The following is a 72,089-nucleotide window of genomic DNA, read 5'->3' on the forward strand; positions in this document are numbered from 1 at the left end:
ATTATTATTTATTTTTATTTTTTGATTTTTTGTGGTCTAAAATGGTTCTTATAGTTCTTAATTTCAAAAAAAAAACTCTCATAATCCTGATCTTTTATATATATATATATATATATATATATATATATATGCTAAAAGTACTTCGTCCTTTAAAACACAAGCAGCCAAGGAAAACAATGATTTGTTTTTCACATTCAATTAATCAAACTTTAATAAATCCAAATAATCCATAAATCACTAATTTAAATATTATATAATTTATATAATCAAATTTATACAAATAATCAATCAACCGTTTGTTAAACAAATAAATGTATATTCTAAATAACGTTTCTTTGTTGTTGAATTTATCATTAATAATAATTTTTGAATCAATAATAATCAATTGTTATTCTAGGAGAACTCGCTTGGACGTTTTAACTCTTTTAAACTATTTGTAAATGATGAAAAATCTAAGGGATCAAAGTTGAAAGTGAGAAAAATGTTTTGCTGGTTCCGAACGTGAGAAAGACTCCACCTGTTAAATTTGTTAAAGATAAAAAGTGTTGGGGTTAAAAGTTAAAAATAACAATAGTAACAATGATGATACATATTAGGTTAATGTATAAACAATAATGCATTCAAACTTCATAAAATGTATATATGGATTAATACATGAACCGTGTTTTGAATAATTCAGGCCGATAATCTGAAAGCTGGCAAACCCAATCCCATGGGCGTTAAAGGGTAAAAAATATTGAAAAAGACTTACCAGATATGAAATATAGTAAAAAAAAAAAGAAGGTAAAAAAGAAAAACAAAAAAAAGTATATTTTGTTATAATATTAGCCTTAATTACAACAATATTATTGAAGTAATATTTGAACAAAGAAACAAGAGGATAAAAGGAAAAGATGAGAATGTGTACTGGGGATGATATTTCATTTACATTGTAGTATTATTTATACTACATAAATGTGAAATTGCCGACAAACTCAAATTATTATATCTTTACTTGGAGTGTTCATGTGACCATAATTTAGACAATTGTGAAAAAGGTGTCATATAACTTGCACAATTCGTCGATGGATTCATAACACTCCCCCTTGGATGACACATTTTCAAAATTCGGGGTCTTGAAATACTGCCTCATTAAAAACCTTGCTAAAGGAAAACCCAATGGGAAAAAACTTTAGCTAAGGGAAAAAGAGTGCAGTATATAGCTCCCCCTCAAATTGCAGGTCGTTACATTGTTCGTACATGGCGCATGCCAATATCATGAACATGTTTCCTGAATGTTGCTGTGGGAAGTGCTTTTGTGAAAAGATCAGCTGAGTTGTTGCTGGACTGGACATATCTCATTTCAACCTGATTGTCTTTAATAAGGTCTCGAGTATACTTAAAGTATCTTGGTGGTATATGCTTTGTTCTGTCACTTTTGATATATCCTTCCTTCATTTGCGAGACACAAGCTACATTATCTTCCTTGATAGGAGTTGGAATTCGATCATTCTCTAGTCCACAAGAAATCAATATGTGTCGTGACATAGATCTTAACCATACACATTCTCTTGAAGTTTCATGCAATGCAATGACTTCAGCATGATTTGAAGATGTTGCAATGAGTGTTTGTTTCTGAGAACGCCATGAAATCGCAGTTCCTCTATTCTTAAATACGTATCCAGTTTGAGATTTTGCTTTATGGGGATCAGATAAATAACCTGCATCTGCATAACCAACTAACCATTCTTTTGAATCGTTAGGATAAAATAAACCTAAATCAACAGTTCCTTTTAAATACCGAAAAATATGTTTAATGCCATTCCAATGTCTTTTAGTAGGGGATGAACTGAATCTTGCCAATAAATTAACTGCAAAAGAAATGCCAGGTCTTGTAAAGTTAGTAAGATACATAAGTGCTCCAATTGCACTGAGGTATGGTACTTCGGAACCAAGAATCTCTTCATTATCTTCGCAAGGACGAAATGGATCATTGTCAACATTGAGTGATCTAACAACCATCGGTGTGCTTAAAGGATTTGCTTTGTCCATATTGAAACGTTTTAAGAGTTTCTCAGTATAAGTTGACTGATGCACAAATATCCCATTATGCATATGCTCAATCTGTAAACCAAGACAATATTTGGTTTTTCCAAGATCTTTCATTTCGAATTCTTTCTTTAAAAAAACAATTGCGTCATTAATTTCTTTTTGTGTCCCAATTAAATTTAGATCGTCGACATACACAGCTATGATCACATATCCTGATGTTGTCTTCTTGATGAAGACACATGGACAAATAAGATTATTTGTGTATCCTTTGCTTATCAAATAATCACTCAAACGATTGTACCACCTCCTTCCAGATTGTTTCAGTCCATAAAAGGATCTTTGTAATTTGATGGAATACATTTCCTTAGGCTTTGAGCTTATTGCCTCGGGGAGTTTAAATCCTTCGGGAATTTTCATATAGATGTCACTATCTAGTGATCCATACAAGTAAGCTGTGACAACATCCATAAGGCGCATCTCTAAATTTTTAGAGACTGCTAAGCTGATTAAATATCTAAACGTAATAGCATCCATGACAGGAGAATACGTTTCTTCATAGTCAATTCCTGGCCTCTGAGAAAAACCTTGAGCTACAAGTCTTGCTTTATATCTTGTAACTTCATTTTTCTCATTTCGTTTTCTCACAAAAACCCATTTATATCCTACAGGTTTCATTGACTTTGGTGTAATGACAATAGGTCCAAAAACCTTTCGATTGTTTAGTGAGTTTAATTCAGCTTGCATAGCATCTTTCCATTTGTTCCAATCTTGTCGATTTTTACAATCATCTACAGATTTTGGTTCAGGGTCATCATTTTCTTCCATGATATCACTTGCCACATAATAAGAAAATATATCATCAATATTTTCCATTTCATCTCGATCCCACATTATATATGATTTACCATAGTTTATTGACAATTATTTATTGGAATCATTTATTTCTTCCTGAGGAAATGCTATATCATTTATTCTTTCCTGAGGGAAGGTTTTGTCAATCATTCCTTCCTTAGGGCCAGTATCCTTCTCAGAACCCTTTCTTTTTCGAGGATTTTTATCCTTTGAACCGATTGGCCTTCCACGTTTTAAACGTTTTTGAGATTCATGAGGTGCATTATTATGGTTTTGCTTGCTTGGAATCTCAACTCGAGCTGGAGCATTAGCAGCGGGTATATGAGATTTAGTGACCCTGTTTATATCAGTAAATGCATCAGGTAACTGATTTGCAATTTCTTGTAGATGTATTATTTTTTGAACCTCTGTCTCACTTTGTTTTGATCTTGGGTCTAGGTGTAACAATGATGGCACACACCATGATATATCTCTTTCTTGCTTTTTCATTTCTCCCCCCTAATGTCGGGAACATTGTCTCGTTAAAATGACAATCAGCAAAACGTGCTGTAAATACATCACCTGTTAAAGGTTCAAGGTATCTTATGATGGAAGATGTTTCATATCCAACATATATTCCTATCCTTCTTTGGGGACCCATTTTTGTGCGTTGTGGTGGTGCAATAGGAACATACACAGCACAACCAAAAATTCTAAGATGAGAGATATTTGGCTCATTTCCAGAAACAAGTTGTGTGGGAGAGTATTTATGATTTGCACTTGATCTCACGCGGATTAATGATCCAGCATGCATAATTGCATGACCCCAAATAGAAACAGGGAGTTTTGTCCTCATTATTAATGGTCTAGCTATTAGCTGTAGGCGTTTGATCAACGACTCGGCTAAGCCATTTTGTGTGTGTACATGAGCAACAGGGTGTTCTACAACAATCCCCACAGACATGCAATAATCATCAAAAGCATGTGATGTAAATTCTCCCGCATTATCAAGCCTTACTCTTTTAATGGTATAATCCGGAAAATGTGCACGTAATTTGATAATTTGAGCAAGAAATTTTGCAAAAGCAACATTACGAGTCGATAATAAAGAGATATTAGACCATCTGCTGGATGCGTCTATTAAGACCATGAAGTATCTAAATGGTCCACATGGTGGATGAATTGGTCCACATATGTCACCTTGAATTCTTTCAAGAAACATTGGTGTTTCTTTATCGTCTTTTAATGGCGAAGGCCTTGTAATTAATTTTCCAAGAGAACAAGATGTACATTGAGGCATTTTATCTATTTTGTGGATCTTTTGACCTTTCAGTGGATGCCCATGTGTATTTTCAATGATCCTTTTCATCATTGTGGATCCTGGATGGCCTAATCTGTCATGCCATAAGTTTATGATACCAGAATCGCAACAATTTTCTTTGATTGCCATATGTGCTTGAGGCACATTTATATATGTATAATGCAAACCAGAATGGAGCATTGGCAATTTTTCCAATATTTGATCTTTGCTTATGATATGCAAATATTTTTCATTACTAACAGTCCTTGACTGAGTATCATATCCATTATAATATATGTTTCTGAAACTCAACAAATTTCTTGTTGATTTTGGGGAAAATAAAGCATTTTCTATTTTGAGTTTTGTACCATTTGGTAATGCTAAATTAGCTTTTCCCACTCCTTCTATCAAGTTTGTAGGACCTGATATTGTATTGATGATCCCTTTTGTTGGTTTCAGTTTATAAAAATATTTTTTAGATCTAAGTATAGTATGCGTGGCTCCACTATCCGCTATACATATATCTTCTTCATTTGTTTGATCTTGTGCTCCGGTGATTTTCATTTTAAATCTTGAAAAATATTAAGAAAAAAAAATAAGTGTATAACGAAGACATATGATATTTTAATAAGAACTTTATTTAATTGAAACACAAGTAGTGCATGAAAGAGAAACTACATAATTAAAGATAATGAGAACACACTTAATAATTGCATCTAATTATAGTAGTCAAGCAACTTTGTTTCAAAGTTCCACCCCAAAGTCTTCAACGCTCAGCTCAGCATTGATATTATTAAAGTTATCAACATGGTTCACTTCTTTCTCTTTTCCTTTTAGAGAGGCTTGGTACAGTTCACACAGATGTGGAGCTGTGCGACAAGCCTTTGCCCAGTGGTTTGTACTTCCACATCTATGAAGTGCCATTGTTTTCGGACCTATCAGCTTCATTCCATTTATTTTGGTGGTTGGAATTGGTATTGTGTGGGACATGATAATTATTGGCTCTCTGGTTACGACCACGACCACGGCCACGACCACGACCGTAGGAGTTATTGTTCCATTTGAATGGATGCTTACGATCATTAAAATGCCTTTTGTCAAAATGACCACGTCCACGTCCACGGCCTCGTCCTCGACTTTGTTCCCATTTATGATCAGAATTTTTATGAGAACTTTTGTGAGCAACATGTGCTTCTGGTATTGCTAATGAACCCGTGGGACGAGATTGATGATTTTTCATCAATAATTCATTATTTTTCTCTGCTACAAGGAGTAATGCATTTAGATCAGAGTATCTCCTAAAATTCTGCAAACGATAATGTGTTTGCAAGTTTATATTTGATGCATGAAACGTGGAGAAAGTTTTCTCTAACTTTTCTTCCTCTGTTACGGGATACCCACAAAATTCTAGCTTTGAACAAATTCGGTATAAAGCAGAGGTGTAATCATTTACCCTCTTAAAATCTTGGAACCTAAGACTGTTCCATTCATCTCTAGAAGTAGGAAGTAAAACTTCCTTTAGATGACCGAATCTGCTTTTCAAATCTTCCCATATCATATATGTGTTATCATAATTAAAATACTCATGCTGTAGTAATTCATCAATATGTTTATGGATGAAAACATCAGCTCTTGCTTTATCCTGGTCAGAGCAATCATTGTGTTCTTGGATTGTGTCTAACACATCCATAGATTTTAAATGTCTTTTGACATTTGTTGTCCAAGACATATAATTTTCTCCAGAAATGTTGAGTGCAGGGAATTCGAGTTTTGCTATATTTGACATTTTGTTGCTAAACATAATAGAGCAAATAATAAGATAAATATTAGAATCCATATATATCAATCAACAATGAGATACAATACATTGGTAGAGCTATAAACATATAAAAGAAAAAGAAAATGCCGAAATCTTCAGATGGGAGATTAAAAATTAGAATGAGAAGTAGTATAAGCATTATAGTGACCAACATTAAAACCGGGTGAATCATTTTGAGAATTTTATCTTGGATAAATTTAATAAGAAGAATGTTTGTTGTAAATGAAATGGGGTTAATGATTGGTTATTTATAGTGAAAATTTATAACCTTTTACAACGGTTATATTACCGCTTATAACGGTAACATTACCGTTTGTGTGTGTGTGTATATAATATATAATATTAATTATTTTAAAGTAAGATAATAAATAAGATATTAAATACAGTTTATTTTATAAAATATATATAATTAGTATGCACAATAATAAGAATAGAATTGTTAGTGTAAATAAATATAACTTCTAAAATAGTTATCAAATTTTAATAACAATGTTTATACACATTATTGCTATTACTCAGTATATTAGTTAGTATATGTATATGCATAGATATATATCTAATGTACATAATTAAAGAAGTGTTTATGATGCTTATGTAGATACCTTTGTGTCTATTACCTTTCTTGGTTAGGATATAAGCGGTTCGTGCTGATAACGTGTTATAATATTAGCCTTAACTACAACAATATTATTGAAGTAATATTTGAACAAAGAAACAAGAGGATAAAAGGAAAAGATGAGAATGTGTACTGGGGATGATATTTCATTTACATTGTAGTATTATTTATACTACGTAAATGTGAAATTGCCGACAAACTCAAATTATTATATCTTTACTTGGAGTGTTCATGTGACCATAATTTAGACAATTGTGAAAAAGGTGTCATACAACTTGCACAATTCGTCGGTGGATTCATAACATATTTTACTTTGTTGTATTTTTGGCATTAGACTATAGACAAGAGTCAAAATATTATTTAAATTGCCATGTTGGAGAGTGGGGGGACACATGTGTTGACTTGCTTCAACTTTATAAACAGTGACGAAGTTTGTACTGAGGGGGGCTCAAAATGTATACAAAATTTCACAAACGAGGGGGAACGGGCTCAAATTTTGGGTCGGAAAAAGCTAAAATTACAATACGTATAAAAATTTTCGGCCGAAAACGGGTAAATTTACACTACAACGCACAAAAACAGGGGGCGGGGCCACCCCGGGCCTCAATGAAGCTTCGTCAATGTTTATAAAAGGAATGAGAGAGAGAAAGTGTACTATATAAAAGGAATGAAAGAGAAAATGTAAATTGAGTACAAGCAAGTTGCAAAAGTCGCTAGGCGGATCCTAGGAGGCTGACTGGGGAGTTGGGTGTACTCGTAGAGTATCGGACATGATAAAATTAATTTTTGGATATTATATATATGTCAAACATAATAAGTTTGCTAGTATTTATAACAAAATATGTGAATATCAATATAAATAAAAGAAATACATTTTTGAATAATAAAAAATTCTAAAAATTACTAATCATTAATTAAAAAAAATGATATTTGTTCGTTAATATTATTGAAATGCGAATTTTGTTTTATTTTTTTGAGTCAAAATCGGTCCAAGTTCACCGCTAAGATGTGGTTCTAACTGAGATTGACCACATTTGACCGATTCTTAATAACTAGGCGGGTTTACAGAAACTCACATCGACGACATACCTTGTAGCTTATAATCCTACTTTTACAACATTGAGTACAAATCATATTTCTGCACAAACTCAAGAGCACTGAAAGTCATAGATACAACATCACAAATCCAAGGCATCTTATAATTTGATGAAACTAAAAATTACTCAAATTACACATTTATCTCCTTGTTTACTACCACATATAACACACTATGGTATGCAAAAAAATAAACATATATACCATCAACTCATAAAATAAAAAAGAAACCAATAGCCCTTCATCTTCACCTAAAACATAACAGACCCCTCATTCATCTAACCACCAACTTTCCATTTTCATATAAATCAATTATTATGTGTAACAAAAAAATGCTATAGACTCTCTGCTTTGATCAACACCGTTGATTAGTAAGACACAGTCCAAAGAGCATCTTCACCTTCTCCACATCGCCTATGCACCTCCTTGATCCGCTCAACTGACCGACAAATACCACTACAACTCCAGTCGAATGAAGCCACACATATGTTCCCTGCTTGAGCCTTCCACTCAGTCTATAATAACACATTAATAATATTAGCTTTTTACAAAAATAAAATGGATGAAAAAATGTTTGGTAAATACCTGGTGGGGTCCCACAACATAGACGTCTATCGTCTATATGCTCTACATCAAGTCCAATGAACCATGATCCCAATGACACATCTCCGTTTACGTACTTGTGTAACACGTTTCTAAAAGAGATTCATAGTTTTGAGGCTTTGAGACGATTAAAAATTTAAAACAATAACGAGTTGTGGTTAAAATAATACTTACTGGTTAATTGATATATAAGTGGCTAAATCTTTTGAGATGGCGTAGAGCTGACCAGTAGCGTGTCGGAAATACTTGTTTCCTTCCTCGCCAAATTTCCAGTGCGCGGGCTCCACTCCTCTGTTAGCAAAAAGGTCAATGGTCAAAGTCAACCCATGATAGATAAAAAAAGAAAGTCAATGGTCAAAGTCAACCAATGGCTTACTTGTGGGCAAGTACGGGTCCAGATTTCATGCATCCGATGTATACACGAGGGTTTGACCGATGCTTGGCTAAGGTTGCTCCGAGTGTACCTGAAAAAATGTTATTACATGTCAAAACAGGTCGGGTCAGGGTTATTCAACCCAAAGCCACTTTCGCAAGGTTTTCAAATTTTATTAAGATTAAACATAAAACGGAAATGGGTTTGTATAATAATTATACCTGTATTTACACGCACATCATCATCAACCTTGACATAGAAATCGGCATCCCATAAAGCAACCGCAGTGGTAAAATATGTTTTCGTTTTAGCTGATAATTCAAGGTACCCTTCAACATGCTCCTGTTAAGCATACAACCATTTATGTCAACAAGAAATTTTAGATCAAGATTCATAACCGATAACATAAAGATTGTATTTTATTTACCAATCTCAAGAAATCTCCATGCTTTCTGTCTTCTGCTTCAATAGCTCGATCAAGTATACCACCAGATGTAGCACTGCAATAATAAAGTCAAAGGTCAACATGATCAGCATGTTTAAGTTAATGCATAACAAGAAAATGGTGAAATAGGCAATGCTTACCCGTGACCTATGACAAATCGCATAATGATACCCTTCTCTTCCTCCAACTTCCTTAGTTTCTCACCTGGAAGTTGTAAAACATAAAGAAATTCAAGATTTGAACGGGATAAAGATTATTTCACTTTTAGTCTATAAAGAATTTCAACTCACGTACTTATAAGTTTTAACGGGTCAATTAGACTATATTTTTTTCTCTAACAAGTCAAAAGAAAAAAAAAAGTTACAAGGAGAGTGATGAAATGGGATAAACAAGTCAAACGGGTCGAAGCTGACCATGGTGCATTTTCAATGCATAAAACTTTATAGATTACCAAATTAAAAAAAAAAATAAATCAAGCTAAAATAACATACATCTTACATCATAACTGACATTAACTATTTATAATTTTATTCTTTCAATTTTGGACAAAACGTGTTTTGGTTCAACCCTCCTTGCCCCCGTGCAGTTTTGACTAGAACCAAAATGACATGTTATCGCCCGAACATGTTTTATCTCTGAAGGGTCAAACAGGTCAAGCTAGAAAGATTATCTTAAAGGGACACAAGTCAGATGGGCCGAAGTTTGCCAAAAGTTTATTGACACTTAACTATTTATAAAAAATTAACAAATTTTGGAAAAAAGTGTTTTCGGCCAGCCCACATTGCCCAGTTGCCCAATGCGATTTCAACTCAAACCAAATTGACATGTTTTGACCCAAACATGTTTTATCTCTAACTGGTCAAACACATCAAGCTAAAAGAATAACCTTGAGGCATCCAAGTAGCCCGTACAGAGTCTCTTCTCTTGCGGCTGCTAAAAGCCGTATTAATCCCGACAACCATTAAATATTTTCTTTTCTTAACGGGCTCTGGTAGCACCAAATCGTCAGATATAGGAGAGCCTGTTAATATAGAATCTTGCAATGCTCTTGCTGCAGCTAACTCCATCTCCAAGTTTGAAATTGTTTTATCCAATGTCCTACATCCATGAAATCATCAAGAAAAAAGTCAACTTTCCAAAGTCAAACATATTAATCATGGATTCAATATGGAAAACGAAACTTACTGTACGGCATTATGTGTTTTAGAAACTTCACGGATAATATCTTTTGGATCCCTCGTCACATCCTTCTAAAGAGAACATAAAATCCCAAAAAGTGATTTAATATCATTATTAAAAATATAAAAAATTAATGTGTTTACGAGCTTTGTTACTCACAATTTTTGGGTCACAATTATCTGCAACTAATTGAATTTGTTCATCTTTAATTTCGGTTTGTAATGGTAGGCCTTTATCTTCAACATCTGTCCACACTCTATCAACATAAAGAAAACCAAACAAACATTTAGTCATTTAAGGTATTTGTTAAGACTAATTCATAAGTAACTAAATATTATACAATTATATTCAACTTTCTTCCACGTATGTTATGCAACCTATAATCATCCTTCATAGAGAAAATGAAGGGTATTTTCGGAAACTTTAAAAGCGGTCCAAACCCATATCAAGATCAGTAAAATTCTCAAGATTCAAAAATTTCAAGAAAACATATCAGCTCTTAAGAGCACTAAATCCTCCAAACACATATCAAGATCACTAAAAGTTACAAACTTTAATAACCAACTCTTCAAGAAACCCCAAGTTCATCCAAACCCTTATCAAGATTCATAATGTTATAAAAAAAATATCAACTTTAACATCACTAAACCCTCCAAAGCAACATCAAGATCACTAAAAGTCACAAACTTTAATACTCAACTCTTCAAGAAACTTAAAATCCATCCAAACCCACATCAGGATCAGCAAGATTCACAAGATTCATAATGTTCTAAACTTCTAATAATCATATAAACTCCAAGAAAACCAAACCCATGTCACAGATCAACAAAACACATAAAAAAAGATAGTCAAAAAGCAACAAATCACTACCTAATTATTCCACTAAAACCCCCCAATTTCTTTATAAATTAGTGTGTGGGGTCAATTAAAAAAAACTAAAAAAAATAAATGAATAATAATAATAATAATAAAACCAGTCGGTGAAGAGCATTCCGTCAAAGAAACAACCAGCACACAAGAACAAAGTCAGTTGCTTTGACACCAATCTTCTTGAATTGAATTCAGACCCAGCTCTGTTATTCCAAGACATTATTAAAGAAAGCTTCTTGATTGTGAGAATAGTGAAGAAATTAGCTAATTTGAAGACAAACCCATGTCAGAAATGGAGTGAATTGAATACCCAATTGAGGAATTAGATCGAACAAGTGTGTAGCTTGAGATTTGATGAAGTGTAGATGGGATTTGGGAATATGGGTTTGGTTTGGTTTGGTTGATTGCAAGCAGGTGATGGATGGATGGCGGGTGGAATATCGTCAGAAGAAAGTGAAAAATCCGCGCCAACAAACTCTAACAAACCGGCAGAATCACAGCCACATCAGTTTTCAAAACTTTTTTTAAAAAACCTCACTTTTTTCCGCAACAACAAACCACTACAAACCGACACATCATAACATACAAATTTATATTTAATCAAGTAAAAGTACTTTTATTATATATTTAATTATTATATTAACCACTTAATTTTAATCACCTACTAAATTATTATGTTAACCAACTAATGAATTTTGTTTATAAATAAAAAAAAATCCCGTAATTAATAGTAACCCCACAACACCCACCGCCCCATTACCTCTTTTTATCTTCTTCTCTTTTCCTTTCTTTCATTCTAGATATGAGATGCCATCAAAAATGAAACCGTCCGTCGTCATCTAATGAAACCACACAGCACCCAGTCCTTTTTTTCTTCCTATTGATTCAAACTGCAACCAACAAAACACGGTTAATAGATCTTGATGGGTTCCATAGATCTGGAAGTTGAAATAGATCTTGATGGGTTTCAAACTGCAACCAACAAAAACCTGGAAGTTGAAATAGATTTTGATGGGTTCCATAGATCTCGATTGTTAATTAATATATAAATGGGCCCACATCTATCCGTTCTTCTCACGTTTGCAGAGCCGGACGTATTAAACGAACTTTGGCGCTACAATGGTGAAGTCCGGTTTATCTCAGTCCGTCGCGTGCCAACTGGATTCGGACCTCAGGCAGCCCACCCCGTTGTGGATGCTCTTTGTGCTACTTACTTGTAACTTGTAATAAAAAAATAATAATTATTAAATATATTGTTATTTTGTAGTAATATAATAATTGTAATGTTCAGAATAGTTAAGCTTTGATTATAATAATGAATAATAATTTTATACATTCGGGTGAGTGTTTATGGACATTGCCTTTAAGTGAGAGTTTTTTTCGGTTTGAAGGCGAGTGAGTGTATTCTGATGTGATGAATTTTATCGGTAGCTGATTTGAAGAATTCGTTGGCTATACAAAAAAGAATTAGAAAAACGTTAACCGAAGGACATTTAGCCTTATGGGGTTTAGGGAGGTGATTGGTGTCACTCCTCTAAAGATCGAAGGTTTGAGTTGCAACGTGCAATGTGAAATAGAATTAAAAGTATGTTAGATAGGTGTGTAAGTTTTTTGTTTTAAGATAGAGAAAAACGTTAAAAGGTATATGGTGTTATGAACACCGACACTTTTGTGTGTATGACACATTTTCATTATTGTCACCAATTATTAACTCTTGTCCCCTCCTCCCAATAGTATATGGAACAGTTCTTTTGATATTATAAATACCATGTATCTTGATAGATTTAAGGCATCAGTAAAAATTCATATTCTTATATTTTCCTTATTCCATTGTTTCTTGTTAACTCCAAGTCTCATATTAAGCTTGTTATAGTTAGGGCTAATATTATAACACGTTATCAGCACGAGCCGCTTATATCCTAACCAAGAAAGGTAATAGACACAAAGCAACAAAATGTCAAATATAGCAAAACTCGAATTCCTTGCACTCAACATTTCTGGAGAAAATTATATGTCTTGGACAGCAAATGTCAAAAGACATTTAAAATCTATGGATGTGTTAGACGCAATCCAAGAATACAATGATTGCTCTGACCAGGATAAAGCAAGAGCTGATGTTTTCATCCATAAACATATTGATGAATTACTACAGCATGAGTATTTTAATTATGATAACCCATATATGATATGGGAAGATTTGAAAAGCAGATTCGGTCATCTAAAGGAAGTTTTACTTCCTACTTCTAGAGATGAATGGAACAGTCTTAGGTTCCAAGATTTTAAGAGGGTAAATGATTACACCTCTGCTTTATACCGAATTTGTTCAAAGCTAGAATTTTGTGGGTATCCCGTAACAGAGGAAGAAAAGTTAGAGAAAACTTTCTCCACGTTTCATGCATCAAATATAAACTTGCAAACACATTATCGTTTGCAGAATTTTAAGAGATACTCTGATCTAAATGCATTACTCCTTGTAGCAGAAAAAAATAATGAATTATTGATGAAAAATCATCAATCTCGTCCCACGGGTTCATTAGCCATACCAGAAGCACATGTTGCTCACAAAAGTTCTCATAAAAATTCTGATCATAAATGGGAACAAAGTCGAGGACGAGGCCGAGGACGTGGACGTGGTCATTTTGACAAAAGGCATTTTAATGATCGTAAGCATCCATTCAAATGGAACAATAACTCTTACGGTCGTGGTCGTGGCCGTGGTCGTGGTCGTAACCAGAGAGCCAATAATTATCATGTCCCACACAATACCAATTCCAACCACCAAAATAAATGGAATGAAGCTGGTAGGTCCGAAAACAATGGCACTTCATGTTTTAGATGTGGAAGTACAAACCACTGGGCAAAGGCTTGTCGCACAGCTCCACATCTGTGTGAACTGTACCAAGCCTCTCTAAAAGGAAAAGAGAAAGAAGTGAACCATGTTGATAACTTTAATAATATCAATGCTGAGCTGAGCGTTGTAGACTTTGGGGTAGAACTTTGAAACAAAGTTGCTTGACTACTATAATTAGATGCAGTTATTAAGTGTGTTCTCATTATCTTTAATTATGTAGTTCCTCTTTCATGTACTACTTGTGTTTCAATTAAATAAAGTTCTTATTAAAATATCATATGTCTTCGTTATACACTTATTTTTTCTTTCTTAATATTTTTCAAGATTTAAAATGAAAATCACCGGAGCACAAGATCAAACAAATGAAGAAGATATATGTATAGCGGATAGTGGAGCCACGCATACTATACTTAGATCTAAAAAATATTTTTATAAACTGAAACCAACAAAAGGGATCATCAATACAATATCAGGTCCTACAAACTTGATAGAAGGAGTGGGAAAAGCTAATTTAGCATTACCAAATGGTACAAAGCTCAAAATAGAAAATGCTTTATTTTCCCCAAAATCAACAAGAAATTTGTTGAGTTTCAGAAACATATATCATAATGGATATGATACTCAGTCAAGGACTGTTAGTAATGAAAAATATTTGCATATCATAAGCAAAGATCAAATATTGGAAAAATTGCCAATGCTCCATTCTAGTTTGCATTATACATATATAAATGTGCCTCAAGCACATATGGCAGTCAAAGAAAATTGTTGCGATTCTGGTATCATAAACTTATGGCATAACAGATTAGGCCATCCAGGATCCACAATGATGAAAAGGATCATTGAAAATACACATGGGCATCCACTGAAAGGTCAAAAGATCCATAAAATAGAGAAAATGCCTCAATGTACATCTTGTTCTATTGGAAAATTAATTACAAGGCCTTCGCCATTAAAAGTCGATAAAGAAACACCAATGTTTCTTGAAAGAATTCAAGGTGACATATGTGGACCAATTCATCCACCATGTGGACCATTTAGATACTTCATGGTCTTAATAGACGCATCTAGCAGATGGTCTAATATCTCTTTATTATCGACTCGTAATGTTGCTTTTGCAAAATTTCTTGCTCAAATTATCAAATTACGTGCACATTTTCCGGATTATACCATTAAAAGAGTAAGGCTTGATAATGCGGGAGAATTTACATCACATGCTTTTGATGATTATTGCATGTCTGTGGGGATTGTTGTAGAACACCCTGTTGCTCATGTACACACACAAAATGGCTTAGCCGAGTCGTTGATCAAACGCCTACAGCTAATAGCTAGACCATTAATAATGAGAACAAAACTCCCTGTTTCTATTTGGGGTCATGCAATTATGCATGCTGGATCATTAATCCGCGTGAGACCAAGTGCAAATCATAAATACTCTCCCACACAACTTGTTTCTGGAAATGAGCCAAATATCTCTCATCTTAGAATTTTTGGTTGTGCTGTGTATGTTCCTATTGCACCACCACAACGCACAAAAATGGGTCCCCAAAGAAGGTTGGGAATATATGTTGGATATGAAACATCTTCCATCATAAGATACCTTGAACCTTTAACAGGTGATGTATTTACAGCACGTTTTGCTGATTGTCATTTTAACGAGACAATGTTCCCGAAATTAGGGAGAGAAATGAAAAAGCAAGAAAGAGATATATCATGGTGTGTGCCATAATTGTTACACCTAGACCCAAGATCAAAACAAAGTGAGACAGAGGTTCAAAAAATAATACATCTACAAGAAATTGCAAATCAGTTACCTGATGCATTTACTGATATAAACAGAGTCACTAAATCTCATATACCAGCTGCTAATGCTCCAGCTCGAGTTGAGATTCCAAACAAGCAAAACCATAATAATGCACCTCATGAATCTCAAAAACGTTTAAAACGTGGAAGGCCAATCGGTTCAAAGGATAAAAATCCTCGAAAAAGAAAGGGTTCTGAGAAGGATACTGACCCTAAGGAAGGAATGATTGACAAAACCTTCCCTCAGGAAATAATAAATGATATAACATTTCCTCATGAAGAAATAAATGATTCCAATAAAGAATTGTCAATAAACTATGGTAAATCACATATAATGTGGGATCGAGATGAAATGGAAAATATTGATGATATATTTTCTTATTCTGTGGCAAGCGATATCATGGAAGAAAATGATGACCCTGAACAAAAATCTGTAGATGATTGTAAAAATCGACAAGATTGGAACAAATGGAAAGATGCTATGCAAGCTGAATTAAACTCACTAAACAATCGAAAGGTTTTTGGACCTATTGTCATTACACCAAAGTCAATGAAACCTGTAGGATATAAATGGGTTTTTGTGAGAAAACGAAATGAGAAAAATGAAGTTACAAGATATAAAGCAAGACTTGTAGCTTAAGGTTTTTCTCAGAGGCCAGGAATTGACTATGAAGAAACGTATTCTCCTGTCATGGATGCTATTACGTTTAGATATTTAATCAGCTTAGCAGTCTCTAAAAATTTAGAGATGCGCCTTATGGATGTTGTCACAGCTTACTTGTATGAATCACTAGATAGTGACATCTATATGAAAATTCCCGAAGGATTTAAACTCCCCGATGCAATAAGCTCAAAGCCTAAGGAAATGTATTCTATCAAATTACAAAGATCCTTGTATGGACTGAAACAATCTGGAAGGATGTGGTACAATCGTTTGAGTGATTATTTGATAAGCAAAGGATACACAAATAATCTTATTTGTCCATGTGTCTTCATCAAGAAGACAACATCAGGATAAGTGATCATAGCTGTGTATGTTGACGATCTAAATTTAATTGGGACACAAAAAGAAATTAATGAAGCAATTGCTCTTTTAAAGAAAGAATTCGAAATGAAAGATCTTGGAAAAACCAAATATTGTCTTGGTTTATAAATTGAGCATATGCATAATGGGATACTTGTGCATCAGTCAACTTATACTGAGAAACTCTTAAAACGTTTCAATATGGACAAAGCAAATCCTTTAAGCACACCGATGGTTGTTAGATCACTCAATGTTGACAATGATCCATTTCGTCCTTGCGAAGATAATGAAGAGATTCTTGGTCCCGAAGTACCATACCTCAGTGCAATTGGAGCACTTATGTATCTTACTAACTGTACAAGACCTGACATTTCTTTTGCAGTTAATTTATTGGCAAGATTCAGTTCATCCCCTACTAAAAGACATTGGAATGGCATTAAACATATTTTTCGGTATTTAAAAGGAACTGTTGATTTAGGTTTATTTTATCCTAACGATTCAAAAGAAGGGTTAGTTGGTTATGCAGATGCAGGTTATTTATCTGATCCCCATAAAGCAAAATCTCAAACTGGATACGTATTTAAGAATAGAGGAACTGCGATTTCATGGCGTTCTCAGAAACAAACACTCATTGCAACATCTTCAAATCATGCTGAAGTCATTGCATTGCATGAAGCTTCAAGAGAATGTGTATGGTTAAGATCTATGTCACGACACATATTGATTTCTTGTGGACTAGAGAAAGATCGAATTCCAACTCCTATCTATGAAGATAATGCAGCTTGTGTCTCGCAAATGAAGGAAGGATATATCAAAAGTGACAGAACAAAGCATATACCACCAAGATACTTTGAGTATACTCGAGACCTTATTAAAGACAATCAGGTTGAAATGAGATATGTCCAGTCCAGCAACAACTCAGCTGATCTTTTCACAAAGCACTTCCCACAGCAACATTCAGGAAACATGTTCATGATATTGGCATGCGCCATGTACGAACAATGTAACGACCTGCAATTTGATGGGGAGCTATATACTGCACTCTTTTTCCCTTAGCTAAAGTTTTTTCCCATTGGGTTTTCCTTTAGCAAGGTTTTTAATGAGGCAGCGAAGTTTGAAAATGTTTCATCCAAGGGGGAGTGTTATGAACACCGACACTTTTGTGTTATGAACACCGACACTTTTGTGTGTATGACACATTTTCATTATTGTCACCAATTATTAACTCTTGTCCCCTCCTCCCAATAGTATATGGAACAGTTCTTTTGATATTATAAATACCATGTATCTTGATAGATTTAAGGCATCAGTAAAAATTCATATTCTTATATTTTCCTTATTCCATTGTTTCTTGTTAACTCCAAGTCTCATATTAAGCTTGTTATAGTTAGGGCTAATATTATAACATATGGTTAGTTTTTAGAGGGATTTTTAGTAGAGAGGGAATGGCGCGTTAAAGAAACATTATTTGGAGAAAAAGAGAGGGCATAGTGGGCTTTCTGGTATAAAATGTTTACGGAAAATTTTGGTATGTGAGTGTGTGAAAGAGCGCTTTTTTTTTAATATATTAGTTGATTTTAGTTTTGATGATAGAGGAAAAGCGATAGGGTGTGAAGGTGATTATGTAAAGTTTATTTAATATATATATATATATATATATATATATATATAAAAGAATGATAATGTATGAATCACTTATGAAATAACTCTACGCTTGATCCACAAAGATCCTGACATGGAAATTGAATGATTTATTTTGAATAGTTTTACCTTCAAGATTGGTTGTCGATAAGTATTTTCTTGAATTGCAAGTTCACTTTTTTATCTCCTTTACTTTTAAAAAAGAGTTGATAAATTGGATTTTCTTTTTCTTTTTAGACAAATTTGGACTTATACTAAAACCTTTTAGCGAGACCCTAAAAGGGGGCGGCAACCACTAAAATTACAACAACAAACACCAGGTTTATAAAACAAATTACGAAACCAATTATTCTTGTGTTCGGGTGAGCAGGGGGGAAACACGCTTGTGTGGATCTTACAGGAGTGTCTCCTCTTGTTGGGCTCAGGGACCGTGGGTTTGTTGTGGGTCAGGCTGCGTTGAAGGCTGAATCGGGCAAAGTTGTTAAACACGAGAAAGCTTGTTTAGATAATCAACATGTCTTTCTACCATTTGCCTTTGATACATTTGGTTTTCTGGCTCCAGAGGCTGTGAAATTTTTGAGTAGGGTTCAGCGCGTCGTACACGGAACCTCTTCAGCTTCTAGGTCTCAAAGCTTCGTTTTTAGCAGGATTGGCTTTGCTGTTCAAAAGGGGATTGCGGCGCAGCTTGTTGCCCGTTTGCCTGCCACTTTATTGTAATCGTTTTATAGTAAATTATTTAATTGGATACTAAAAAAAAAACCAATTCAAACTTTAAAACGCCTACAAGAAGAAAGCTGAAGGGAAAAATAATTAACAATATCATCGAAAATAAAATCGTGTTTCTTCAAACCTAAGCAGATTATACTTTTATTTATGTATCTCCACAAAACCGATCAAGTAGTCATAATAATAGCTTCCGATACCCATCCTTCTATTTTAAAACCACTTGTATTCATCCAAAAAATAACTATATCATTCGGGAAAGTCATCTCTAATCACCTAGACATCGACCTTCAAACCGAACTCACTACCTCACACTTAGCGAACAAATGATCAATCGTCTTTATACCATTGGGAACAAACTGAGCAAATGAGCAAATGATTGAAGGAATATTTATTCCTTTGATACTAGGGATGGCAATGGGTCGGGTTTGGTTCGGGTTTAGGTATTCCCAAACCCATACCCGGTTATTAAAGTCTGTCCCAAACCCGTCCCAAACCCATCGGGTTTTAATCGGGTAATTACCCATCGGGTTTCGGGTATTCCCATCGGGTTTCGGCTTTCTTATCGGGTTTTAAGAAAATACCCGTAGGGTATATCCGACTCAAAACCCGCCGGGTTTTGACAAAATATAACTTGTCGATTACAAAGATTGTTAACATAAAGATAAAATATCTCAAATAATTGACATAAACAAATTTCGACATATAATATATTTGGAATATAGCATATATATAATATAATAAGTTATATCGGGTACATAATCGGGTAAATAGGTTTATGTTATCGGGTAATCGGGTCGGGTAATTGGGTATATTAGAAATCCCAAACCCGTCCCAAACCCGCAAAAAATTTCAAAACAAATTCCAAACCCGTCCCAAACCCTAACGGGTCGGGTATTACCCGTCCCATATATGTCGGGTTTCGGGTTTTCCCATCAGGTTCGGGTTTCATTGTCATCCCTATTTGATACTCAAATTAACTTTGGTAGGAATACAAGTAAGCATATTTCTCCAAGTCCATATATTCACTTTTCTTGGAACGAAGCGGTTACACATAGTCGCAGTCATACTTTTCAAAATAACTTGCTGATCAATTAACTTTGAAACATGCTTAACCATACAATCAGTCTCCAAAGTTTTATAGTTATATATAAACTTGATTTTATTAACACGATCAAAATACTATTTTCTATATATATATATATATATATATATATATATATATATATAAAAGAGACGATATAAATCAAACTTTCTCCCCCAAAAAATGCCAATGTGCTTTACTTTAGTATTTTAATATTTTATCTTTAGTTTATTAAAAAAACAAGGCAAGAATAATAAAAAAAAAATAAGAAGATAGAAATTATGTATAAATACAATTCAAAAGTATATAAGAAATAGAAATTAATAATAGAAAAAGGGGAAAGTTACAGTTGATTTAAGAAAAAGGGATGAAAAATATAACAAATCCAGAAGGTTTGAATTTCTAAAAAGTTAACAATACTTTTTACTCACAATTTTTTTCCTTGAATAGTGTTTGTAAACTATATACTTGACTATATAAATATCATGTTGATTTTTACATTTTATACTTGATTCACTCAAAAACAAAGAGAAAACTCATTACTTTTGAAAAAACCCAATGTTTCGGGTTTTGAACCTGAGATCTTAAAATCTAAACAATTTTTTATCACCATTATATCACTGGACTAGAAAATAAACTGCTATTTTTTTCTGACATAACATAATAATCTAATACAATAAGTCGATCAAATCTGATTGGTTCATTTTAGTTAGTACTCGGTGTGTCACGTATATTTTAGTCTTGACCGGTTTTAAATTTTAATAGTTAAACTCTGTTTATGTCATCTAGATTTAATTAACATAACAATATTTAATGAAGACGGAATCACAGTTTATAGTTTATTGATATAAATAAATAAAAATGGTCCAAGAAAGTACATTACCGACACCTAAATTTATAATTGTCGTCGTTATGCTCATAGATCTAAGAAATAAAAAAAAAATACAAAAAGAAAGAAAAAGAACATAGCATTGTGTTTCGTGAACGTGGGTCGCACGTGCAATGCCTGTTGACTTGGTAAACACTATTTGGGCTCAGTTGACCAGCTTCGGCTTTCGTTTGGTCTCCATGCCCGTATGCCGTACTGCTGGTACTATCTAGTATCTAGAAAGCCCAATTACATTTTAAAAGCATATTCACCACCCAAAGCCCATGCTGGTGGCCTTGTAGACATAGGTGGGCCAAACTGATTATGAGGCTGTGAGCTAATGTAGGTTGGTTCGTTGTAAAATGATATCGACTCAAGCTTCAACGAGCTCGAGCTTAAGTATAAGCTTGTTTAATAAATAAACTTGAACTTCATTTAGAAATGTAAAAACATGATTGTTATTTACCATAATAGTTATATATTGTATAAAAGAACAATATAAAATCATGATAAAAGTAACTAAAATATAAATTATATACAAAATCATGTTTAGCTTTGGATGAGGGCATCAAACAAGCAGATCGAGCACGGCTCGTTTACACCGCTACTAGATAATCGTTAAGGGCGCAAAAATCAGTGTTTTGAAGCCTGGAACTAACCCGATGACATTATTATTATTGAAAGTTAATTTTGAAATGATTCATCAAGAAAGTTGAAGGGGCTAAGTGAAAGAATTTTAGTAAGTTTATTTTGATACATTTATTTAGTATGGTAAGAATAAGTTAGTTATATAGTTTCTAGAATGAGTTGTCTTGTTTTGCAAGTTGTTAGTTTAGTATAAATAGATGGTTAGGGTTTATGTTATTTGTAAGAGTCAATAATTATAATAAAACAGAGAAATAGTCGATCTTGGTTGAGATCAAATATTGTGTTCTTGAGCCTGATTTCCAACAATTATCAGTCACATAATCGCTTTGGAGAATTCAACTTCGGTCTAGACTGGTCCAAGTTTAAAGGAAAAAAGCTTACGTAACCGAGACCTAGCGAAAGTGACTTAACCACTTTAACAACAGGACAACAACTTTGTGGGGATGTCATTAATGAAGGGTGCCATTTAAAGCGAATAATTAAAGATTACGTTAGAGGCAAAAACTAGACTGCTTACAGGTTGTCAAGTCCAATTGATTAAAAAGAAACATGCTAACGAGTCATAGTTACTATTTTAAGGAGTTTATTACAGTTAGCATGTCAATTTCTTTAAGAAAACGATATAAAATATATATAGAAATAAAACGGGTCAATAGGTCAACATAAATGTATTATGAGAAATGAAATGATCAGTTGTATAAGAAAAACAATATAAGGTATATATAAAAACTAAACAGGTTAACATGTCAACATGAAGAAGTTATGAAAAAGAAATGAATCTAGATGTCCAACCAGTTTAGAATGATTTAACCTCGAAACCCATCGACTGGAACTTGAAACAACCAACCATTTATCGATCTTAATCTTAATTTTTATCGAATTCTAATCACCGGTTACGGACTATCGCTAATGGTGGAACTAAGTTCATGAGAAATTATGATCAGGTAAAAAAATATTTTATCATTTGGTTTGAAATAAAGATAAAAACTTATTTGAAATACTTGCAATTTATAAAACTTAACAAAAGGATAAAACATTATTAGAACTTCATGACTAAAGGTTATAAAATTCAAGTGGTGTGATGACACATGAACATGAGCAGTGTTGTTTTTATCTTTTCTTCTTTTAATATTTAAAGACAAAGAAAGATGGCAACTTGACTATCGCCAACTTGTCATACTGTTCTATCTAATCAATATTCACTACTTACAAAAATCAACAAACATAAAAATTAATTTCAGGGTTGTACCTGGAATAACATTAATTATAGCAAATCACAACAATTATTATTTTCATAGATATCTACATGTTAATATTTATATAAATAGTCATGAAATACTCGAATAGACTTTATGTACGTATTCGATGTTCATGTATTATCACAAATATTAAAAAATGTACAAAACTGACATTTTCTCAAAAAATTAAATTAAATGTATGAAAATTAGATGTTGGACAAACTTCCACATATTAATAAATGGAATTAAAGGTGTATAAGATTTGTATATTATAAGATATTTATGATGATACATGAATATAACGAATATAACGTAGAAAGGTCAAATAGTCTCACATATTTCATGGCTACAAAAGAGAAAAAACATATCTAACTTGAAACTGCCGTGTAGATACATTGAACAAATGTTTTCTTATAATTCCAAATTATTTACCTAAAAAATACAATGAAGTGGCAGGTAATCGGGCAACATGCTGCGCCGCAACCCTCTTTTAAATAACAAATCCGATTATACTAAAAACAAAGCTTTGGGTTTTGGGGGCCGAAAACTATTCACGGCTCGCCTAACCCGAGATATTTTCATATTAGTTTTTTATATTGAAGTAGTAACAGAGTAGTACGGTAGTAAAGAAAGGCAGTGAAATGGACAAAAACAGGTTCAATGTATTCAATGAAACCAAAACAAAATCCAAATTTGCTTTGTTACTAAATGTTGCAGTTCACGTTTACTTCATTGTGTCTGAACTAAATAATAACTATTCAAATAAAACCAAATGACATTAATTGGTTAAAAATACAAGACAAAACCATAGGACAAAAACCAACCGTTGTTGAGCCTTGGTCTCTCCAAGATTTTGACATGTTGTCTACGAGCATCGAAAAAATCGAACCACAATAATCGAATTATTTGAAAATAATCCGTTTTATTAAAACTTGATATTTGTTTTTTTTCTTTCGCAAATAATACATTACACAAAATTTTGCTATATAAAGTTTTAATGAGTAACATCGTCTTGTTTTACTCCGAACTTTATCAGACTTGTTGACAAAAATAAGCTTGAATTGATCGAGCTAGACAAACCATCGTCCCATGTAATCTAACAGTCTGGAACCGAAACCAAACACCAGTCGAGTTTTGACTTATATCCGAGAAGGACAACACCTATGCTCACCCAAGTTCATAATATTTGGCGAATCAAAATAATACAACTCGCTTAATACCCCATAGAATCAAGAATTGTGACAATTAACTTTGAACCAGACATTCAAAATGTATAAATGTTGGTATAACAAATCACCATACATTCAAAGTGAAGATTAAATCCACAAATGTTGAAGATAATTTGATGCTTTAATTATGAATAATTCAGAATATACTCAAAAGGTTTTGAAAACTTGACTGATTGTGACAATTTATACATAGACAACATACTTGACCACCACCATTTGTTATGATATTGCAATTACCAAACTACCCCTGTGTGCAAAGAGGTACCCACAGACACAGTTGAATCATCTCTCACTTTCTCACGACATGATGTTAAATGTACTTTATGCAATTAAAGTTGTACTAGTACTACAATCCATGCATCATAAGAGACATACATACACCATTGATTAATAATATTAATACCATAGTTAACAATTTCAATCTTTTTATCTAAACAAAAACAGATTTAATTACACAACCCAAAAACCAGAAAGAAACAAACAAGCAATAATAATAATAATTTATGCACAGACAATACCACCATACAAATGAATGGGGCCCACTTTATTATCACAATTATCAATCATACTGATGATCTTACATCATCATGATAATGAATGATAATAATGTCTTTTCTTGATCTTTTTATTTTTTTTTTATAAAAATTTAGATCAACAAATATTATTCAAGAAATCCAGTTTTTGTCAAGACAGCATTTCTTACCCTACTCAGATCTCTGCCTTTAAGTGTTCTACCAGCACCTTCACATACAGAAAATGAAGATATTTGATTTCTTGCAAGCTTTTGTGCAATCCATTCATGAGGTGGCATCATGTTCACATCACCATAACCATGACCATGACCATCATGATCATCCTCATCATCATCACTATCCCAAATCCCATTATGATGAACATGAACATCATCATCATTATTAACATCATAACCATAGTCAATATATGCAGGCTTCTGTGCTGCTGCTGATGATGATCTCTTTGACTTTCTTCCATAGATCTTTGACCAATCAGGGATATTGACAGGTGCTGATTGTTGTTGTGGAATCCTAGATTCAATGTCAGAGTTGTTGGTACTAGGTCTAGGTATCATTCTGGCTGCTGTTTGATGAGAAGTTGTTCTTGTAAGGTATCCTGAAGTTGACCCTTTTGACTTCTCATAATCTTTTCTTTCAGTGATTACTGACCAAACTTCAGTTTCTTGAAACTCTTCATTTCCAAACATGGATGACCACACACTGCTTCCTTTTCTGTACATATTTGATACTCAAATATTCTTCCACCAAAACCTTCATATTATCAAAACATATAAATATATTCAGCAAACTTACAAAAAAAAAAAAAAAACATTTCAAGAAAATAAAAATCAAGACTTTGGAGGAATAACAGTCAGAAGGTTTATAAATTCTTCCACCCAAAACCTTCATATTTCAAAACATAAAAATATATTCAGCAAACTTACACTAAAAAAATTTTCAAGAAAATAAAATCAAGACTTTGGAGGAATAAATGAATAACAGCTAAAGTCTCACCTTTTTCAGACAGAAAGCTCTAAAAAACTATAAATTCAAGTGGGATTTCTGAAATATGGGAGAAATTTATGATCTTTTAAACTTCTTCCACATTAAAAATATAATCTTTAAGGTTTTGGAAAAAGGGTTTCAGTGATAAGAGGAGTTCTTGAAATGTGCAACTTGTGATTTATTGTTCACTAATCACAAGTGCCCATGATATTTTTACTATGTCAAATAAAATGACCCAACTTAGAAAAAGACATTTAAATCACAAAGAGTAATAACTTTATGAGTAAAAAGAAGTTTCAACTTTAGTTTTCTTCAACAGCTGTCGAAAACTTCAGTTTGGCTTCGTCATCGGACGCCTCGTGCAAAGTATATTAGCAAAATAATAAAGGGTACAAAGTTAAACAAAGATTCTAGGCCCCTAAATGGTTATTTATAGGGATTTGAATATTCAATTAATGGACTTAAAAAGGTATAATCTTTGTTAGGTTTTTTATTAGTCCAGTTGTTCTATATAAGGCTGAGGGGTGTGGGGCTTCAGCGGGGGCGCGAGAGCCCCTCCGCTCGCGCCCCCAGGCGCGAGCACCACACCACCGAGGCGCGAGAGGGGCGCGAGAGGGGCGCGAGCACGGGAACCAAGAGGCGTAAAGGGACGTGGGAATGCGTGAAAGAGCCGTTGGGATGAGAAATGAGCCGTTGGGCTTGGATATTTTTATTCACATAAAATCTGTTTTTCCTATATATAAACCTAAACCAATTACCACACCCAAAATCACATACCACACCCAAAATCACATAAAACAATTACCACAACTTCAAAAAAAACCCAAAATCAACCCATCTTCCAAACCTTTTTTTAAAAACATGGCTGGAAATTGGTACCCAAACCTAGATTCAGGTTATAGTTACGACGATTTATGGTCGTCACCAGACCAATCGATGTTTTTTTCGGGGTCGCAAGAAACATCCGGCTTTCAACCATCCAACATACAACCGTCTCCTAACTTTGTTGTTCCGGAGACACAAGAATCACACGGTTGATCGAAGAAGACCAAGCCGAAGAATAAGAATAATGTTTTTTTAGTACTTTAATTTTTTTTTATTTTTAGATATTAATGTGTTTTTTTTAATGTGTGTTTTTTTTAATAATTTATGAGTTTTTTTAATAATACGTTTTTTGAATATATTTATAAAAAAATAAAAAAAAAATCCGCTGGAGCCCCTGCTAGAGCCCCTCCACACCAGGGCCAGGGGCTCCAGCGGGGGCTCCAACACCCATCTTATCCAGTTTCTCTCTCTGCCACACGTCACAATATTATTGGCTGGAGCCCCCACTCGCGCTCCCGTTAGAGCCCCCCACACCCCTCAGCCTAAGTCCAATGCATCTTAATTTTCTGTGTTGCCAGCTGCCACAATATTTTTAAGTTCACAAACCTCAAAAAAGAATCTTTTATGAGGGAAAACCACAGTAATTACCTGCAGATATTTACACGTGAAATTATGGCCTATGTTTCATTTATTGAAGCATAGAACATAGTTTTTCTGCCCATAGGTTAGGCTGAGGGGTGTGCGGGGGCTCTAACGGGGGCGCGAGTGGGGGCTCCAGCCAATAATATTGTGACCTGTGGCAGAGAGAGAAACTGGATAAGATGGGTGTTGGAGCCCCCGCTGGAGCCCCTGGCCCTGGTGTGGAGGGGCGCGAGCAGGAGCTCCAGCGGATTTTTTTTTTATTTTTTTATAAATATATTCAAAAAACGTATTATTAAAAAAACTCATAAATTATTAAAAAAAACACATTTTTTTTTAAAATTCAAATTACAAAAAAAACATACTAAAAATTAAACAAACAATAATACTTAATAATAACACTAATCTAATACAAGATCATCGGGTCGCCTCGCCCACAAATGTTCAACCAACTCATGTCGAAGCTCCCCGTGTATCTCACGGCTCTTGATATTTGCTATGTTATGAAGTTTTTGTTGATCACTGATTGTGGACGGTTGTGGCGGAATGTCACCTTGGTAGTTTTGGCAGATAGCTTTGCCCTCGTCTTCTAACGTCATGTTGTGTAGGATCAGACACGTGTAGACGACGTCCGTTATCCTCTCCCGAGTCCAATAACGTATCGGGTTCGCCAGAACATAATATTGTTTTTTTATAGCTCCAAAAGCTCTTTCAATATCTTTTCTAGCAGACTCTTGCTTCTTCGTAAAATACTTCCGTTTGTCGGCGATTGGATCTGTAAAAGCTTGAACTAACAAAGCCCATTCGTTGTAAATACCATCGACCAGATAGTACCCGTACTTGAAGAGTTCTCCATTTGCAACAAAAGATTGAGGTGGTTCAACCCCGTCGATAAGGTCGTTGATCAAATTTGACTGATCGATAACATTAAGATCGTTATTTGACCCAGCAACACCAAAAAAAGCATGCCAAAACCAAAGATCCTGTGACACCGCCGCCTCAAGTATAAGGGTCGGCCCTTCATGATCACCACGGTGGAACTGACCTCGCCAGGCCGTTGGACACATAGCCCATCCAACATGCGTACAATCGATGCTACCTAGCATCCCAGGAAAACCATGTTTTTCTGCGTGCACCTCATATATGCGTTGGATGTCATACATTGTAGGTTTACGCAGATATCTCCGAGCGTAAGTCGATATGACTCCTACGTACAATATACATTACAAAATGTAATAAATATTTAATAAAAAGTAAAATTAATGTTTTTTACCTTGGCAGAAAAAATGAAGGGATTCACGTGCAACCCTTTTCGACATCTGTAAATACTCATCCAAAGCGTCCGACGAGATGCCGTACGCTAATTGACGGATAGCAGCCGTGCATTTTTGAAGAGGGGTAAAACCGGGGAGACCCATAGCATCCTCCCTTTGTTGAAAAAAGGGATACCGTGCCTCTAAATCACTTGCTATACGCATGAACAATTGCCTGCTCATTCGGAAACGAGTTCGAAAATCCGACTCCGCATATACCGGTTGAGGGCTAAAATAATGCCTAATCAAAGTATCGTTAGCACCCGATCGATCACGATCACGATCACGAGGTGGTGCTCTAACCCTCGGGAGTCGAGGTTGATGGGCTTGATTTTGCAAGAGATTGACCACGGTTGCGGTCAAAACTCCCCCTACATGAAGAAGCAAATCATCCTCTTCGGAGGAGTCGGAATCAGACGAGTACGACGACATTATTTTAAAAAAAAAAATTGGAAGATGGGTTGATTTTGGGTTTTTTTTTGAAGTTGTGGTAATTGATTTATATGAAATTGGTTATATATAGGAAGAAAAAACTTTTTTTTTTATTAAATTATGAGCCCAACGGCTCAATTAAATGGTCCAACGGCTCTTTCACGTCTCCCAAAGACCCTTTACGCCATATGCCTCCCGCTAGCAGGCTTGCGCCCGCCTTGTTTTTCGCGCTCGCGCCCCTCTCGCGCCTCGGTGGTGTGGTGCTCGCGCCTGGGGCGCGAGCGGAGGGGCTCTCGCGCCCCCGCTGAAGCCCCACACCCCTCAGCCTTACATATACATGCAGGTTTCATGATCTAAAGTCAAGAAAAATGATGGTTTTATGAAAGTGAAACATTCTTTCTTCAATTATATCATCAAAATACAGTTTTAACTTATGGGCAAATCACTTACATAGCCATCTTAACTAAATATATTATATTAATATGTATACAGTTCTTAATATAATATTCATTATGAAATTAACGAACGAATAAATATAACTTATCAATTTTATCAAACTTGCTTACTCAAATCGACTTCTTTTTTTAATTATCACACATGAAAAATAATCACAGCTGCCCATTGGCACAAAAGATTTTGTGCTTGCCGCCCAAAAGAATCTTGACATGTGTAACGCAAAACTTACAAACTTTTACACGAAATTCATAAAAACTTAATAATCTTATGACACATGCATGGTCTATTTGATCGGACGTAACAATTCATAACAATCAAATCAAAAGTTAAAAGTAAACAAGTTCGATCAAATTAGATATTTTCCCTAAACGTATGCGTAACTATGAAAAAAAACGTTAATAACATCGAATAACCTTGTTTCGAGAAAAAGACAATGTCTTTCTTAATCATTTGATGCACCGCAGCCACTAGCCAATGTATGATAATAAGTCCATACATTAACAGTAACAAAATATCTCAAAATCATATCATTTCATGATTTGATGCACTTCAGCCGTCATTCGATGTAATTGGCCAGACAAGAACAGTAACAATTATCTTTAAAACCAATCAGCTCTTTTGCAGCTTTTTTAACAAAATTCAACCGTTCAAGATTACTTTTAGAAAAAAAAAGAGGTGATAATATAAAAAATAAATTAAAAAATCAAAATTAGAGGCGTTTTAGACTTTACCATGTCTATGCTCCCAATTACAGTTGGCGGCAGAAGTACAGGTGGACCCAAAAACTAATAAAGTGAGCACTTACACATGTATTAAGTTTATTCAAATGACCATCTAATACGAGAATGGTCCCTCAACACCTGTATATATTACTATTATATATAAGAAAAGTTTATATGAGCAGTCAATGCTGCATGCACTTATAACTTATTAGTTTAATACTTTGGATTATTGAAGTAGCCTAGGAGTGTTCGCTATCTGATACAGCTGATTTTGATAACAATTTAAAGGCGAATTGCAACGAAACTGGCCCGCTTAGATGGGTCAACTGGACCAGACAGTTTTTACTGGTTTGATGGTTCGGTTTTCGTGTTTGTGTTTTTAACCGGTTTTTTTCTTTTCAAAACATTAGTTTGTATTAAAAATTTTAGCATGATAAAGATGGTTTATAGTCATAATACCATTTCAATGAAAAATATTCAAAGCCAGCACATCTATTTACTGTATCAAAATGTAAAACATAGTTTTTTATTGCAAAATTAATCTCCATTTTTTGTAAAACATGGTTTTAATTGCAAAAATTCTATTTTTTTTGTAACAATCCCCAAAAGAGCACATCAGTATGCAAGAATGAGCATTTGCCGACAACTAAGGAGATACAGTGTTTGAAACAAAAAAAAAAATCTTTGAATTGTTCAACAAAAATGGCCCGTTGTTGAAACACGTGTTGCATACATTCATGAATCGTTCCAAGATTCGCACGTGTGTATTATTTATTAATGATTTCCGCATTAATAACATAACATTGAACGATCTAGGTGTGACAAGTAGTTTTTTAAATAGGCCACTTGTTCATATAGTCCAATGATAGTGTACTTTTTAATTCTAGCATTATTATGATCTACACCTTCAACATTGGTTTCATCTTTAGTCCCACTATTTAGGTGATATGCAGATCCTAAGAAACCTATGAAACATTCTTTAGGAAATAATATAGTTTGTTCAGGTTCTAAATTCTTCATATAACTGAATAAACAGAAATACCTTTTATCAAGTGTATACTTTCTGGTAGAAAGTTTTTGTCCAAATATGCACTTGCAGCCCTCATTCAAACCTACACAAACCAATAACTTCTTGCTGGTAAATTTAAGCAACTTTCAATATTATTAAAAAAATATAAAGAGAGGTTAATTTGGTACTTACTTTGATTATGCTCCAATATCCAGCTCGCAGTTGTCTTCAAACACGAAGTGGGCCCCACAACTTTCTGAGATGTCATAAGGTGATTTAAACACTAATCTTGTACACATATTTTATAATTAAAGCAGTCCATGTGCTTTGTAGCATATGCCTAATATGACCAAATCTCATAATAAGTTAATAACAATAATACGGAGTAGTATATAATATCAAGAGTACAGATATGCAAGATGCAGTGACTGTTGACAAAATTCATTCCAATATCGGGTCTGACGACTCAGAAATACAACTCAGCATAACATGAACATAGTGCTAGAATACAGTTGCAAGTTATAAACACAATTTTATAGAACTATAACAAGCTTTTACTATCTATGCCTACTAAATATGTAGATTTTTGCTCAATTGTGATGCAAGAACAACCGACTTTGCACTAGTACTTGTTGTCAACCACTCTCTTGCAGCCCGTCGCTGTCTTTGTCTAGCATTTTTGGCGCGTTTTGGGGCCATTCGGGCATCTCTTTCAACAAATGCAAGTCTAAATCTTTCAGCAATTGGCAGGTCGGTTGAGGTCAAAACGGGTTGTGTTGGCCTAAGCCTAGATCCTGGAACTGCCCAAGTTCTTGGGTCGATGTCTTGTACAACAAAATCATCCAATTGTACACCGGGTAATGCATTTTTGGGAATATCAATCCCTTTGTGGCCAAAGAGTGATGGTTTTGGGTTCACTATAATGCGGGGACATTCTGTTGATAGACTCTCCAATGAATCTTTATCAATTCTTGGCTGCAAGAAGAACAACTGTTGAATCATACAGAATAAAAGAATAATCATAAAGAGAAAATGTGCATAAGTAACCGACTGTCAAAAGTGAGAGAACATGATGGAGGACAGGTTGAAGTGCAAACATTCTTTTTCCATCTCTATTAACTTTTAGTGAATAATTATTGCATTGTGAATGATTAAGTAACTATATTATTACAACAATTGTCTCTTCCTTTTGAATATAACACACTTTAAAGGACTTTTGACCAATTTGCCTTGTGCTGACTCATTTGAACCCTTTCCTTTTTACATATGTTTCTTTTATCATTGTACATAGAAGTGGAAAAATGGAATTACAATGACTAAAAATACTATACTAATACAATATATATATTCCCTTTTTAAATCTACATAAAATAACCATTGAATTATAACGGCTAAAAACTACGCTATTACAATACATATCTTCTCGCTCTATGTTCAATCCATTCGGATAATTTTTTATCTAGTTTTTGTGTTCACTGTTTACAGGTGGCAAAATTGGTATTTCCAGTTCACTTGACCCACAAACTATTCATTTTTTCCCCCATTTCTTACAATTAAGAGTTCCGAGAGTATTTTATTCTTCTGGCTCTAGAAAAAACCTTCATTTATATCATTCAAAGGGAACACATGGATGTCATTATCTGGGACCCTAATCACCTCATTGGGCTTCTATTGAATAGAGGAAAGTAACAATTTTTAATGAAGTTAATTTTTTCAAGTCACATAGAGGCGGCAAAACAAGCAGGTCAGTTTAGGTTCTGCAAACTGTCCTATTTCCACTTTTTAAAGAACTTTAGAAAATATAAATATTTTGTTAAATACGATTAGAAACAATATCATTACAATAAATATCTTTTTCGGTTGTAAGAAAATGATTTAGAAGGTTATATGTATTAAAAATATAAACTTTGGAAGACTTTTGACTAGTTTGATTTGTTCAACTCATTTGATCTCTCTTCTTTTAAGTACCATTGTTTACTTTAGCCAATTGACCCGCTAGTGATACAACATAACCCAAATCGACCTGTGCATAAGATTGAAAATGCCATGCATACATACCCATACAAGCCAACGCAACGACTGTGCTCCATGTACAATCTCTGTGGTATCAAGTTTCTCCCATGAATCCTCTTCAACATTGTTTAGTGTTGGTTTCAGAATGCTTAACGAGCTCCGTGCAGTCTGTTCACTTCTTGGGCATCCTCTGTAACATTAACTGTGTTATATGGCCCGTTATGAGATATATCAAACCAATATAATAACATTTCTTAAATCATTATAAAGTGAAACGGAAAAACAGAAACATACCCCCATCTTAATATCTCAAGACAATGACAATGCTTCACGAGTTCTGAAACACCATATGAAGTGATATTGCTGCAACGACTGCATATGAAAATTGTATGAATTCAAATAGTATAAAGAATCATAGGTAATTAAGTATACTTTTAAGTATTTAGCATTATGATTTCACCTTATGTCCATGGCTCTCACATGACTGCAAATCTCTATCACCTTCAACAAGCCGGTATCAGTGACTTCTGAATCTGATAAATCAAGAATCTCCCATGAGCTCTCTGCCAATGCAACGATGGCATCATCATTAAGCAACTTTCTTCTTCTTGCAATGGCTGTAATGGCCATCTGATAAGTTGATCATTCATTTAAATAATTCAGACAAGCAAGTCATGCATCATGCCATTTTTTTTTAAAAGTGAAGGATTATAAAAAAAATAGAAAGTGAAAATCGACAATGCAAAACAAATACAATAGAAGATGTAAACCTGCAATTCTATGCACAACTGAGATGCTAACTATCATAAAACAGCTAAAATACCTACCTTAATGTCGGGTGGGAAACTGGTGAAAACATCTAAATCCTCAATAATTTCATCAAGATGCTTGCCTATTACTCCAAGACACAGGCCTACCAGAGCAGGAGGTTTTCTCTTCACAAAAGGTGACCCTGCACACCATCAAACAATTTATAAACAAGCTGATATAAAAAAAACTAAATTCCAACAGTAATTCATTTTTAAAGCCAGATGAACGATCCAATTTCATTTATCAAACTTTAATTACAGCGAGTTTCATACATGTTCACTTTGTCCCACGAATTTTTTTAACAATTTCCGGCTAGTGAGTCAAATCAAGAAGACAAAAACGAACTGATATAACTCACCAAAACGAAAACACACACAACGATTATTGAATAACAAGTTTCAATATTGTTACGTAGACGAATCTCACTCAAAAACCTCTCTTAAACATAACTCGCATATATAACCAAACGATAACTAAACAAAACTTTGCACACTCCTACTCCTTCCATAACCGAACCGAACCAAAAACTGAATCAAAATAAACTAAAAATCGGTTATCGGTTATTTTATTACCCTCGGTTAACTGAAATAAACTGAACCGAACAATTCATATTTTCATATAGTTCTATTTTTTATACCTCCATTTCATGTTTTATACCACCATTTTGTTGTATATATACCTCCATGTTATGTAATTACATCCACATTTTATGTATTTATACCTTCAATTTCATGTATTTATGCATCCATCTCATGTATTCTAAGTAAACTTTTTAGCTCATGTTTGATTTTAATTATTAACCGAAAAACTAACCAAATAAACTAAACCGATTAACCTGATACCATTGGTTAATTCGGTTGCGGCTAATAACTGAACCGAACCGAACTGTGCACACCTCTATTTAACATTAATTCATTTTTATAGCTAGATGCAACAATCTAATTTCATATAGCAATCTTTAATTACAGTAGATTTCAATAGGGTGAGCAATAACCGAACCGAAAACAAACCAAAATAACTGAAATTAACCAAACAGGACCGGGCCGAACCATTCATATTTTCTAGCTTTTATACCTCAATTTCATGTACTTCATGTTCTTATACCACACATTTCATGTATTTATACCTTCATTTCATATATTTAAACCTCTATTTCATGTATTATACCTTTATTTCATGTAGTTCTAACTTAATTTCATGTATTTATGCATTCATTCCATGTATTTCTAACCTAACCGTTATTTGTTTGAGGCTAATAACCTAACCGAACCGTGCACACCGCTCTATTTCATACGCACTAATTTTGCTCTAAAAATGCTATATCAATTTCCAGCTAAAGTGTCAAATTCATCAACAAATAGCAGGGTTTCAGAATAATAAACCTAATATAAATCCATAATATTACGTGTATGCACAATCAGAAATCAATAAAACTATAAATAATAAACTCACAGGATGATTTCAGCGAAGGATTATAATTATTGGCTAACTTGTTAGGGTTTTTGGAATTGTGATTCGAACCGATATTGTGAACGGATTCCAAACCTTTGCCTTTATCCATTTACAATCGTCTGTCTGGTTCGAATCGGAGCTCCGGAGAGATTACCGGACGGAGATTGGTGTATATTATATTATATTCACGCCGGTGACCGCCTTTTGCTTTTATGGTTTGTGCGTTGACCACTCCCTCCCAATTCAGTATTTTCATATTAAACCCTTTCGTTTATTGTTACAACCGGTATTCAGATGTTCGATAAAACTTTAGTCATTAGTTTATGTCGCAACCGTAAAATGTAATTTGAAAATGTGTGAGTTGTCGTTCACAAAAAAATAAAGTGATATAAAAAATCCTATAACTTATTAAAGTGTAATCGCTTGATTTTGTTATCATAGATTGTTGTTCACCAAAGTTTAAACGAATATGCTTACAACCAAAACATTGGTCATATTCGAGACAACGTGTAACTTAGTCTAGCGTTTTTACATCCGTAATTACATAAACTGTTATACCCAGTGTTATACAAAACGCTTAATATCCTTATTTCCCTTTGTCCAATTCCCCCATCTTTTTCGATGAAGTGTTTTCGAAATAATTTATATGTATTGATTTCTGTATTAGGTTTGTGGATTTTTGGTGACTTGCTTTGTTTCTATCCAAACTATGATTTTGGTTTTGTTTACCAAATCAAATTTTCTTAAATAGGGACAAAGTGGGTGAGAAAAATCTAAGTATCAATGGGTGGGTGATAACTGATAAGTAAGGTGACAACGAGTGAAGTTGTCTATAAACAAATAAAGATATGCTCTTTAAAATCTCAAATCGACTTCAAGCCTAGCTTAAACCAAATGGGAGCCTAAGCCTAAATCAAGGCTTGTTTTAATAATCGATTTCAAGTGAGGGCTTCAGATACCACGCTTGGCTTTACTCGCTACCATCTAATTTACAAAATTGCATACTTCTCCAATTCATACTTAAAAGAGCAATGTACATTATGCATTAAGAATAGTCAAGGCGCATGATCAATCAAACATTTTATTTTGCAAGAGAATACCTACTCAAAAACTCGTTACAATAATTTTCTATTGATCACAAATCTAAAACCTTTAACCAAGCCCTATATTTATAATCTAACCTAAAATTTGTAACCAATACATTACAATAATACTCATATTACAATTAGAAACTAAATCAACTTGACCAACTTAGGTTCTCCTTCCATATTCACCAACGTGTGAACACGGTCCAGAATTACCAACAAATAAGGGTGCAAACGAGTCGAGATGTGACTATGCCTCAAATAATGCTCGTTTAGTTATTAAGCATGTGCTCGAGCCTTGTGTTTTTAAAGTTTTACCTTTTTTTAGACTTTTATGTAATAATTTTACCCCAAACAGCCAAGTTTGAGTCACGCTTGGCTCATTTAAGATTTTTTCTAAAACATATAAAATAAATAAAATCACAAATAAAATAATTAAAAAATAGACAAAATGACAAAAGACATCATTTATGATTATTTGAGGAAGAAGATGTTGGTTAAAAAGAAAAAAAACTTTTATTTATCTAAAGCTTAAAATTTTAAGTCAATTACATAAATAACCTCTGAGGGGGTAAAAAGACTAAATTGCTCTCACATGAGGTGCACATGACTATATTTCAACTAGAAAAACTAACCCTCGTTAGTGAAAAAGACGAACCGTGCAACGTTTTTTGAACATAAAGAATGTTTTCCGCCATTAAGTTTGCCAAAGAACGTCCATTGAAAAACGGGATTACTCCAAAGAATAGTAACCAACTTTGAAAGTTGTTCCAATCAGGTCGCTGATAAAAACTTTTGTTCCAATCAAGTCACTGAACTTTCATTTTTGTTCAAATCCTAGATATTTTACCCGAATAGCAGGTAATCTAGGTTTTTTTTAATTTGTCAATGTTTTTATGTTGCATATTAACTTTTAAAGGTTGCGAAATTAGTAAAAATGCGAAATATAATTTTAAAATTTCGAAAATTTGAAAAAAAAGTTCGGAAAATTGAGGTTCGGATTAGAACGGGTCAAGGTCGAAACGGGTCAAAACAGACCCGAAACCTGTTTTGACCCGTTCCGACCTTGACCCGTTCTAACCCGAACCTCAATTTTCCGAACTTTTTTTTTCAAATTTTCGGAATTTTAAAATTATATTTCGCATTTTTACTAATTTTCGCAACCTTTAAAAGTAATTATGCGAAACAAAATATTAAAAAATTAAAAAAAACTTAGATTACCTGCTATATAGGTAAAATATCTAGTATTGGAACAAAAATAAAAGTTCAGTGACCTGATTGGAGCAAAAGTTTTTTTCAGTCACCTGATTGAAACAACTTTCAAAGTTGGTTACTATTCAATGAAGTAATCCCTTTAAAACCGTGCAAACGTAAAGTACGGCATTTTATTATTTTATCTAAAAAATAAATAAAAACAAGCGAAACTCAAACTTAAAAAACAGTAACTCACGAGCCAAGCTCGATCCTCGTGAACAGAATACAAGAAGCAATAAATAATAGAGATTTTGTTTCACCACCACCGTCGTCAATTCTAAAACCCTAGGCCATTGCCGAGATCTCCGAATTCTTGCATCCTTTGAATCTAAGGTGAGCACTAGTTATGATTATCCGTTTCAATTCCATCGCCTGAAATGATTCTTATTAAAGGTGAATTGGATCTATGAAGCCTATTAACTGGTTATTGATTCTTTGATTTTTAAATATTGTGTCATTTTTCAAGCTACAATTGTTACGTTTCCGAAGGCCTGGTTGAGAATATATTCGCTATATAAAACTCTGTTTACTGGAGTGTTTAATTAAATTCAAAATGCCAACTGAAAATGTAAAGTGCTTGTTATGCGTAGCTTTGATTCGAAGATGATGTTAATGATTTCTTTCCTCGTGTTCGGCTAGGGTTTGAATTTAGGGATGTAGACGGACCGAGAACGTTAGGCCAACTTTCATTTATGTTCGTTTGTCTGATTAACTAAATGAACGAACACGAACAAAGGCTATGTTCGTATAATTGTGTTTGTGGACGTTCGATAATGTATTCGTTAATGTTTGTTTGTTTAATAAATGAATGAACATGAACAAGGAATTTCATTTGATCAACTAAATGAACATACACGAACAAAGGCTATGTTTGTATAATTTTGTTTGTGGATGTTGGATAATGTATTTGTTAATGTTTCTTCGTTCATTTAAACAATGAACGAACATGAACAAGGATTCAAGGAATATCATCCGATTAACTAAACGAACAAACACAAAGGCTATGTTCTTTAACCGTGTCTGTGAACTTTCTTTAATATGATCGTGTATGTCTGTTTATGTTCGTAAAATCTTTTTAATATTTCAAAATGACTTTTCTAATTTTATCATATAGGTTTTAAGCAAAAGTTTCGGTTACGTTGTCGTAAAATTTTGCTTGTTCGATAAAACCTTAACGGATGAACATAATCAAGGCCTTGTTTGGTTTGTTTACAGCCCTAGGTTTGATATTAAGTTTGTTTTCCCATTTTTGTATCTCAGGTACAGAAAAAAGAAGCTTGATTCTCAATGGCGCCACTTATTAACAGATTCCCGTTTGTTGCTAATCATTTGAAGAAAATGGTAACCAAGCTTAATGAAACTGGTGAAAAACACACAATAAAATCCTGGTCTCGTGCATCTATGGTTATTCCCGAGATGGTTGGCCATCGTATTTCTATTCATAATGGCAAGAAACATCGCCCGATTCAAATCAAAGATGCCATGGTAGGACACAAATTGGGAGAGTTTGCACTTACACGAGCCCGTAAACCACAAAAGCAACAAACTGTGAAGAAGCCCACAAAGAAGAAGTGATCGAATTTCAAGATAATCATGGCAGATTTATGGTTGTTAAGCTCTACTTTTGTCAGTTGATCATACTGAAACTTGTTACAGTGTGTATTGCTTTTTAGTTTATCGAGTATTTGTGGGTCATTGGATGCTGGGATTCTAAGATTATGACCCGGATTCAGTTTATTTCATAATTCCATATTTAAAAGTGTTGGTACTTTTGAACTTGCTTTAATTTTATCATTAACCTTGTTTTCTTTCATATTGTGTATACATGTTTCAGTTTTGTATCTTATTGTGTATTCAACTTTTTTAGCCTGCTCGTTTGATAAATACGTTGTGTTTGGGGTGTATTAAAATTAAACAGCTCGACTCATCAAGCCCTTATATATCAGAATGCATATATAATACAAGTTTAATCCATCAATGAGTTTGTTAACCATTTGCGAACTGCATACCGCATTTACAACTCCTTTGCAACCAACCGACCTGTTTTGACTTGACAACCCAATTAGATAAACTGAAACAGGTTACATGGGTTGTGTTTGGGCTACATGGTTTTGAACCTGTTTTGTTCTTGAGTTTTTTAATCAAGGAAAGAAAAGGAAAGGAGAGGGAAGGATAAGAAAGGGAAGGCAAGGGAAGGAATTTTTTTTTTAATTAGGTATCTTCTTGAGTTGGACGGAAATTAGAGGAAAGGAAATGATAACTATGTTATCCTTAGTAATCATCCCATTTTTGGGAGGATAAATTATTGCAAAAATACATCAATTTAATCCCTCCTAACTCCTCCTACTCCTTTCCTTTCCATCCTGAACACCCATTTTTTAACTATCATTAATTTTCCTTTCCTTTCCATCCTTTAGAAAAACTCAAGAACAAGGTGGCAAGTAATGATTTCAAAATTCTTATAGAGTTGAGTTGGTACAACAAGACAGTATGTGAATATGGTACAATCAATCAATCAATCAATCATACCCAGTAAAATCCCACCGACAGCAGAGCTATAGGTAGGGTCTGGGGAGGGTGGGATGTAGGCACACCGTACCTCTATCCAAAGGAATAAAGAGGTGGCTTCCAGAGAGACACTCGGCTCTAAGAACATGTGTATGAAGCAAAAAAGGAAATCAAAGTTTAACAGTTATATAAAAAACTACTACTAATTATAATAATATTAATAAAAAGGTCACAGTTTAACCGCAATATAAAAGCTAATAATAATAATAATAAAATATTTAAGGGAAATACCATTATGGTATATGACCTAAATAAGTTAAGTCTAAGCCCTAAGGTATTCAATTCTCTCTAAAAATCCTTAACTTTAATTCTACTTCTCCACGAATTCCTATCCTCAACCATGTCCTCGGAGAGGTTTAGGTCTATCAAATCATTCTTTATGATTTTAGTACATGATGTTTAAAATGGTTATACAAACATTCTTTATGATTTTAGTACTTGAAAAATTATGGAAAACACAAGACTTAAAATCTTATGCATCAGGTTCTGTTCTTGTGCATTATTTGATTGTATATGATCTGATGTTCTGGTTTTGTAACCATCTAGTTGCTGACTTGCCGTTTAAGTTTCTCGAAGCTTTGATTTGATTAAAAGTTTAGAACAGCATCAAATATTCCTTTCTCCGTCTCTGCAATCGGTTTTTGTGTTTTAACTTATAATATAACTGACTATATAAAATTCATAAATACTTATAAAGATGGTTTAAACAGCATTATTACCTGCCCAAAAGGGAGGCACACCACTAAGTAAGATATATAGCATCACCCCTGCACTCCATATGTCGATTTCTTTCCCGTATTTCCGCTTTAACACTTCTGGTGCGACATAATACGCACTGCCAACAACATCACGGTACAATTTTCCTGCAAGTGTTTGTTCACATGGTCATAATAAAGATTGGTAACCCAAATTCACGGGTTGTCTGGTCAGTTTCTGGTCGAACCTGTGAACACGTTTAGCTAAACAGGTCCTGCCCGATCAACCTTTGACCCGTTTCTTCTAAGAAATGAAATTCGTTCTATGTCATCGTGAAGTGGACCGAGTACTTTTATGCCAAAATTAATAAGATTAAAAAGAAAGGTTCATGAAGTCTGTTAGTTAAAATGTATTTATCTTGTATACATTCGCATTTTTTATTGTAAGTTTGTAGGTAATTTAAAGTGTCAATATAAAAAGATAATTAAATTTTCAGTTAATGTTAAATTCGACCTGTCAACCTGAAAACTAGAGGTGCACCAATCGTGTTCTGGTCCCAAACCCGCCCGAGTTGAAGCAGGGTTGGGTCGGGCCAACAAAAGTCAAAACCATTAAACCGGTCCAGCATGGAATCAATTTCTGGCCAAAAGTTTTTAACCAGGATTTAACTGGTTAGGCTTGGGTTTGGCCGGGTTCAAACTGGTTTCAATGCATAGGGTTACATAACTGATTTCAAGCTTACTAGTCGCATCAGTTTCAATGCATAGAGTTTTATAATGGAAAGAAAGGAATTGAAAGGAAATGAAAAAAAGGATAAAATTGATGCCATTTACTTTGAGTGCTGCTAAACTGTAACATCCTATTTTATGGGTAAAAATAAATATTTGGAATCTATATTTCAAATGTTAGTAAACGAGTAAGTAGCGGGTAAAACGACTCGTTGAGATATGAGGTGTTTAAACAAGCGTTCGATGCTATTTAGTATCGTTTAAATATATAAAACAAATTTGAAGTAAATGACATATTATTATTGTTACTATTTAAAAGGAATTAAAGATTTAGAAGTGTACGTGTGATCTAAATGATGTAACAGGGGTTCGAAAGATAATAATAATAACATAAATAAATTAATAGGACAATGATTTGATATCCTTTGGATGCAAGAAAACATGTACATGAGCCACGTAGCTCAATGGATAAATACTTAAGTTAAATCTTCAACTTGAAGTTTAGTATATCCCATAAATATCCTAGTATATATATGTATAGATTCAAGCTATAAAAAAGGCGTGAACCTTAAAATAATATAATAATAATAACGATAATAATTTGGAGTGTCGATATTAAAGGAAGTAAGAGTTAAAAGGTTGTGAGCCATATTAGTAGGACATCAACCGAAGTGATCACCAGAAACTTGGTATTCGTATATTGTTTCCTTTAAGTTTAAGGTAAGTACACGGACCATAATCATGTTACTTTTACAAACGTTTCATATATATATATATGTTTATTTTGATATGCATATATATGATTATTTGAGAAATGATTATGGGTCCAAATATGTGAATTAATGTGTGGCCTAAAAAGAGGCTATAGTTTTAAAATAAATATGAGGGTATGCCTCTAATAAAAATACGGGTTACGAGTCCCGAGGGTTTCGGTAGTTGAAACTCCAAAATTTTAATATTATTATATAAAAGATTTCGGGAGTTGAAATCTCAAGGGGTTCGGGTGTTGAACTACAAATATAAAAGGGGGAGTAAATAACCCTCATGGGTTATAAATGAGCTCATAAGGAATTCGGGTGTTGAATTCCCAAACAATATTGAGGAGTAAAATTAAGGATTTCGGGTGTTGAAATCCCAAGGAATTCGGGTGTTGAATTCCCAAAGAATATTGTGGAGTAAATATAAGGATTTAGGGTGTTGAAATCCCAAGGAATTTGACTGTTAAATTCCAAATAAAAATAAAACATATTTTTATAAAATTGTGTACTTACTTAGCGAAAGCTAATAAAAATATGTTTTAAAATGTTTTCAGGAAAAGCACCCATAGATGGTTGAAGCTTCATGGACGGAACTGGACTGACAAGAGAATCATACTCTCGTGTTTAATAGTCTGTATAACAAAGTTTGTTTTAAACATATACAAGGACTTAAGTTGCAAAAGTAAACATTTACTGTACATTGCTACAGTATTGCTACAGTAGATATATAGGTTTCCTTTTATATATAGATAAATGTTTTCTTGTATAATATATGTTTTTTTATATAATAAACGTCACCATGAGTGACAGGTTTTGGATGTAAACTGGGACATACTCTGATATATATTTTGTGAATATATTAGTTATAAAATTTTTTTTAGGGTGTTTCAAGTTGGTATCAGAGCACAGTTCGAAAGATTTAAGTATTCGAGATAAATACTTAGACTCGAACCATAAGTGCTCTTGATAAATAAACGAGATGGTTCAGTCCAGAAGTGGTCCATGGAAGCTACAAAAAGGAGTTTTGTATGGGTGCATAAATGAAAATAAAAGAGAAACTATGTGAAAACTGAAATTTGTATGTTTAAAAGACAATATAGTAGTTGGGAGATCAAGATGAGTATAATATATTTCTTTCATACCTGGCCAGTATGAGCGCAAATGTATCATACCGTTATGAATTCTCAATAATTATATTGTGTTGGAAACAACAAAGAGTAAGTGGGGGAAAAATAAATATGCGTGAAATGATGTGCGTGTTTATATTTATTGCATCATATGTGCATATACGGTGCTTTATGTTTTATGGCCTTAGATAGATTGTTAGAATTAACAATAGATTGAGGAGTATAAAGGCCTTAGATAAAGTACCTTATAAGGGATAAGATTATGGAATGCAAATAATAATAAATAAATTATTCATCATAGTAAAAAGATATGGCGGAGGAAGAAGAAAATATTGTACACGGTGATGGAAACCGTAATGTAGAAAAGCATGTAGATAATGCTTCAGAAAGATCTGTGTCTTCATCTCATCAATACAATGCTACAAAAATTGTACCAGATGAAATTCGCAAGCAAATTGCAATTGAGGTGGGGAAAGCATTCGAAGCCAATATTCCATTTCTTCTGGCCGAAATGCAAAATTCTATAGGAATTATGCTAGAAGAAAATCTTAAAAAGAATGAATCGAATGTGGAAAAGCCTCTCGAGAACGTGGGAGGGGCACCGAGAGTGGAGGTAGATACGCATCGATGTGCGTATAGAAATTTCATGGCTTGTAAACCGTCACAATTTAAGGGAGAAATAGACCCCTTGATAAGCCAAATGTGGATTACAGCTATGGAGACTATTTTTGATACGTGTCATTGCGACGCGGCTGATGAAGTGATGTTTGCAACGAACCAATTAGTTGAACGAGCTAAAGACTGGTGGGATATGGTCAAAAAAGAAAAAAGGTAGGGAAGCGATAAGAAATATGTCTTGGGAAGAGTTTAAACCAATCTTCCTAAAACATTTCAGTCCCCGTGTTGCAATTGATCGTATCACCGAAGAACTTCTTCATATGCGTCAAGGCAATGAAACGGTGGACGAAATATTTGGAATTTTCTATGATAAAGCAAAGTTTTGCCCTTCTCTTTTCACTAGTGAAGAAGCGTGGATGACTCGTTTCCATCTTATCCTTAAAACGGAAATTAGAGAATTTATTTCTCCATCAAAGTGTGGAAGTCTCGAGGAGCTTCTTAATTGGGCTCGTGAACGAGAAGTGGAGCTAAAAAGACAAGTTGATAGAGATGGGAAACGAAAGCTAGATGTTGTAATTCCTGCAACACCGGCAAAGAAAGCGAAAATTTTTAAGCCCACAAAAGTACCTAGCTTTAAGAAGGAATCTGGTACTTGGCAGTTCTGTGGAAAGAGGCATTTCGGGGAATTTCGTTATAAGAATCCAACTTGTTATAAGTGTGGTAGACTTGGGCATACGACACTCGAATGTACTAGTCCAGTGAACTTATGTTATAATTGCTATAAACCGGGCCACATGAAAAATGATTGGCCAAAGTTGAGGGCAAGGAATGGAAAGGCGACAGAAGGATCCAGAACTGCAGAGAACGTGAAGAAGTTGGAAGCTCCAAAACCCCGAGGCAGGGCTTTTCAAATCACCGCAGAGGAGGCGAAGGTTATACCTGATGTCGTAACAGGTACCTTTATCGTAAATTCCCTCCCTGCCTATGTTTTATTTGATTCTGGAGCTAGTAGATCCTTCGTATCCAAAACTTTTGCTTGCCATAGTTCTTTTAGTATAAGTAAATTAATAAATTCATTAGACGTCGAAATCGCTAGTGATAAGAGCTTTGTCGTCTCCGAAGTATGTCGAAATTGTAAAATAGTTATTCAAGGAGAAGAATATTCTATCGACTTGATTCCTATTACACTAAGGGAATTTGATGTCATTATTGGGATGGACTGGTTATCCCAACATTAGGCGTCTATAGTTTGTAATAAAAAGATCGTCCAATTTTATCACCAACTGGAAAACAAATTTGTGTTTATGGAGAAAGGAAGAATGATATTATAATATGCTCAATGGCAAAAGTGAGGAGTTATATGAAGCATGGTTATCAGACATTTCTCGCCTACGTGATTGATACAAAAGAAAAGGGAAAGGAACTTGATCAAGTCCCTGTTGTTAATGAATTACCTGATGTTTTTCCTGATGAGCTGCCGGGAGTTCCACAGGAAAGGGAAGTCGAGTTTAAAATTGATCTAGTTCCAGGAGCTAAACCAGTAGCTAAATCGCCATATCGGTTGGCACTAAACGATAGAGATGATCAAATAAACCGGTTCCTGGAACCGAACCGGTGGACCCGAACCGGAACCGAACCGGTTCCTACCCGTTTTTTGTAGGAACCGGACCCTATCTGATTCAACCCGATGATCCGTGACCGGTTCTTGCATTTCTGAGTGGGGGCGGGTAGGAACCGAAACCGAACCGGAACCGGTTCCTAACCGGTTCTAGCCGTTGGATCGAGTATAGCCGCTGGAAATCGTTTTTTTGGCCGTTTTTTGACCGTTGGGGTCAAAAATAGCCGTTTTTTGGCTCCCCCAAGCACCCCACTACTAGTATAAATAGGTATTTGGTGTCATGGGTTCATCACAACACTCAAAACGCAAACCCGAACGCAAAAAAAATACAAAAAAACGCTATTACAACGTTTTGAGTTCTCTAATCTCTTGTTTTCTCTTCTTCTATATTCATATTTGTTGTTATGGCTGCCTCACAATCATCGGTTGGTCAAGGTTCCAACGCCGAACCAAGTTTCGTTCGTATTGTACCTCATAATCGTAATCAAGAGATTTGGTGCAATTGGGATTTGGTTGAATTGAGTGACCACTCATTGAAGGCTCGGTGCAAGTTTTGTGGGGTTTATTTAAACCCACTTTCGAATTCAAATTTGAAGAAACACATCGAAAAACCGTATTGCAAGGCGTTGAAAAAGAACGTCGATTCGCAACAAACGCAAATGGATAGTGAAGGCGGAATATTTACATACCAAATTGATCGAGTTCAAGATCGTATGGCGAAGTTTGTGATTCAAGAAGCTTTGCCGTTTAGCCACTTCGACAACCCTCGCTTAACCGCCATGATTCGAGATACGCTTCAACCACAATACACTCACGTAAGTCGTCATACTCTTAAACGTTATTGTTTAAAATTGTGGAATAAGGCCAAAGAAGTACTAATTGCATATTTTGAAAATATAAATACGGGAATAAACTTAACTAGTGATGTTTGGTCGGCTCCACATGGTCTACCCGAATCTTATCTTTGTGTCACCGCTCATTGGGTAGACCCGTCATCGTGGGAAATGATGAAACGCACCATTGCTTTCGAACTCTTTGAGTATCCACATACGGGAGATAATTTCTTTGAAATTTTAGATTATGTTATAAAAACTTATAAACTAGAAAATAAAATATTTTCAATGGCATTTGATAACGCGTCGAATAATACATCGGAGGTTGATAAATTAAAATTAAAATATACGCCGATTTGCAATGGTGTATTTTTTCACTTAAGGTGTGTTGCACATATCATTAATTTAATCGTGCAAGACGGACTTGCTTCGGATGAGGTTACATTGGTTATAAACGATTTTAGACTAATGATACATGAAGTTTTTAAGAAAAGTAAAAAAAGACAAATGGAATATAGAAAATTTTGTAAAGATACGGGAAGAAAAGCTTTGGGAGCTAATTGGGATGTACCTCATCGATGGAATTCCACTTGCATAATGTTTCAAAGTGCTTTGGAACAAAGAGAAACTTTACAAATGTTTCATTCTAGTCTTGCCAAGAATGATTTGGCAATCCCCTTTTCAAATGAGAAATGGGAAATTATCAATGACTTATCGACTTTTCTTGAAGTTTTTAAAACATCAACTACGAAACTATCGGGAACGTATTATCCGACAAGTCCCTTGGTTCTTTCGGAGTTATTTTTAATGGTTAACAATCTTAAAGAATTTGAAAATAAAAGTCCAATGTTTTCAAACATCATATTACCAATGAAGTTTAAATTAAAAAAATACTTTCTTGAATTGCCACCGGTTTTTACTTGCGCCGCCGCTTTTAACCCAATGTTAAATGTTACGGGGTTGAATGTGTGATAGACGAAATTTTTTCAGCCTTAGATATGCATGAAGTTGACCCAAACTTTTCAACAGAGGCAAAAAATTATTTTAACTTGAATTTTAAATTTATGTATGACTTTTATTTAAATAAATATGGGTCAAACATACACATGCCTATGCCGGGGGGGTCTTCATCAAGTTCAAGTGCTACTAGAGTACGAGATCCCATGATTAGCCTTATGAACACCGTTCGCAACGTAACGGCTAAAAAACAAAGGGGTAACACCCCTTCAAGCGAACTAGGAAGGTATAGTGCAAATGATTACTCTACCGGTTTATCCGAAGAGGAATATGACACTTTTGATGTTTTGGCTTGGTGGAAGGTAAAGGAAACCGAGTTTCCGATTCTTGCCACCATGGCCCGTGATTTACTAACCGTCCAAGCTTCTACGGTAGCTTCGGAATCCACTTTTTCTCTTAGTGGCAGGGTAATATCGGTGAGAAGAACAAGACTAAATTCGGAGTCGGTGGAGATGTGCATTTGCTTAAAGGATCACTTGGACTCAATCGATCGTATTCAACACGTAACCACTCTCGAAGATGAAACACCACTTGATGTTCGAGTGCACGACGAACAAGAAGGCATTTCTACAAGTAATTCCGAGGAAGAAGTCGCCGCTCAATAATTACGACGAACAAGAAGGCTTTTCTAGAAATAATATGTCACAACTTTATATTTATAAGTTTAATGTTTTGTTAGTTTGTTTTTGAAGATTTTAAAACATGTAACCTTTTTTTTTGAACTTCTTAAAGTAAATAAAATGAATTTTATGTTAATTGTTTTTTTTATTTTTCATGTTATACAAATACGAATCGTAGTTTAGAATCCAAATCGCAAACGAAAAACGAAAAAAAAATAAATTTTTTTTACACTGTAACCGGTTGGAACCGGTTACAGTACAGGAACCGGTTTAGGAACCGGTAAGAACCGGTTAGATAGGTTAGGGGTCCGAGGGTGGGAGAACCGGTTCAGTTCCCTAACCGGTTTGAGCCTGGAACCGGTTTAAAATGGGGTTTTGAATATAGGAATCGGTTAGGAACCGGTTCCGGTTCCTAGTCCCAAACCGTTTTGAACATCTCTACCAAATGAGATGAATGAGCTGATGTCTCAACTCCAAGATCTATTGGATAAAGGCTTTATTTGCCCAAGTGTTTCACCTTGGGGCGCACCTATTTTGTTTGTTAAAAAGAAAGACGGTAGCATGCGGATGTGCATTGATTACCGTGAATTGAATAAATTGACCATCAAGAATAGGTATCCTTTTCCTAGAATTGATGATCTTTTTGGTCAACTGCAAGGTGCTAGTTGGTTCTCAAAGATCGATCTAAGGTCAGGATATCATCAAGTAAAGGTACGAGAAGAAGATGTACCTAAGACGGATTTTTGTACTCGTTATGGGCATTATGAATTCATTGTGATGCCATTCGGCTTAACGAATGCCCCAACAGTTTTCATGGATCTTATGAATCGAGTATGTAAGCCAATGCTTGATCGTTCCGTTATCGTGTTCATCGATGACATTCTCATATATTCCCGAACCGAAAAAGATCATGCTCAACATCTTCGCGAGGTTCTTAATACCTTAAGAAGAGAAAAGCTATACGCAAAGTTTTCTAAATGTGCGTTCTGGCTTAGAGAAGTTCAATTCTTGGGTCACATCGTGAACGAGGAGGGTATCTTAGTGGATCCCGCCAAGATAGAGACTATTATGCAATGGTCTCCTCCAAAGACCCCAACTGAATTCAGAAGTTTTCTTGGTTTAGCCGGTTATTATCGGCGTTTCATTCAGGATTTTTCGAAAATAGCCTCGTCGTTAACAAAGCTAACTCGAAAGAATTCCAAATTTGAATGGAACTCAGAACACCAAAAGGCGTTTCAAATCTTGAAAGAAAAGCTAACTAGAGCTCCGATACTAGCTTTACCGAAAGGAAAAGAGGACTTTGTAGTTTATTCTGACGCCTCACGTGTTGGATTAGGTTGTGTCCTTATGCAAAGAGGGAAGGTGATAGCATATGCATCACGACAATTGAAGTCACATGAAGCAAACTACCCGACCCATGATCTTGAATTAGCAGCAGCAGTATTTGCGCTAAAGATCTGAAGACATTGTTTATATGGAACGAAATGCACTATCTATACTGATCATAAAAGTCTGAAATATTTCTTTGATCAGAAAGAATTAAACATGAGACAACGTCGGTGGTTGGAATTAGTCAAAGATTATGACTGCGAAATACTCTACCACCCAGGTAAAGCCAACGTTGTTGCTGATGCCCTAAGCTGAAAAGAGAATTATTCTCCGATTAAGGTGCAATCATATAAACTGATTGTAAATTCAGACTTATTTGACCAAATTAAAACTGCGCAAAAGGAAGCACTAAAAGAAGAAAATTTAAAGCGCGAAAGAATTGTTGGTCAATTCCGAAATTTGGAAAAAAATGACAAAGGAGTTAAGATTCGTTTTGGACGAATTTGGATTCCTAAATCTTGTTCAATTAAAACGATCATTCTAGATGAGGCACATAAATCAAAGTATTCAATTCATCAAGGTGCAACCAAAATGTACAATGACTTGAAGAAAAATTACTGGTGGCCTGGTATGAAAAGAGATATTGTTAAATATGTGGAAAGGTGTTTGACTTGTTTACAAGTTAAGGCTGAACACCGGAAACCATATGGAAAGATGCAACCTCTAGAGATTCCATTATGGAAGTGGGAACACATTACAATGGATTTAATAACGAAACTTCCAAAAACAGCCAAAGGACATGATACGATATGGGTAGTTGTCGATCGTTTGACAAAAAGTGCACACTTTATACCCATTCATGAAAAATATATTTCAGAACGAATGGCAGAAGTATATATTAATGAGGTGGTGTCAAGACACTGAGTGCCAATATCTATCGTATCGAATAGAGACACACGTTTTACCTCAAGATTTTGGAGAAAATTTCAGGAAGAAATGGGCACTAAATTATTGATCAGTACGACATATCATCCTCAGACCGATGGACAAAGTGAAAAAACAATTCAAACTCTGGAAGATATGCTTTGTGCTTGTATTATTGATATTGGTGGCTGTTGGGACAAGTATTTGCCCCTGGCAGAGTTCTCTTATAATAATAGTTACCATTCAAGCATTGGGATGCCCCATTTGAAATGCTTTATGGTAGAAAATGTCGCACCCCAGTATGTTGGGGAGAAGTTGGGCAAAGAGAACTCGCAAACAAAGAAGTGGTAAACGCAACGAACGAAAAGATTGATCAAATCAGAGCATATCTGAAAGCGGCTCAGGATCGACAAAAGTCGTATGCTGATAAACGCAGACGCCCGATTGAGTTTCAAGTAGGAGACTATGTTATGATAAAAGAGTCTCCATGGAAAGGAGTGATTCGTTTCCGTAAACGTGGTAAGCTAAGTCCACGATTCATTGGTCCGTTTAAGATAATGGCTCGGGTGGGGCAAGTGGCATATCGACTAGATTTACCTGAAGAATTAAACGGAATCCATAACATATTTCATGTGTCATATTTACAAAAATGTTTGGCTGATGAAACGACATGTGTGCCATTAAATGATATCGAAGTGGATGATAAGCTTAAGTATATAGAAAAGCCAGTAGCGATTCTTGATCGTAAAGTTAAGCAACTCCGAAATAAAGATATAAGTCAAGTGAAAGTACAATGGAAACATCGACGAGGTTCGGATACTACGTGGGAAGCCGAAGAGGAAATGAGAAAGTATTACCCTGAATTATTCAAGGTATGAACAGGTTTCGGGGACAAAACCTAATTAAATGGGGGAGATTTGTAACATCCTATTTTATGTAATAAAAATAAAATATTTGGAATCTATATTTCAAATATTAGTAAACGAGTAAGTAGCAGGTAAAACGACTCGTTGAGATATGAGGTGTTTAAACAAGCGTTCGATGCAATTTAGTATCGTTTAAATATATAAAATAAATTTGAAGTAAATGACATATTATTATTGTTACTATATAAAAGGAATTAAAGATTTAGAAGTGTACGTGTGCTCTAAATGATGTAACAGGGGTTCGAAAGATAATAATAATAACATAAATAAATTAATAGGACAATGAGGTGGTATCCTTTGGATGCAAGAAAACATGTACATGAGCCACGTAGCTCAATGAATAAACACATAAGTTAAATCTTCAACTTGAAGTTTTGTATATCCCATAAATCTCCTAGTATATATATGTATATATTTAAGCTATAAAAAAGGCGTGAACCTTAAAATAATATAATAATAACGATAATAATTTGGAGTGTCGATATTAAAGGAAGTAAGAGTTAAAAGGTTGTGAGCCATATTAGTAGGACATCGACCGAAGTGATCACCAGGAACTTGGTATTCGTATATTGTTTCCTTTAAGTTTAAGGTAAGTACACGAACCTTAATCATGTTACTTTTACAAACGTTTCATATATATATATATATATATATATGTTTATTTTGATATGCATATATATGATTATTTGAGAAATGATTGTGGGTCCAAGTATGTGAATTAATGTGTGGCCTAAAAAGAGGCTATAGTTTTAAAATAAATATGAGGGTATGCCTCTAATAAAAATACGGGTTACGAGTCCCGAGGGTTTCGGTAGTTGAAACTCCAAAATTTTAATATTATTATATAAAACATTTCGGGAGTTGAAATCTCAAGGGGTTCGGGTGTTGAACTCCAAATATAAAAGGGGGAGTAAATAACCCTCATGGGTTATAAATTAGCTCATAAGAAATTTGGGTGTTGAATTCCCAAACAATATTGAGGAGTAAAATTAAGGATTTCGGGTGTTGAAATCCCAAGGAATTCGGGTGTTGAATTCCCAAAGAATATTATGGAGTAAATATAAGGATTTCGGGTGTTGAAATCCCAAGGAATTTGATTGTTAAATTCCAAATAAAAATAAAACATATTTTTATAAAATTGTGTACTTACTTAGCAAAAGCTAATAAAAATATGTTTTAAAATGTTTTCAGGAAAAGCACCCATAGATGGTTGAAGCTTCATGGACGGAACTAGACTGACAAGAGAACCATATTCTCGTGTTTAATAGTTTGTATAACAAAGTTTGTTTTAAACATATATGTTTTCTTGTATAATATATGTTTTTTTATAAAATAAACGTCACCACGAGTGACAGGTTTTGGATGTAAACTGGGACCTACTCTGATATATATTTTGTGAATATATTAGTTATAATAATTTTTTTTAGGGTGTTTCATAAACGTAACCCCCCCCCTACTCCATTTTTACCCAATATACTCCCCCATGAACTTATTACATAAATTACAATTTGCTATTAACATTATTTATATACATATTAGTCCCTACAACATTACTTTCATTTGATAACCTCCACTACATATATCAAATTAAAAACTATCAAGTATTACTATTAATTTATTTTTTTAATATTAACATTTTTAATATTAATATTATAAATATTTATAATATCTTTTTTTAATTTTAATAGTATATATATTTATAATATCCTTATTTTACCACTTTATCTTTTACAAAATAAACCAAAACCCCAAACCCGAAACCCTAAACCCGAAACCGAACCCTAAACCCAAAACCGAACCCTAAACCCGAAACCCGAAACCGAACCCTAATCCCTAAACCCGAAACCGAACCCTAAACCCGAAACCGAACCCTAAACCCTAAACCCGAACCCTAAGCCCTAAAACCGAAACCCTAAACCCGAAACCGAACCCTAAGCTCTAAAACCGAAACCCTAAACTCGAAATCATAAAAAGAAAACGCAACTTGTAAAAAAAATAATATTAAATCCTTACTTTTGTGTTAATTTGGTAATTGTATGATTTCAATGGTTAATATGAAAGTTGGTTTCTCCAAGTAGGGGGGGTATGACAAGCAACCAGGGGGGTATATTTAGCCTAACCCTTTACTTTCTTTCCAAATTGGAGAGAATATGGGGGAAAATAAAAGAAAAGGGTTATAATTACAATATTACCCTGATCTTATTTAGGTCAAATAATTCTACTTCTCCAACCAGCTGTTCATCCTCCTCATCAGAGTACTCCATAGAAAAGAAAGAAGAGGAGAGGAGGTGATCGACGGGATGATTACACGAAATACTTTCCCTCTGCCTCAATCGCCATTTATCATCTCCAAATGAGTATATTCTTCGTGAAATTCAGTACTCTTACACATGTTGACCAGAGGATTTTGTCAAATTTCTTGATTTAATTCTTAATTAAGGCATAATACATGTTTTGATGTTGATTATGTAGTTGAAGTTATGGTGGATTTGATTATGATTTTCATGAATCCTTAAACTGGTTCATGTTTGGTCCTGCAATTGAAATTGCTCCTTTCTATTTGGGAATTTTGTTTTTGAACCTCCATGTTTAGCAAATTCATATATATGTAAACAAGAGCTCGGATGTTTTTGAGCTATATTTCGAGTTCAGATCGTTAATTTTATGGTTTAGAGAAACGAGTAATGGACACTAGCCTAAGGATATAATGGTAAAATTGTAACTTTCCTTTCTTTTCCTCCTAACTAGGGAACACATAAAATGTAGACTTTCTTTTCCTTTCATTAAACTTGGGAACACGAGATAAAATCACATATTTTCCTTTCCTTTCTCTCCTATTTTCCTTTCTTTTCTTTTCCCTCTTTAAATGAAACTTTGGAACAAAGTGTAAAACCCACGGTTTCAAAAAGTATGAATCCCTCCCGGTGTTTGCTATTAATCTGACTTCCACCTCCAACCGCTTCTCTGTGATGGAGTTGCTACCCCGGTCAGTCTTATCGGTAATTATGGTTATCTAGAAAAATATCAAAACTAATTAATACTCTGGTTGCTGGGTGAGCCTATGGATCTATCTGTATCCTAATATTAACAACAAACACTCCAGTGGAAAGGTACCAAATATTTCACATAAACCCATTTATAAGCCCAAGATGATGTTGTTTGAAATCGATTGAACCGAAAACAAAACAAGTTTGAAAGGAATGGATTAAGTTGAGTTTCGGTTTTGGTTTGGGGTTTTTTGGTAGGAAATATAACATCAAACAGAAAAAAATAAAAAAATAAAAAACATTCTAATCTGATTAGTCGCAGTTCATTTTGCAAAAGTGGTGGACGGCGAGCAATTCACCCCCGCCATTAAAGTATTATGCTCTTCAGGGGTTGCACCTTTCGACAATGATACTTTGAAAGCGTTAGTGGCTAAGCATCCCTACTTGCCTCCGTCGGTTATGCCTGTTTCATTGCCCTCCCCTTGTTCATGAGGATAGTGTGTTTGGGTGCATTAAATCCTTCCCTAAAGTTATGAGATTTTAACAATTTAAGCGAGCAGGTACTGTTCAGAATCCGAACTTCAAATCGGAAGTCGGGTCCTGGCCTGTACACTCATAATTTCAAATATAACATAAAATTCTTCTGGCCCAAAGGCTAATTCCAAACAGAAGATAGAGAAATCAGATCGTCAAATATTTTGACTATTATGCCCAAAGACGGGTCGGAAAGCAATTGAACGACAAAACCCCATCAATCAGTAAAATTAATTGAGGCCTTTTGTTATTTAGACAAAAATGAATATTTTTCATGAAGACAAATTACCCGGAAGATGAATGGAATAATGAGGAAACACGAGTTAAAGGGTCTTGAAGCTTGAAAGTCAAACCGAATGATGAAAGTTATTAAAGAAAACACCATGAACCATTATGAACAATTTTTAGAGGTGGGGCTGAGACTCCCGATTATTTTAGGGTTTAGGAATATGTTTTGGTTATATATTAAGTGTTAAGGCTTATTTATTAGGAAATAGCCCTTTTAGGAAACTGAATAATTAATAAATGACCAAATCAAGTATAATAACCTAGAGATTTTATTTGCACAACAAGAAAACGAATTAGGATGTTTTAAAACATTAATTGACATATATTGAAGGTTAAGTTTCGTTAATTTGGTCGAAAATAGAAAATATTTAGCAAAAATAGTTCTTGTACTTCTGTAAACGCGATTTTTAGCCGTTTTAAGCGATTTTAAAAGTTTCTAAGCATTGTTTGCGAGTTTGAAAATTAAGAAAAAATAAATTAAGTTTAACCAACTTATATACTAATAAATACAAAATTTAAATAATTCGAAAGATCTGAATTACATTCCGAGTCGGGTTAAACATAAACGAATTCAAATACGAAAAAACCGAGATGTTACAGCAGCCGCGGGGCACAGACAATCTCTGGCGTACCAAACCTGGTCAGTGCAGGCCATATGCGCACCATTAGACGTTGATCCACCGTGCTAAGCCATCTACGCCCGGAGAACTTTTCCAAACCTGCAAGCTTAGTCGGAAGTCTCGTACTGTGCTACGATATCTCTAATAACTCTATGTTCTAAATTAAGGAGGATGAAAGCCTTCGTTGCAGGGTTTTAAAGAAAAATAAAGTGAAGTATTTCACAAATTTCATAAAAAATCCATCTACATTCATGATTATTAAATTTTGGAGCTAAAGATAACTAAAGCAAGGGTCCACAATTACAATTACATGTTACCACCTCACATTAAGGCTATGTGTTGTGAATAATATATATATCTACCTATACTAATAAAAGAAAATAATTCTGAACACATGTCATTATAAGATTAATTCTCACTATTAAATTCCCGCCCAAATCACTTCTCTTCTATTGATGGAAAAGAAAAAAAAAATATCTTTCAATATATAGTATAGATTATAAATTCAACATACCGTATTAATTGGTCAATCTCCGTTGATTGAATTATTAATGTCATAAAATATATTTTAAACATACTTAATGTGAAAAAATATTAATATAATAATTACAGGAATATAAAAGAGTTTATATTTAAAGAGTACACTAACATTCAATATTTTAGACATCTAAGAAAACTATAATAATTTTTTTATTTTATTTATTTTATAAATATCTGTTTAATAAGTCTTAAAAATAATAAATCTTAAAAATTAAATAATATAAAGAGACTTAATTATCTTTTTTTTATTTGTATTAAGTTATTCATAGTAATTTATACATTAACTTATCCCGTGTAATATACGAGTTTCTAAAGCTAGTATATATATATAATAATATATGTATATATATATGTATATATAACACACACACATCCATACATGCCGGCCCCACCACCCCCTTCTTCCAGGCAACAAGAAGACCTCGCCCTCGCCCCTATTCGCCCAAAAATCGCCCAGGGGCGGTGTTCACGCCCCTTCGCGCCCAAAATCGCCCAAATTGTAGCCCCACTACACATGGCTTAAGAATACATGTGCGTCAACACCTCGGGAACCGCGCTTTAGCACCGCAACACCCACGTGTTAGAGTTGTGAATTTTCTTGACATCTTCATAATATGACGTATGTTTCTTGGCAATTTTTTCTTGACTTTTTATTATACATAAATATATATATTTACATATATGCGGGTACGCATACTGCTATAAAACGTGCGGATACTCAAGCCATGTCTAGACACAATTTTCATTTTTATTACTAAACTAAAAAATCATTATAATAGGACTCACATGTATATGAAATGAAATGGATGATGTCATGGACTTTAATAATGAACGTGTGTATTACCAAATCTTTGTGACGATTATTAGTAAATAATGACTATGAGCGATTATTTAATCTCATATGAATTCTTAAGGTGACAAGAGTTTCCCAACTAAACTAAAAGGAAAATTTTATAGGGTCGCAGTTAGACCTGCAATGCTATATGGAACGGATTGATGGCCATCAAGAAGGTACAGGTGCAGAAGATGGAGGTAGCAAAAATGAGAATGTTACGCTGGATGTGTGGGCACACAAGGTTAGATAAAATAAGAAACATTGTGTTTCGGGAGAGATTAGGGGTAACGGACATATTGAACAAGATAAGAGAGTGGATATTGAGATGGTATGGACATGTGAAGAGAAGACAGATGACGAATCCTGTTAGATCCGTAGAAAACATTACTATAGAGGGGAGGAGGGGTAGAGGACGGCCTAAATTGACTTGGGATGAGAGGATTAGGCATGATCTGATAGACCTAAACCTCTCAGAGGACATGGTTGAGGATATGAATTCTTGGAGAAGTAGAATTAAAGTTAACGATTTTTAGGGAGAAATGAACACTTTAGGGCGTCTATTTACCGTATTCTGGTCACACACAATAATGGTATTTTCTTCCCATATATTATTATTATTATTATTACTATTACTATTATTATTTACTGTTAAACTTTGATTTCCTTATATTGCCCCATACATATAAGAGCTGAGGGTCTCTCTGGAAGCCACCTCTTTATCCCTTTGGATAGAGGTACGGTGTCCCTACATCCCACCCTCTCCAGTAGGGGTGAGAATGGGTTGGTTTGGAGCGGTTTTGAGCCAAACCCATAACCATAACCGATATGTTGGTTAATGGATAATCATAACCATAACCGATCCGTTATGGTGGTTTCGGTTAATCGGTTTTAAAGGTTAAAGCGGGTCGGTTATGGGTCGGTTAACCGTAACCAAAACAATTTAATTGAGCCTAAAAGTTAGATACCAAATATTAGAAAAAATGAATTGACATAATTCAACAAAATATATAATCCATAATATTAATATCAAATGTTGAAAAAATGGCAGTATATAATCTAACAATGAAATTTAAGTTAATTTAATAAAAAAAGTTGAACCGAACACATGAAAATGGTATAATCCGACAATATGTTTGTTGAAATAAATCCCAAACATATTGTTAGTTAAATAAATGGGTCGGTTCGGTTATGGTGGGTTTGGAAGTATATATAACCAAAACCGACCCGCATTTTACGGTTTTCAAATATTCATTAAAACTGACCCACAGGTTATGACGGTTATCGATTAAAATCGGTTCGGTTATGACGGTTATGGGTTGGTTAACGGTTAAATTGCTCACCCCTACTCTCCAGACCCTACTTATAGCTTTGTAGTTGGTGGGACTTCACTGGGTATGATTGATTGATTGATATGGCATCTTAAGGCAACAAGTGTCATTTTATACATGATATAAAAAGTTGTTTATATTCGTCCGCGCACATGATTAAAACATCATTAACAAATTTATTACAAGATCAATGCTACTAACATATTTAGCAGCAATGAACTGGGCCACTATCATGGTATATCACTACAACCTAAAGGAATATAACGCGATGGAAGACATCCGAATATAAGGTTGGGCACTTAAAAATTTGCCCAGGGATGGAAGACATCCGAGTATAAGGTTGGGCACACCTCAAAATTCGCCCAAGGATGGAAGACATCTGAATATAAGGTTGGGAACACCTCAAAATACGCATGAGGATGGGAACCTTATAATACACCCATGTGGCTGCGCGCCGAATTTACGACCTGCGCGTCATCTTATGCTGAAAGGCCCGCGTTCCATTTCATTTAAACTAAACTTTTGGTCTGCATACCAATTTATGACATGCGTGTCATCTTATGATAAAAGGTCTGTGTGCCATTTCATTTAATTTAAACTTTGGCCTGCGTACCAATTAAGGGTGTTCTTCGGGTTCGTTTTTCGGGTTTCGAGTTTTTTCGGGTCGGGTTCTTCGGGTTTCAAAGTTTTAAATCTTGACCCAAATCCCAACCCGAATCTCTCACGGGTTTTTCGGGTTCGGGTAACGGGTTCGGGTTTTTTTGGGTTTCGGGTATCCTAGAAAACAAAATAAAAAACAAAAAATTTTAAAAACTACAATGCTAAAATTAAAATAACATATTATTCTTTGCTCGTAAACAAATAATCAAATAATAAATCAACATAACTTGATAAAACAATCCAAAAGAAGAATAAAACTAACTCGAACCATAATCGCTTTCAATCGGGCGTGATTTGGTTGTTCGATTATGGTTGCTATTAGTAATAAACGGAACACATAAAGTAACAATAAACAATCGATCTATAATAGTTGTAATGACAACAATCGATTATGACTAAATTTTGATAACTTTAGTGGCTAAGACTAAGCCTATTATACATAGATATATATTTAATTTCAAAACTAAAAGTTTATTCGGGTTATTCGGGTTGACCCGAAACTTATAAATCAAACCCGAGAACCAACCCAAATTACTTCGGTTCGGGTTCGGGTTAGTCTTTTCTCGGGTTCGGGTTTTTCGGGTCGGGTTAGTTCAGGTTCGGGTACGTGTTTTATTGGGTCGGGTTTCGGGTAAAAGTGACAGCCCTAGTACCAATTTATGAGTTGCGTGTCATCGTATGATGAAAGGCCCATGCCCCATTTCATTTAACTAAACTTTTGGCCCGCGTACCAATTTACGACCTGCGTTTCGTCTTATGATGAAAGGCCCGCGCACCATTTTGTTTAACTAAACTTTTGGTCCGCGTACCAATTTACGACCAGCGTGCCATCTTATGATGAAAGGCCCACATGCTATTTCATTTAACTAAACTTTTGGTCTGCGTACCAATTTATGACCAAATAGTTTTTAAAGGTCTGCGTACCTTGAAGCTTAAAATAAGCCCGCAATCCGGACACGCTCCACTCACCACGGACACGCTCCGCATGCCACATACGTTCCGCATATCGGAAACGCTCCGTTACGCCCAAAACACGCCATCATGATTTAAAGTAGATATACATGTAAAAAGGTACATGTGGGAAACACTAGTTAAAAAACCATTAATCTTCACCTTCGAGCACTCCTAATAAGTCCATAACTCCACCTAACCGCTTGCACGCCCAGGACACTGGACTGGGGGACTTGTGGAGATAGGATCCTAAATCCCTGATACGACCTTCTACTTATTACATATTTACATTATGTATTATACTTATTACATTATTGTCTACTAAGTAAAGCCCAATGGGATTGGGGGGGGGGGGTGGAGGTAACCCCTAACTGGGCTGACTCAATGTGGTTGGGGATTCATGATGGTAGCCATTAAGTTCCTATATAAGGGGTTTTATCTCATTGAAGGATCTCATTTTGGACTGCTGACCTCTAACATATTTTTGTGTATGTAAAAAAGAGGAAACTCTTGGCAGTCACCTCGATCCCCCCCCCCCACTTTTCCATGACAGATCTCGAGCAACTGGAGAAGAAGATGAAGGTGTGGGTTTCTTCATCTCGAAAACTGGGGAACATCAACATAGGTCTGACCCGGATTCATTCCATGTTTCTTCAGAGACGAGGGATGTGGGGCTGATAAGGGAGAATTCTATGTCTTGGTTCAAGCATGAAATAAAAACTAGACCAGTATTTCCCTTTGGTATGTCTTTTGTAATCCACTGTAATTACTAGTTGTATTTGTTTGTTGTTGGGTTTTGCTGGCTGTTTTGGCCAACGTATTTGCTTATATTCCATTAAAAAATAGAAAAAAAAAACCCACACATGGGCCATTGTCCAAGTTGGTAGCTAGGCGCCAGCTGCTCTTACGGTTTGAACCTCGAATCGTTGGATAGCATTCAGCTGCCTTAACAATAGGTCATCTAGTGATGGTTTAGTGTCTTTTCCATTTTGAAGAAACACTAACCAGACCCCGGGCAGATTACGGGTAACCTGGGGGTTAGATAGATGTTTCCCACGAGGGGTTAGACCCAGAAAAGATGGTTCTTCTGATAACCTGCAAAACAGACACCGTGAGCTTGTCACTGAGAAGGGGGGGTTCCTCCTTGTGACCACCCTCCGGCGTGAGAATCAGACTAGATTGCTCTTTAAATATAAATGTATATTAAGAGATTGCTAGAGCAGATATCAGGTATAATATGATGATAATATGATAAGATGAGATGATCATACCATTTGGGGTATTTATAGCCGAAGGTAGGTTTCCAAGGAGGTGTGGCCGGCTGAATAGTATTCCTGTTCTACCAACTGTGGCCTACGCACGTGCCCTGCTGGTAGTTGGTGGGTAGGCAGCGGCTGATAGTGACCAGGCCTGCTGTGTACTATTCCTTTTCCACCAACTGCCGGCTATGCACGTGGTATGACAGGAGTTGGTGAGTAGGCAGCGGCTAATAGTGACATACAGTACAAGAGCATGCTGCTCGCCATACTGTTGTCAATAAGCTGTCGTATCTTTGGTCAGATCTTTTGCCCATACCTCGTCAGGTACAGTACAGAAGATCTTCCCGTATCGTACGGACTGGCTTAGTTGGGCGGGAGTATTCCCCCTCCCGCCTTTGTGCGGGATTGTTCCCGGCTTTGCTCATTCCTTCAGGTGACAACTGAATGATTGAGAGCTAAGTTCCTTGTGCGTGTAGCCTTGCTGCACGGGTGGCCTTCCCTGATGGCTTGTATCCGCAGCTGCGGGAACAGGCAGAGTCCTTCACCATTGGGAGGCATTTCCTGCGGGAACAGCTTGCGTACTGCGCGTAAGGACGTCACGTCTCTGAGCATGGTGGGTCCTGCGGATCCAGTTGGTTTCTGCGCAGACGTCTCTCTTCAAGGTGAGTCTTGCGGGTCCAACTGGGCTCTGCTGAGACCTACCTCTTCAAGTCCCCCCAGTCCAATGTTCTTCTCATGAATGTTTAATAAAGTGAGGTGAACTTTTGGACTTAAGCAAAGGGTTTTGAAAAGGGTTTAGTTTTAAGGTTTTCCATGGGGATTCTTCCCGCGGAAGTCCTTATGTCACTTGCAGAAATTCCCGACTTTCCTGCTTGATCTTTGGGTATGATGCGGGTAGGCCTGTAACCTCCTCGCAAGTCAGGAGCGTTGAGTCCCACTTGTGTGGATTCTCCATGAGGTTTTGGTAGTTTTGAACATAGTGATCAATTATGTTAAAACCACCAATTCCATCCTGGAGCTTCGAACAATGTAGTTCTCGACGTTCCCGCTATGCGGGGATGTTATTTCCGTTTCCGCAAGCATTGCCCAGAAGATCCTTCTTGGTTTCAATTCCCCGCGGAGCTTTAGGTATGTGAAGGGTTTTGCCTTGACACTGTACCCGCGCTCGTCTTACGGTTACTTTACTTCCAAGGTATTCCTGGCGTCAATTCCCTGCGGGTGCTAGGTATGTGAAGGGTTTTGCCTTAACACTGTACCCGCACCCGTCTTATAGTTACTTGGTTGCCGAGGTATTCTTGGCTTCAATTCCCTGCAGGTGTTAAGTATGTGAAGGGTTTTGCCTTAACACTGTACCAGCACCCGTCTTATGGTTACTTGGTTGCCAAGGTAAGGGGTATTTTCTGCTTACTTTTGAATCTTTTTGAATTTTTGAAATTCGAAGAGTTGGTGAAAGGATAAGAACAGTCCAAACCTCTGAAACGTCGTGCGACGGTGTCTTCTGACTGTGTCAGGACGTGCAGGAAGTTATGGTGATGTGACAGTACATGGTCATTCCAGACGCTTTTTCAGGCGCGTGGGCGCGATTTTTCGGGCGCGTGGCCGCGAAATTAATGGTACGCGTCCTTTCAACAGCTGTTGCCAGCTTGCTTTTTGCCACGTGTCATAGTTTCATTGCGCCTTCGATTTCTCTCTCTTCCGCATTAAATTCATCGCATTAATTGCGATTAGTATATAAAGGGGGAGAGGGTTCTTTGTAATCCACACTTTCACTTTTCATCTTCAAAACGATTTCCGGCGAATACTCACCTTTTCAGGCAAGCATTCTCTTGAAATCGTTTTCTTCTTTCATCTGTAAGATGTCTTCTCGTGATCTCGAATCTACAGCCCAGGAGGCTGGGGTGTTCGCCGATGACAAGAGTACTGCTGGCGAGTGCCAGTGTGCTCTGCCTGTCGATCTGTATCAGTACGTTGTCAGGAAGTTCATGCTCGAGTCTCTCGAGCCTGAGTTTCCTGAACCCCATCAGACGGTGTATGATGCCCCCAGAGGCAAGATCGGGGTATATGCTGCATTCTTTGTTTATGGGAATCTTAGGTTCCCATTGACAAAGTTTGTGTACCGTGTCCTGGAAAGGCACGGTGTGCACCTGACCGAGGTGCACCCGATGGCGATCGCGAAGATTCGCCACTTCGAGTGGGTGTGCCGGATTCTGGTCATTGAGCCCTATGTCGACCGCCTGATGACCTTCTACTCTTGGAGGTGCATCCAGGGGTGGTATACGCTGATAACCCGGATTAAGGGTTTGAAGATTTGCGCAACCGAGCGCAGTCTTCGCTCGTGGAAGCGGGAGTTCTTCTACATCTCCGCTCGCGCCATCCCCCTTGCCATGAAATTCAAGAATGGGCAAGCACTTCCCAGCCTTCACGCCTCCAACTACCAGGAGGCGGAATGGTTCTCGAAGATATCCCGAGTCCAATATCTGGTTTACCGGTTTGCGGAGTCCGGGATGGTGATGCTCGGGATGAGCCGGGTGTGGAAGGATGTAGATGCGCAAAAGATCCCAATCGTCCTTGATTATGGTTCGAACTCTGTTCCTTACGGTATGCTCTGTTTCTTTTTGTTGATTTAGAATCTCTTCTAACTTCTTTCCTGTTTATTTCAGAGGGGAACGACTTGCAGTCGCTCATGTACCCGCGGGAGGCTGACAGTCCCGCTCGGATGGGTACTCGCGCTCTAGACGAGAACGAGTTGCCCATCCTAGAACAAACGGCGGATCGGTTCGTGGAGGTCTACCCGCTAGGCCACGAGATCCTGAGCGCCAGGCGGCCAGGTAAGGCGCTATTCAACCCTCGACCCCTCAATGTTGAAACCTCTGATGGAATTCCTATAATCGTATGTTCTGATGAGGAATCCGCAGATGGTCCTCCGTTGGTGCGGAAGAAGAAGGCTGCCGGCGGGAAGGGGAAGGAGAAGGTGGCCTCCACTGCCGATCCGGTGCCTCGGTCTGACTCAGAGGCCGAGAGCGAGGAGGTGGCGGGGAACCCCGGTGGTGATAAGACCACCGCTCCGGAGGCTGCGACTGTCACCTCCGGAGAGCCCCGGATGACGACGGTGAGCGGCGTGAAGAGGCCGGCTCCCTCGGGTTCATCCCCGCCTGTCCGCACTTTTAGGCTCAAGAAAACCCGTAAGTACAAACTTTATTTTTAACTTCATAGCTTTCCATCATTAACACTTTTCTTTGTGCAGGCGTGGATGTTGACGCATTCCAGGGTGGAGCGCAGAGGAGTACCCCTCCGCCCATGACGGTAGGCTTGGTCAGCCTACCTGAGGCGACGACCCAGGCGGCAGCGCCTGCGCCTGCTTCCGCTGGTTCAGTTGCTCACTCCGTTGAGCCGACTGTTCCAGCTGTGATGACATCACCGCCGGCTGTCAGTGCCATTTTTACCGCATCTTTCACTGAGCCGGTGGTTACTTTTGCTGCGGATTCCGCAGCGGCGACTGCAGCGGCTGTTACCATGCCTCCTCCGTCATCGGCAACGACGGCCGATCCTTCAGGTATGCATGGGGCTTATCGCCAACCTCTGCCTCCTTCCCATCTGCCTGACCTCTTGGATGGATTTCCATTGGGTTCAGGTGATGGGTTTGGGGGCTATCGGCCTGTTGTTGACCCTACAGGTGCGTTGGGTTCTTTTGGCCCTTTTCATATTTTTTATCATCTTTTCCTAACTGCTTTTTGTTTTTTGCAGTGTCGGATTCCAATGAAGTGTATGTTCCACGATGGAACATCCGCCGAGGAACAACCCTTCGCACACCTGTGGAGTGCGTGGAGTGGGCTCGTCACGCTGCTCCCAGTGGTGCGTTGGGGGAAGCCATGGATAGCTACCAGGAGGGTAGGCTAACCAATGAGCTTCGGGTTCTCCTGGCCCGGATGCAGCCGCGCGTCGAGCTGCTTTGTCGTGAAAACGACAAGTTAAAAGCAGCTCGCATTCAAGAAGTAGCTCAGGCGCGGGCTGTCCGGGAGGAGAATAGGAGGCTCTCCGCCGCGGCTGCGGAGAAGGAGAAGGCGTTCAAGGCCCTTGAAGTTGAGGTTCAGGCCCGTCTCGAGGCCCGTTCCAAGGCTGCCTAAGCTGTTAATGAACAGCTTCGGCTGGCTAAGGAAACTGCTAGGAACGCAACTGAAAGGGCCACCAAGGCTGAAGCTGTTGCTGAACCTCTACGCGTGGAGAATGAAGATCTTAAAGCCAAATTAGAGGCTCTCCAGCAGGCTCATGATGCCTTGGCGATGGAAGACGCCAAAAAGCTCCAGGAGATCTTGGACCAGAGGGGGGTGCTTGACCATACTGAGCGGAAGCTAAAGGGCGTCGAAGAGGCTGCGGCTAAAGAAGTGTTGCTTACCAACCTCAACAAGAGTGAAGCCGAACGCGCCCGTAACGAAGCTCAAGCTGCCATCCAGGAGGCTCTGGTTGCCAAGGAATGGCTTCTTCGAGAAGCGTTGTCTCGGGTATGCTTTTTATGTCTTTACGCTTTTCTTTGTAAATAGAAAAGGTTCTGATACTTGTATTTTTTCTTGTAGGTTGTGCATCGAGTCTTTGCTGATACGTATTATGACGATGCTATGAGCGCAGCCCTCAACGCTTCTCACGAGGATGGGGAAAAGGCCAGCTTCCTGCTTCGTCTAGGGTTCGTTGAGTAAGGCATCCCGCCTTCCAACTTCCCTTTGTATAATGTTGATACTGAAGCTGTTTATGACCAAGCAGTGAATCAGTATGCCGCCTTCCCGCATCCGGTGGTGGAGAAGGTAAACGAAGTTGCTGCTGCTGATGATGGGCTAGCTATCCTTAAAGCTTTCCTTGAACTGCCACGCTCTACTGATGGTGCTGGTCCAAGTGGAAGTGGCCCTGAAGCTTGATCCTGAAGATCCCTTCCCACTGCTAGGATAGATTTAGCTTGTATAGATTTATATTCTTGTAGGCGGGTAGTTACCCGGCCATTCTTGTAATGAATATTATGAAATATAAATCTTTGTGCGGGTAAGACCGCTACTTTTATTGGATTCCTTGCTTTATAAACGTTATATGACTTGCATACTTTAGTTTAAATTAGCAATTTTCCAAGTGTTTAGAATAAGTTAACCTTTGAACGTGGTAGATAATAGGTTGAAGTTTTGCTTCCTCTTTCGTGATTGTGCGGGTAGGACCGTCACTTGCACTTAGTAGGATGGCTAAACTTTACCTATATCTGACCTGCGTGTAGGTTTTCCTCATCTTTTTTGAAATTTCTAAGTGTTTAGGATAAGTTAACCTTTGAACGTGGTAGATAATAGGTTGAAGTTTTGCTTCCTCTTTCGTGATTGTGCGGGTAGGACCGTCACTTGCACTTAGTAGGATGGCTAAACTTTACCTACATCTGACCTGCGTGTAGGTTTTCCTCATCTTTTTTGAAATTTCTAAGTGTTTAGGATAAGTTAACCTTTGAACGTGGTAGATAATAGGTTAAGTTTTGCTTCCTCTTTCGTGATTGTGCGGGTAGGACCGTCACTTGCACTTAGTAGGATGGCTAAACTTTACCTACATCTGACCTGCGTGTAGGTTTTCCTCATCCTTTTGTTAGAAATTCTCTGTTTTGAATAAGTTAACCGTTCGACGCGCGGTTGTCAATAGGTTCGGTTTCCTCTCATGATTTGTGCGGTTAGGACCAGCACTTTCATTTAGTTGACCAAAGTTTACCTATGACTGACCTGCGTGAAGGTTTGCCGTTTTTTGGGTTTATGCGGGTTTTGCCGCCTTCCCCACGCAACGACTTTCCACGTAATTATGCGGTGAAAACCGGCATATTAGTGTTGAATAAATTAACCGTTCGACGCGCGGTTGTTAATAGGTTAGTGTTCAGTTTCCTCCATCATGATTCATGCGGATAGACCGGCACTTTCATTTAGTGGGATGACTGAACTTTACCCTTCAACTGACCTGCGTGAAGGTTTGCTGTTTTTTTTTTTTTTTTTTTTTTTGGGTTTATGCGGGTTTTGCCGCCTTCCCCACGCAACGACTTTCCACGTAATTATGCGGTGAAAACCGGCATATCCGTGTTGAAAGTTCATAAAGTATAAATGTAAAATCATCAGCGTCGATGTTCTAAGGAGAATCATTTCCATTAGAAGTGGCTCTGGGCCTTTTCTTTACAAATTTGGAATTGATCTACATGCAAACTGTGTAATTGAGCTCCCTTCCATGTTGTTGGGATGGGAGTGCCATCGAGCCGATATGCGCCTGGTTCGGGATCTCGTTCTTTACGCAGCATGTAGTCTCCACATTGAAGCTGGAATTTTTATTCGTGTTTTCTCCAGCTGGGGTTCTACACGGATCAGCCTGCTCAGCGTTCATTGCGTCACGAGGTGCGCGAGCGTCCCATCTCTGACAAATGCTTCGACCATGTCCTTTACGTCTGTGCATTCTTCAGTGTTGTGGCCTTTTGTCCTGTGAAAGTCACAGAATTTGCTCCGATCAGCATTGGGACGATGTCGGATTATTGGAGCCTTTGGCCATGGGAGCTCCTCAGTGGCGAATATCTCGGTGACGCTTTTGGTGAGTGGCGTCCATCTGGAGTTCTGGTTCGACCGTACGTTATCAGAAGAACCATCTTTTCTGGGTCTAACCCCACGGATGGCGCCAATGAAGAAACACTAACCAGACCCCGGGCAGATTACGGGTAACCTGGGGGTTAGATAGATGTTTCCCACGAGGGGTTAGACCCAGAAAAGATGGTTCTTCTGATAACCTGCAAAACAGACACCGTGAGCTTGTCACTGAGAAGGGGGGGTTCCTCCTTGTGACCACCCTCCGGCGTGAGAATCAGACTAGATTGCTCTTTAAATATAAATGTATATTAAGAGATTGCTAGAGCAGATATCAGGTATAATATGATGATAATATGATAAGATGAGATGATCATACCATTTGGGGTATTTATAGCCGAAGGTAGGTTTCCAAGGAGGTGTGGCCGGCTGAATAGTATTCCTGTTCTACCAACTGTGGCCTACGCACGTGCCCTGCTGGTAGTTGGTGGGTAGGCAGCGGCTGATAGTGACCAGGCCTGCTGTGTACTATTCCTTTTCCACCAACTACCGGCTATGCACGTGGTATGACAGGAGTTGGTGAGTAGGCAGCGGCTAATAGTGACATACAGTACAAGAGCATGCTGCTCGCCATACTGTTGTCAATAAGCTGTCGTATCTTTGGTCAGATCTTTTGCCCATACCTCGTCAGGTACAGTACAGAAGATCTTCCCGTATCGTACGGACTGACTTAGTTGGGCGGGAGTATTCCCCCTCCCGCCTTTGTGCGGGATTGTTCCCGGCTTTGCTCATTCCTTCAGGTGACAACTGAATGATTGAGAGCTAAGTGCCTTGTGCGTGTAGCCTTGCTGCGCGGGTGGCCTTCCCTGATGGCTTGTATCCGCAGCTGCGGGAACAGGCAGAGTCCTTCACCATTGGGAGGCATTTCCTGCGGGAACAGCTTGCGTACTGCGCGTAAGGACGTCACGTCTCTGAGCATGGTGGGTCCTGCGGATCCAGTTGGTTTCTGCGCAGACGTCTCTCTTCAAGGTGAGTCTTGCGGGTCCAACTGGGCTCTGCTGGGACCTAACTCTTCACATTTAACCTTTTCTTTGAAACGACTCAACGAGACACTCTTTAATTCTACACTACCTGAAAGTGCATTTAAATAATTTGAACCCTCATCACCTGATTGAATGGAATTCAGCCACATGGATATCATTAAAACAAAGATTTCTTTACAAATTTTCTTTTAATGAACACAATTGATTTAATAGCAAAACTGGGTGCTACGCGTCTGAATAGTATTAATTTAAATAGATCTTCTAGATCTCCATATCTCTAATCTCTATGATAACGAAAATGCTAAAAAAAAAAAAACTTTTTTAATAAAAATGACAAAAATGACCAAACCACTTAGAATACTTTAACAATTTACTCAATTAATTTATAATATTATTATTTTTTATTAAGGATATTTTAGTAATTTTGCGTTAACTTAACGTAAATAATTAATAGTGTTAGTGAACTGGACACACATGGCAAGCAAATGAAGCAACGATAACAAGAATGCTAAATAAAACTTTTTGGACGGAAATGACAAAAGTGGCCAAACCACATAGACGTATTGATAGTTTATTCATTTTTTCCAATATTAAGTTCATGTGTGACTTTCTCCTTGGAAAAAAAGTGTGTACAACAACTAATCTTGGTCTAGTGCTAACCCCATGACTTTTCTTACGAGAGGTCGTGGGTTGAAGTCTCACAAAAAACAATTTTTTCTCAGCTATAGGTAGTGGTTTTTCCTAGTTTCAAATTTCCTCATGGATGGGTAGATTAGGTCACCACAATCTGTTCTTCAGACGGTAGAGTGGTCTATTTGTAGGTGGCAGGGCCGCTTAGACCCCATATAGGGCTCGGTTGTCGTCTAGGGCATGGTCTCGACAAGAGCATGGATTTCTATTTCAAAAAAAGTTATATATAATATATGCATAATTTTTTTTAATTGTTATTAATGAATTGGGCGGAAAATGGTTGACAAGAAACACCGATATGGACCTAATTAAAATTTAAACAAGTTCATTATGTAGGAAAACCATTCATAACAATATATTAAAACTAAAAATTTTATTAATAATAAACATATTACAATACAAGAACAAGAAATAAAAATTACAATATAGTAACTAAATTACAAACATATTGAAAGAAATAACAAAACTAGAAACAAGGTGACTGAGGCACGTGTAAAACACGCTTCCCTTAAAACAGATTATCTGGCCACCCAAGTGAACCCGTCTGTTTCCCAGGGTACAACAGCCTAAGCAGATAGTACTGCCGGGATTTTCCTAGCACCTGAACTATACAAGAAACAAGAGCGCGTAAAACAGAAAAGTCTAGAAATTCCTTTGGAGTTGTGTGTGGTGTATTCTTCATAAGGTTTTTCGTTATATGTATCATAAACACAAACCTCTATTTATAAGGTTTCAAAAGCCATGTAAAGAGTCTAGACTAATTCAATACATAATTGAATTTCTCATTCAATGTTATTGAATTGCAAAGATATAAATGTTTATGTCATGTAGAAATCTTAAGAGTCTCTTCTAGACTCTTCCTACCAAGTACAATTTCCTACACCATTTAATTTTTACCACACAAACTTAAAGACTTGATCTCTCATTCATTTGAACATTATAATAAAATAACAATTATATTTGTGACAAAATAATTATTATTTTGTAATTTCCAACAATCCCCCACATGAATGAAGATCGATCCGTACGCCCAAGTATGAAATATAGTTACAAAGGTTGAGTGTTACAGGAGAAGTAGGTGTTCCCTTTGAACCCTCCTTTGTGAAATATACTTTGTCTCCTAGCGGTTAGTAGACGCGGTGTCCTTGAACCAACCTCTTTTGACGTAGACGTTATTACATTTCACACAACACTCTTCTTGGCCTGGCTAACCCCTCATTTTCGTGTCCGTTATGGTCATGGAACACTAGCTTGGTTCTGCAAGAGCTCTAGGATTTGCGCGCCCCACAAATCCATTCGAAGCAACCCCACTTCTCTCTCACATAGGTGATTTTTTTCTTCACAAATCATTAAAAGCGTTATGCTTAACCTCATTTGACATCACTTATTTATTCTCTGAATGTACTAGGAAGTATACAACTCCCTTTATATCTTGAGGTGCTCCCCCACAGTGACCTCAGTTTATACAGTTAGGTTGTCCTATTGAACCTAGATCATGGGATCTCCGGTCTTCTAGGATAGGTTTTCCTTTGTAGAAACTTACTCCATGGGCTTTAGTCCCATTCCTCTCGAAGACTTACATACGACCTCTCTGCTTAAACCTTTTGTAAGTGGATCCGCAATGTTATCCCTTGACTTCACGTAATCAATGGTGATAACTCCCATTGAGATTGCTTCTTGGATTCAGTCTATCGAATCCTTTTAACTTATTCACCTTGACACTTTTCAAGATTCTCATATGATATTCTATACTTTATAATTTTGACAGATTCTTTCCGTTTATTCCTATCAATTATACTTTTAAACTTTCAAAGTTTGTATAATTGATTTTCCTTGAGTAGACATATTCTTATGTCTTAGTTTAATTTATTTGTTTCATCTTTAGTTGATCTTTCTATAGATGATGATGATTAAATAACATACTTTCTTTTACTATCTCTTTTCCTTTGCATATAAGCATTTTTGTGGAAAGACATGATCTATATGCTAATATATTTCTTTATATACATTAGGGATTTAAATACCCTTAGATGATTACAAAATTTCTCGTTTTAAAACGAGATTACAAACACTTTACAAGAGCTAACTAAACTATTAGTTATTTCTAATGCCTTTAGATCTTGACTTTCGTTGGCATACTCTTGTCTACTTCTATTCTTGATTGTCGGATGCTTCTTGTATGTTTAACATATTAGCCTTTCCTTTCTTAGCACCACTTCCACTAACGC

The 72,089-nt window shown here is 36.2% G+C and overlaps 3 protein-coding genes and 1 pseudogene across 5 annotated transcripts; 1 reads left to right on the forward strand and 3 right to left on the reverse strand.

Moving 5' to 3' along the window:
• Window positions 1-8,035: 8,035 nt before the first annotated feature.
• On the reverse strand, window positions 8,036-11,610 carry LOC143629149 (putative beta-1,3-galactosyltransferase 2; annotated as a pseudogene). The gene is made up of 11 exons (XR_013152888.1): window positions 11,267-11,610; window positions 10,452-10,548; window positions 10,299-10,360; window positions 10,000-10,211; window positions 9,254-9,317; window positions 9,096-9,168; window positions 8,890-9,010; window positions 8,661-8,759; window positions 8,470-8,584; window positions 8,278-8,387; window positions 8,036-8,209 (listed from the first exon to the last, which is right to left on the reverse strand). The product of XR_013152888.1 is annotated as a putative beta-1,3-galactosyltransferase 2 (transcript).
• A 13,280-nt stretch (window positions 11,611-24,890) lies between these two features.
• Window positions 24,891-25,958, reverse strand: LOC143629127 (uncharacterized). Its single transcript, XM_077098483.1, has 2 exons — window positions 25,795-25,958; window positions 24,891-25,551 (listed from the first exon to the last, which is right to left on the reverse strand). The coding sequence occupies exon 2, from the start codon at window positions 25,518-25,520 to the stop codon at window positions 24,930-24,932; it is 591 nt and encodes a 196-aa protein (XP_076954598.1). The 5' UTR covers window positions 25,521-25,551; window positions 25,795-25,958; the 3' UTR covers window positions 24,891-24,929.
• A 4,846-nt stretch (window positions 25,959-30,804) lies between these two features.
• On the reverse strand, window positions 30,805-35,963 carry LOC143629150 (uncharacterized). 2 transcript variants are annotated; one of them, XR_013152889.1, is made up of 7 exons: window positions 35,457-35,963; window positions 34,022-34,146; window positions 33,655-33,824; window positions 33,489-33,566; window positions 33,240-33,384; window positions 31,374-32,156; window positions 30,806-31,284 (listed from the first exon to the last, which is right to left on the reverse strand). XR_013152889.1 is itself a non-coding variant. In XM_077098502.1 (6 exons), the coding sequence occupies exons 1-6, from the start codon at window positions 35,563-35,565 to the stop codon at window positions 31,752-31,754; spliced, it is 1,032 nt and encodes a 343-aa protein (XP_076954617.1). In that variant the 5' UTR covers window positions 35,566-35,963; the 3' UTR covers window positions 30,805-31,751. The 2 variants fall into 2 exon arrangements, 1 of the variants encoding a protein (XP_076954617.1); XM_077098502.1 differs by having other exon boundaries at window positions 30,805-32,156.
• An 8,390-nt stretch (window positions 35,964-44,353) lies between these two features.
• On the forward strand, window positions 44,354-52,799 carry LOC143629129 (uncharacterized). Its single transcript, XM_077098484.1, has 2 exons — window positions 44,354-45,244; window positions 52,749-52,799. Exons 1-2 carry the CDS (start codon window positions 44,524-44,526, stop codon window positions 52,769-52,771), a joined length of 744 nt encoding a protein of 247 aa, XP_076954599.1. The 5' UTR covers window positions 44,354-44,523; the 3' UTR covers window positions 52,772-52,799.
• The last annotated feature ends 19,290 nt before the right edge of the window (window positions 52,800-72,089 follow it).

The sequence above is a fragment of the Bidens hawaiensis genome, unplaced genomic scaffold, assembly GCF_021521415.1.
Source record: "Bidens hawaiensis isolate Kalapana, Puna unplaced genomic scaffold, B.hawaiensis_p1.1 tig00005162_1, whole genome shotgun sequence".
Lineage (NCBI taxonomy): Eukaryota > Viridiplantae > Streptophyta > Magnoliopsida > Asterales > Asteraceae > Bidens > Bidens hawaiensis.

Excerpts from the sequence above, each read along its gene's own strand:
- LOC143629127 (XM_077098483.1), bottom strand. The coding sequence starts at position 25,520 with ATGTACAGAAAAGGAAGCAGTGTGTGGTCATCCATGTTTGGAAATGAA.
- LOC143629150 (XM_077098502.1), bottom strand. The coding sequence starts at position 35,565 with ATGGATAAAGGCAAAGGTTTGGAATCCGTTCACAATATCGGTTCGAAT. Across the intron at positions 33,385-33,488 it reads CTTGAGATATTAAGATGGGG|AGGATGCCCAAGAAGTGAAC; the intron begins GTATGTTTCTGT and ends TTAATGTTACAG. Across the intron at positions 32,157-33,239 it reads CGTTGCGTTGGCTTGTATGG|CCAAGAATTGATAAAGATTC; the intron begins GTATGTATGCAT and ends TTCTTCTTGCAG.
- LOC143629129 (XM_077098484.1), top strand. The coding sequence starts at position 44,524 with ATGTCTTGGGAAGAGTTTAAACCAATCTTCCTAAAACATTTCAGTCCC. Across the intron at positions 45,245-52,748 it reads TATACCTGATGTCGTAACAG|GAAAAGCACCCATAGATGGT; the intron begins GTACCTTTATCG and ends AAATGTTTTCAG.